At 38.7% G+C, this 72,089-nt stretch overlaps 2 protein-coding genes across 8 annotated transcripts in view; one reads left to right on the top strand and one right to left on the bottom strand.

Annotated features, from left to right (window-relative positions):
* Window positions 1-10,896: 10,896 nt before the first annotated feature.
* Window positions 10,897-47,034, top strand: CD36 (CD36 molecule). Of its 5 annotated transcripts, none has more exons than XM_042018465.1 (14): window positions 10,897-10,915; window positions 24,404-24,640; window positions 31,997-32,157; window positions 34,217-34,361; window positions 35,403-35,585; window positions 35,735-35,826; window positions 36,244-36,290; window positions 38,586-38,655; window positions 40,283-40,470; window positions 41,285-41,403; window positions 42,724-42,797; window positions 43,473-43,527; window positions 43,724-43,892; window positions 44,599-47,034. In XM_042018465.1, the coding sequence occupies exons 2-13, from the start codon at window positions 24,521-24,523 to the stop codon at window positions 43,886-43,888; spliced, it is 1,419 nt and encodes a 472-aa protein (XP_041874399.1). In that variant the 5' UTR covers window positions 10,897-10,915; window positions 24,404-24,520; the 3' UTR covers window positions 43,889-43,892; window positions 44,599-47,034. The 5 variants fall into 5 exon arrangements, with proteins under 5 accessions (XP_041874399.1, XP_041874398.1, XP_041874400.1 ...); XM_042018464.1 differs by lacking the exon at window positions 10,897-10,915 and adding an exon at window positions 11,726-11,833; XM_042018466.1 differs by lacking the exon at window positions 10,897-10,915 and adding an exon at window positions 11,726-11,833 and having other exon boundaries at window positions 24,407-24,640.
* A 16,960-nt stretch (window positions 47,035-63,994) lies between these two features.
* Window positions 63,995-72,089, bottom strand: part of SEMA3C (semaphorin 3C) — a 118,206-nt gene continuing 110,111 nt past the window's right edge. For all 3 annotated transcript variants that reach the window (XM_042018467.1, XM_042018468.1, XM_042018470.1), the window contains 2 exons: window positions 69,560-69,690; window positions 63,995-67,685 (listed from right to left, as the gene is read on the bottom strand). In XM_042018467.1, coding sequence (XP_041874401.1) covers window positions 67,272-67,685; window positions 69,560-69,690 — 545 coding nt within the window. In that variant the 3' untranslated portion in view covers window positions 63,995-67,271. The remainder of the gene's footprint in view (window positions 67,686-69,559; window positions 69,691-72,089) is intronic.

Here is a 72,089-nt window from a genome sequence, read left to right on the forward strand (position 1 = left end):
TCATCCTTCTAAAAAATTCAAACTATTGAACAATTGAAATAAAGCTTTTCTCAACTTCAGCTACTTAAATTTTAGGTGAGAAATTAAGAAGAAACATAAGTAGTCTGAGAACCAGTTCTTCATATTATGACATAGGACCAGATTATAAATGAAATTTTGATGGTTTCGGGCTCCAGAACAGACTGTAGGAGTGGGATTCATTATGCTGGAAGATACCCTTCTAGTGAATGGGATTGGTATTGCACTCTTGGCAAAAGTACTTTCATTTTGTGCAGGAGTCTAGGGGTTAGGAATGTAGAGTTAGGAGCTTGTGATCAGGGTTCAGATTCTCTCTCAGCCTGTCTCATTTCACTCCTTTGCTGTCCAAAACACCACACAGTGGAACAGCAGAGAGGAAGACAGGACTTCACCATCATATATCCAACCCAAAATATTTTGAAGACAAGAATTTAAGGTTTCAGAATAGCTATGAAGGACTTCACCTTGGCTGCAGAAGATGTGGTTACTAACAGATGATAACTGACTATTTTTACTCTCTTATCAAACTTTTTCCACTTTCACATTGCTGCGTTTCCTTCCCTCTTAATTTTTTTTTGTGCAGCTCTTCCCTCCCATATCTCTGCTCATAGCAGCCATCTTCTTTCACTGCAAAACCACTGGGCTTATGTGCAAAGGTTGAGGATTTTTTAATTTTTTGTTTAATTAAGGTTTTGTAAAGATCCATGCTAACAGCGCTGAAGTACAGTCGTTTCCCACTGAATTTGTTATATCTTGCTTTGTAGCTGGCCCTCTCCTCTGCATCACTTTCTCCTCCCACCTGCCTTCCTGGACTGGTGACCAGCAGCACTGAACTATGGTTGAAATATGTCCTGGATTGTCAGTGCTGCTCATGCAATTTCCTTGATTATTACTGATCTCCACCAGGTGATGAATAATAATAATGAGTAACCTGGCAGACCGCACCAGCTAGAACAGATCTGCTCAGCAGTTGTAACTGCAGCTCTAATGTTATGATTTGCTTTCAGTTCTTGACAAAATTACTATAATAATTTTATCTCACTTTTTAAAGTAGAACATTATTATCTTAATTCTTTATCTGAATAATTTGGACACAATTCTAAACAACGGATTAAAACTCTACTGTTTTGATTAATCTCTAAGGCTAGAGCTATAATAAAAAATGTTCCAGAGCTTTTCTGCACTGCAATTTTAACACTCCATGTAAAGAAGAACAAGCTAATAGCTCTTTACAATGACATGGGATACTGTAGCATGACATTTATATGTCCTGCCTCAGATAAGGAATTTTTCATTTAATCATTTGTGATTATGTTTTTCCAGGTTATGTTTCAATTCAGACAGACTTTGAACACTTTTTATCATATCCTCTCTCAGGTAAATTCCTGGCGCCAGGGAGGATTTCAGGACTTTGCCTTACAATTGATTTTTTATGCAAATAAAGTGAGGATGTGTACAAGTGTATTAATTTGGTATGCTGACTGAACTAGAAAAATCCCAACAAGCTATTCACTGCACTGAGTGTTGGACTTACTATTGTATTGAAGCTTCTATCCCAGCTAAAAAAATAAGATCATGTCCTACACAGAAGGACACATACTTCTCAAAAGGTGATTGCATTTATTGTACTAGTTTTGATCTATATAAACAGGGCTTCTGGGATTACTTGAATTTTGCTTTGTATAATTTAGCATGGAAATTGCAACTTTAACTCCTCAGATAAAAAATTTAATTTCAGCAATTGCCCAGAGTTCTAGCTGAAGTAGAAAAGCACCCCGCTTCTCTTTTACCAATCACACCTGAGCACAGAGCAGACTCTTTAACCATAGGTCACATAACTGAGCCTTCAGCTTTCTCCAAACATTAATAAAGTATACAGAACAGCAAAACAATCTTACTAAGTTTTCATTCCCGTCTGCTCAGCTTCACTTACTCCAGTGGTTTCTTCACAGCAGCTATCAGGAAATCAATCCCTGAAAGCAGATGTGCTGAAGTGGGAGGGAAGGAAGGAGGGTCAGGATCTGCAGTCATCAGTCAGAGCTGTCAGTTCAGCCCAAATTTTCTGTTTAAATGAAGGCACGATTTGGATAAGAGGAGAAATAATTTACGCAATATGAAAACCTTGGAGCATAGTAGGATATTTAATACCATTGAGCAGTTCAGATAAGCCTCATTTTAATTACACAAACACAATAGGAAGGCTGAAAAAAGTGATGATGACTGTGGTATGTCAGATACTCCTCATGATATGGCAAAATTAATATCTCAAAATCCTGTTCATTGCCTTGTCCCTTAAAAAAGCAGTATTTACAATGAAAACATACATGAGTCTATCACATATGAATGCAACCTCACCTTTTCAAGAAGCTGCAATCCATTGTATTGTCACAAAAAATATTAAGAACTGCCGTGTGGTAATAGACCTATGAATACTCTTGCTCAATTAAAGTGTAATTAAATACTTCTTGAAAGCATTTTTATTGCTATTACAAGGACTAATATGCTACTACATTGAAGGTGTTTGACTGAAACTACTGGATTTTTAGTTTTGTTTTTTCCATCAAGCCTTCAGTTGCTGTTGAATTATTCTTTTCTAATAGGCAAATGTTAAAGCACCTATATGGCATGAAGCAATTATTGATTTAGGCAGCAGTGTAAGTGACAGCATTTGTAATTGCTAGATGGATGATGAGACACCAGAAATAGCAATGCATGTTGAGAAATCCCCTCTTGGACTTGATCTCATCTTAACGACACGTACAAGGTCAGGCTTTTCAGATTCTTGACTAAGGGTTCTCTTCCTTGCTTTGTTCACATTTCTGTGCAGAGAAACCCAGTGACACTGGGGAATCACTACAGAACATTATCCTTGTAAGCAATGGGGCTTTTTTTGCACTTAATTCACTTACTTTTATTCAGATTCTTTTAAAAGAATAACTGGTTCCTTAGATGCTGCTGATACAGATGCATTTTCCAGAATGTTTCCTTACTTTTTCATTTAGATTATTGGCTGAAAATCAGTGCAGGGTTAGAAGAAACAGAAATGTTAATCCATCAAAACAGTGCTGTTTATAGAACATTTATTATAAAAATTTCCTGCATTTGTGTGTTTAGAAACACAAGGAAAAGGAGTTCATTTTTGAGGACATTCAGAAGTGGTGTCCAAATGTATTCTGAGTTAAAAAAAAAGAGTTGAAACACAGAATCCCCCACTGAAATGTAACAGATCATTAACAAAACCAAAGGAGGAAATCTGCCTCTCCAGGCACTTTTTGGAAGTGTGTAATCATGTATTTTAAGTAAAAATATATGTCTTATTTGAAAACTGCTAAGACAGCAGTGACTCTTGTAATTTCATTTCTTTGCAAAAAAGCTGCAAAGATTGGATTACTTTCTGAGTATAGTTCTTAAATTATTACCAATGTACTAGAATTAAAAAAAGAGAAAATCTCTTTAAAAAATATTTGTTGTCAACAATTTTGTAATAATGTTGTATTCCAATATTTAAAAGCCACTAGAATTCCTCCAAAACAACAATAATTTTTTGCAAGAGTTGGAAATTTTCAACACACAGAAGCCCACCACAGCCCTCGGGAATAAAAAATTAACCTCACTAGAATTAGGAGACTGGATTCACTGCAATTTTTTTTCTCCAGTTTTTTGCTATAGTGAGGAAATTTTCCTCAGAAATGAAAGCTGAGGTGTTCATACTGAAGCTTGACTCTACAATTAACAATTACAATAACATTTTAAGCTCCATAGGGAAATGATAAGCCGTTTGGGTAATGCTGATTTCCTAAGAGTCAAAGCTACCTGAAGTATTCCCGATGTTTTATAATTTCATGTGTCCACAATTTTTTTTTTTTGCTTCCTATATTTGGATTACATGGCAAGATTTTGGTAGCCTTTGGGGGGTGAAGGCTGCGAGTGTAGCTTCTCTGACAAACTGCCAGAAGTTGTCTCCATGTGTGACACAGTCAGCTGCAGCTCACTCCAAGAGGGACCCATCACTGACCAAAGCCAAGCCCACTGGTGATGGTGGTATCATATTAAAGAAAGGGCAAAAAAAATCTGTGCAAGAGCTGGGATGGACGGTAGTGACAATGTGTGAGAGAATAACTCTGCAGACACTGAGGTCAGTGTGGAAGAAGGGTGAGGAGGCGCTCCAAATGCCGGAGAAGAGATTTGCCTGCAGCCCGTGCCAAAGACCATGGTGAGGCAGGCTGTCCTTCTTCATGCTGGAGAAGTTCATGTCTCCCATGGGAGGGATCCCATGCTGGAGCAGGGGAAGAGTGTGATGAGTTCCTTGCGGAGGAAGGAGTTGGAGAGGCAGCGTGTGAGCAACTGAGCACAACCTCCATTCCAACCCCTGTGCCACTAAGGAGGAGGAGGTAGAAGAGTTTGGAGTGAAGCCTGGAAGGAAGGAGTGCATAGGAAGTTGGTTTTAGATTTGTTCTTGTTTCTCATTATCCTACTCTGCTTAATTGGCAATAAATTAAATTAATTTCCTTAAAATGAGTCTATTTTCCCCGTGACAGTAACTGGTGAATGATCTTTCCCTGTCCTTATCTCAAACCATGGGTTTTTCAATGTATTTTTTTCCCCTGTCCAGTTAAGGAGGCGAGTGATAGAGCAACTTGGTGGGCACCCAATGTCCAGCCAGAGCCAATCTACCACACTTGTCTAGTTTTTTTTCTTAGTTCTTTTTAGCATCTCTTTTGAATTTTTACTTTTCTCCTACTTTCACTCCACAGCATTCTCATGCTTGAGAGTAGTTAGTCAATTTGCTGACAAGTCCCTTGCAGCTGTTCAGATAGTTCTTAAGTCTTGTTCTACATTATTAACATCAGTTTCCTTTGCCCTTTTACACACTCCTTGGATTTAAAAATTGTCTTCCAGCTTTCCTACAGTTAGGTATTGTTTATACGTGTCTGGAACAGAATGATTAAGAGTGAAAAGAGAAGCCAAGTATCTTTGGGCTACTGGCCTCTGAGTAGTCACTCTTGGCACACATTTAAGTACGACTTGTGCAATGTCAAGATCTGTCTCAGTCCCAATATGTTTCTTCCTTGTGTTCTTACTTTCTGGCATAGCTGCTATTCTTCCCACAATTACTGCCAGAGCCATTAGAGACCCAAAGTGCATGTGTGATTCCAAGTCCTCACAAAGTACAAGAAGCATTCTTGTGACATTTTGTTCAACATCTTCCTAACTTAACAGAGATGAGTTTTTGTCAAAACTTCTCAGTAGGGCAGGAGGTCCTTGAGCACAAGATACTTTTTCAGTCTTCACACTGGATTCTACATTCTGATCTTGATAATTATACAAGTATCGGTTGATTTTGAACACAAGTTTTTACTTAGGATCATTCACTTATCTCATTAATTAGAAAGACAGTATATCACATAAAAGGAAAGTTCAATTATCAGTTTAAGTTTGAAAATTTTGAAATACAAGAATGTTTATTCAAGATACAAATTGATCAAATTCATACCACTGCTCAATTCACAGGGGAACACCTCCTCAAAGAAGCAAGAGCAACCCAGGTATTCATTCACCTTATTAAAGGATCCTTTATTTCAGAAATGTAACAACCAGACTGGTGAAGCTGACAGCTTGTATATAAAAGCTTACTACATAAGAGTTTTAAATAGTAAATTCATCTATTAAGGTATTAATGTTAACAGTATCCTCTGATGATAGACCTCTGGCCTGATTTTTAAGATCTCCCAGGCAGATGTTCCAAGGAAGCTGTGCTGAAGAACACTTGGGCTAAACTGGAAGTCAATACTTTTTCAAGAGACATAAGGCATCTTCTGTCTTACCTTTTCATCAGAAGGTGTTTTACAGATACTTTTGTTTGGAAAATACAAGTGAGAGGCCAAAGAAATGAAAGTTAATTAAAGTCTCCTGAGATAAAAAAACAAATATTAAGAATCTTTGCAGTAGGAGAGGAGCTAAGCACTGTAAGTGTTCTGCTGGGCAAAGTCCAGTTGACAAAATTCTGAGTTATGCGGCTAAAAAACAGACAGAAAGTCTTCCTAACTATGTTTTAAGAGATGGCAGAGAACTACCCACCTGAGCAATCTAGATCTGAGGGGTTTGGGGTTTTGTTTGTTTTGTTTTTTTAATGACTAAAGCAATTGCTTCTTGGCAAAATTGAAATAATCTAAACCAACTTTATTTTTCACTGTGTAAACACTGTATAAACAAACACAACACTCTCATTATTTAAGTAACCAGCAATTTTTTATTTTAAAAGTTTTTTGGAAAAGGTAGTTTCTTTGTTTTGGGGAACATGGAATTTCAGTTGAAAAGTATCTGATTTTTCAAAGGACAAATAGCAATCTTCTTAAATCAGCAATATAAATTTCGAGGTATCCATACAATTTGTGACTTCTGAGAATAACAATTTTAGGATTTATGTACATTAGCATATTGCAGTGTTTGGTTTTCAGAAATAAAGCAGAAACATTGTTTTCAGACATGCTGAGACTAAAAAAGCCTGGAAATGAACAGGCTTCATCTCTAAAAATTTAAATAAAACCACTGCCTTTCCACTGCCTTAGGTTTATGTAACTTCATTACTTCATTAATGTAAATACTTTTGGATTCCTGTGACCTATCACTTGGTCTGGCTTCTACATCTGAATGGCTCTGAATGTGTCCAGACTCAGTCAGAGAAAGGGACAACTGCTGTCACCATTTCCAGGCATTTAGGCAGCAGGCCTAGGCAGCAGGACCAGTTAAAAATCCTCCCCTGACATTTGTTTTGCGCCACAGGAGTTTCCAGTCTTACCACCTCGGCACCGGCTTCCCCCAGGCTCTGTGGGGACTCTCCATGAACACTCAATTATCCGAGTAAATCTGGCAAGGACGGGCTGTCTTTAAACAAGGAAGTAGACCACTTTGTAGTTTCTAAACTGAGAATAACTTTTAACTTTTAAACAAGTATAGTAAGCTGTAACAGTGTATAAATTTCTTTTTACGTTTTTATTCATGGCTTTGTTAGGGTCTCTGTTAACAAAAAAGCAGGTAGAACACTGCTTTCAAGGACTCTAATCTTGATGAACTCTACAAAAGTCTATTTGTCATGTCAGAGACTGACCCACTGAATTTTTCATGAACTATTTTGTTTTTTCCCTTAGAAAAAAGTCTTGCTATCCCACTGCTTTACCTGAAGTATCAATTACTCATGTAATGTATAGCATCATGGTGATGTAGTTTCTGAAAAGGAATGTGACATATCGCAATACATCCCATTTTTTCATTTTATTAGAGATATGTTATGACAGACATAAATGTCCAATATTTGTTATTATAATATTTCTTCATTAATGACACTCAGCATTGCATGGTCTGTCTAGGTTAGCATGCTCCTTGCTAAACCTTAACAGTCAACTAATTTATATTTTAGTCACTAATTGATTTTGAGTCATGAATGTTTAATTCATGTGGGATGGCTCCATTACGTGCCTCTAAAACCACTTGACACAGACCACTGATTGGAGTTCCTCCTGCACTCTGTGAAGCTTAGGTTTCATGCATTGGAAGCACAGAATGTTTGAAACGTTTTAAATGTTAATCAATTGTGTATTAAATTAATTTTTACTAATTGCAGCATGGTGGAATAAAGAATATAAAAATAAATGAGAGTAAAAACTTAATGAATTAGGTAGAATATGACAATTTATGCTGTGATTGTTTAATAAAGGGTCATATGAGCTCTTTGAACTGAGATGAAATTCACCCTGAGTACAACCCAGGGACAATGCTCATAGGCTGCTTAAATTCTTGTCATTGTATCAAGTCTCACTAGCTACAGTCACTTTTTCAGGACTAAACTCTTTCCACAGCAAGTAAATCCCAAAATCAAATAAGTCTGAATTACAAAATGAGGATGAGAACAAGTCAGATAAAGCTTATATCATAATTTTGTTCCTTCTCCCTTCTAAGGCCTCGTGAGTTTGAGTAGGAGATATTTCTGAAATCATGAAATTACTTCAAAAGCTTTGGAATCACTGGACACATGCCTGGCATATAATGTGAATTAAACACGAAGTATTGAAGTGGTATTTAGAGGAGGGATAGCCATAAAAGTGGGAATCTGCTCATGGATTAATTCGATCACAAGAAAGGGAAGATTACATAGAAAGGCAGTAGCCACATCAAAATATCTATAGCACCCCAAAAAGCAGTTCACTTTAAGCAGTACACCAAGCATGGCAACATGCCAAAGAAATAGGTCTGTATTCTGTCCATGTTCTTCAAGAACAGGTGAGGAACCTGGATGGTATGAGAAGTATGGTTCTGCAAGGAATCACAACACAATTTCAAAGGTAGGCACATGTCCTCCCAGCCACATGCATTTCAGCGAGTCACACGTGGAATTTTCCAAGGAAAAGGTAGTACTTTGCAGTGTGCTTGCATGGTGGAAAATGGCAATAGGCAACATTGCAAGAAGCAAAAAAAGCTCAGCTACCCACTAAGTTTCAGGACAGATTGAAATTGAAACAAGACACCAGCATGTATGCTCATGTATACATGCAAGCATGCATAAAGTATTTAGTTCAAAAATGTATTATTATTGACCTCAGAAAGGGAGGCCTTCACATTTTATTTGGTCAAAGGAAAGTAAAATACCCACAGGGAAGTATGTCCTCACGTCTACTATCCAAGAAAATATCTTCTCACAAGCCTCATGAGTTAATGAGTCAACATATGCCTGTCATGCCAAGACGAAAATTCTTCTCATTACATGCAGATGAAGAATCAAAATACCAGGATCTTCTGGGTCTAAATGTCTTTTAGTAGGTTTTTCATAAGCCCAATGGATGGAAGCTGTCTGCCATGAAAGCTGTTGGGAAGCTTTGAAAAACCATTTCCACTGCAGTGGTTTCTGTCTCTTCTAAGGAGATCCATACATGTTACTTGAATGTGCACACATTATTTAGGCACGTGTGCATTAGAAACACAAGGACATTAAACTATAGTTGGAGGCATTGTAGGCATCCTGACAGATACCAGCTGATAGGGTCCATGGTGTTTGTTTGACCAAGATACCAGAATGCTCCCTTGGGCACACAGACTTTGGAAAATACAACATTCAGTAAGACCTAGAATGTGAAACTGCTGTTAAACAGTCTTACATGCAGAAGTACAGCAGAAAAAAATCTTCCCCCTCATATGAACATGCAATGCTGAAATAAGTACATAAGACTTTTAGAGGTACAGTTCTGATAATGGTGTTACAATCTGGTTTAGATCCAGGAAAGCAAAGCAAGCTAAGTCTCTGAGTATAAACTGGAAAGAACCTGGAAGGTTCAAAATATCCCCAGAAATGAGATTAAAACCAAATGAGGTTAGATGTTGTTGCCAAAAAATGGATGTATTTTATTTGATAGTAAAAGAGGCAAAGATAAGGGAAGAGAAAAGAAAGAGAGAAAGAAAAGAAGTGTGCGTGGGGGGGGGGAACAGGGAGAGGTGACAGGGGTTGGGTGGAAGCAATCACCCATCCGAGGGTCCCAATGACGTCTCGTTGCTCCCCTCCATCTGGTCTGCTCGTGGTGAGGGTCCCCCGTTGCCGCCGTGGCCACGCTGCCACACGCCGCCACATGCCGAAGAGTGCAGAATCCCGTGGATTAATACACACTGTGGGCCAGGCGGGAACGCCCATGTGCCTCCTCTTGCAGGGGCTGGCTTGACACTGTCCCTTGCAACACTGAGGGTCTGCTGCATCATCTCTGGTGCTCTGGTGCAGGGTCTGGGGACACCTTTGAGGGGGGCCCCTGTGATGGGCCATGTCACCCCTTCTGCTGTGGATAAGCTTCCCTCACACCGGTGAGGGCCCCTCAGCTGGGCTCCTCTGCACAGTGGAGGATGGGCAGTCACTGCACCTCTGACCAGAGGCTTTTCCCAGATACCCAAAGTCTCTCCTCCCTCCACCCTTTTGGTTCGAGGGTCTGTGAGAGCGTGGCAGCTGATAGCCCTGGGGCTGTGGTCCTCATCTTGGAAGCGTTAAGCCTGTGCTCAGTGAATGTCCCCAGCCCTGAGCTGTTACTTTGTCTTATCTTCATTAGCAAGCAGCACCAGGCCTCAGTCAGGGCCCCCATTCAGGGTGTGGTAGTCTTCTCTTCAGCTTTTGTAATACAGTTTTAAAAAGTCCTTTAAGAAAATGTTTAAGTCATAAAATATAATATTTCAGTCTCTGACATATGGTCAAGATTTATCCTCTGAGAAGAGGTGGGCAGACAGCCTGGCAGTGAGACTTGGGAAAAGGAGGAGAAGTCCGAGTTAGAGTTGCAGAGAGAGAAAAGGAACTGTGAGAGATAGACTGGCGAAAAACTAACTAGAAAACCACTAACAGAGCAGAGTGCAGCATGGAAGAAATGGTTGCCAGAATCTGGAGGGACTGAGCATTTATGTGTCTACAATCCTATGGCGGCTACTACCCAGAAAGTCTTGGGAGTGTCTTGCTGAATCCTCTCCAATACCATTTTGAGAATCTGATAAGTGACTATTGTTACTTTTTGCCTAAAACAGAGAAGCCTGACTATAATTATACAGAGGGTGTGTGCTTTGCCACAAACATGCCTGGGGTGTTTCATGTTGTGACGACATGTTTATAATTCTGTAATCTTTATCCTATGTAATTTTAAGGACTTTTTTTTTTTAAATGCGAAACACTAATGAGTGCCCTGACTTCTCAAATCATAAGGAAGAGAAGAAGGATACATCCCATTTCCTTTCTAGCTGTTGTGGATTGGAAGGAAGGGCACAGCACTGGTTATGGTAGCCCAGTATCCCTGCTTTGCCACTGAACCTGCCTAACACTGCATTCAGAAAACTCTGAGCTGTTCCCAGACTCATCTCAGATCCCCTCCCAGTTCTGGTACAGGTAAGAGGGGGATAAAATTTTCTTTTCTTTTCTTTTCTTTTCTTTTCTTTTCTTTTCTTTTCTTTTCTTTTCTTTTCTCTTTTCTTTTCTTTTTTCTTTTTTCTTTTCTTTTCTTTTCTTTTCTTTTTTCTTTTCTTTTCTTTTCTTTTTTCTTTTCTCTTTTTTCTTTTTTCTTTTCTTTTCTTTTCTTTTCTCTTTTTTCTTTTCTTTTCTTTTTTCTTTTTCTTTTCATATGGCTGAAGCTGCTCAGTACTAATTTTCTTAGAAGTGGAAGGACTTCATAAAGACTGCTGAATGACAGCTGGGCAGAAAATAGATAGTGGGTAAAATACCATGGGCTTTACTATTCTGAGGCTTTAGAGAGGAACACAAACAAGAATACAGTGTTAAGTTACCAAACTTAAATTATTATTTATAATTAACCTTTTCAGGTAAGACTTGTCTGTGTACCAAAAAACAGTGATAAATATGGCTTTCATTTGCAACCAGCTTTTTTGATTAACTGATGGTGTTAGAAGGTTATATACCAGAACTTCATCCAGAGGGAGAAGAGAAATAGAAGAAAGAAGAAGGTATCAAGGGAAATTGGGGAAAAAGAAATGTGAATGCCAAGGAACAAGGACAGATTTGATGGAAAGCAGTAAATTCTGGAAGACTGGCGGAAAAATCTAGGGGATAATCCAAAGGGGGAGGAGACAGACTAGGGGAGATGCTTGGTGGAGGCGTGACTGCTGAGATGATAGGGTGGAAGGTGAGAGACATACACAGAGCTGGAGGAGGGAGGAGATTCTCGGAGAAGGAATCAGGGGTAAAAGGAAGCACATGTAGAAAGGAAGGCAGAAGTCTGGCAACAAGCTGGAGGTTGCAGCTGCGAAAGCCACACAGGAAGCAATCAACAGGACTCCAAGAAGACCAAAGGTAGAACAACAGCATTTACATAAGAGGATAGGTCAGAAAATATCTAGATTAATGCAAATTTCAGAAATATTTTTTTATTCCTACCTTTTTCTTGTCACTTGATTTTCTGCCTAACTTTAGAGAAGCAGAAATTTCATAGAAAGCCAGGTTATGCCATGGAGTGCCCCTTGGGTTAATACATGTGGGAGTTTTATAGCTCCTGTCATAATGACTCACCTCCAGGGTCTTGATAATCCTCTGGCATAGCTTTTATTTTAATTATGAAAGCACTTGGCAGACTGGCTGATAACTGTTGATATTTGCTGTAACTTTTTCGAAGGAGGTCCTTTATAGGCTGTTCAAATAAAAAAAATACAGTGCTTAAAACTTAGTAATTTTAGAAAAGTATCTGCTTAAAACTTAATAATTTTAGAAAAGTATCATCCCTGCTCTGATAAAAGGATTTAGCAAAGATCCAAACAGACAGGCAGATGAGGCAATAGCACTGGCTCAGATGTTCATTTAGACAACCAAGTTCTGAACCAAAGCCTGTGGAAATTGTTAGAAAGAGTCCCATGAATTTGAGCAGCTGTGCTTTCAGCTGGGATCCCTCATCCTGACCTGTCTCTGTGCTTTGTGTAAATAAATATAAGCCCAAATCTGAAGAGCTATCTCTAATATGACACATACTACCTGGCTGCCAGTACTTTGTGGGGATTAATTGGGATTAGGCTGTGTTTGCAAAGAGTCACCACAAAGAGCAAACTCAATTAAACTTGTTCTGTATTGGCAACAGGGACCTGATACATTCCCTCCAAGTGCTGGGCTGTTGCAGAGGCTACAGGGATCAGAGGCAAAGGCTGGTCCTGAAGGGGTTTATTAGATCTGGCCTTTCTTGTAAAGCATAAGTGTGAGAGGGTATTATCTTGGGCTCAGAGGTTTCATAATTCCTTATCACTTAAGATAGTTTAGGTAAAGGGAGTTTAAAAGGTCTGTGCAACTTTCTGCTTCTCTTTGTGGCTGATACAAGATCAGCTGTCTGGTTGGGCCCTGGCCTGCAGGGTTGCTTAGGGTTGCCACAGCAACTCTAATTTTCTGTAAATACGGAGGTAAGTTTGCAGGTCCTTCTGCACCTCTGCAGTTCTTTGCGGTGAGAGTTGTGAGAGCAGCTCTCCCTCCATACAGGTATGTGATCCTGCTCCTGGGCTAGGGGCAGATTCTGAGCCTACAGCTGGGTATTTTATATATTTCTTGTAAATGTATTATTGCATCCTATAACTTGCAAAATGCTCCTAATTGCTGGTTACTGAAAGCAAAGAGAGATGTCATTCAGTCTTTATTTCTTGACTGTTTATAAATCCAAGAAAAGTCCATTCACTAAAATTTGTAAAGACTAAATATACTGGTAGTCAAATTATTTCTCTTGCATATCTTGATAATGTATATATTGTTAATATTTCACTGTAATTGCAATTAAAATAAACATATTGTCTTGAGGTGACTTTATGATGTGTATCCCATATCGCTGCCCTATGCCCAGAAATTAATTCTTGTGCCTTTCCTTGCCTCTAAACTGAGCCTGAGAGAGGAAAGGAAAAACTGAGCAAAACTTTTTCAAAGCAGTTTGCAGCTTGTTCAAGGTCACATCGAGATAGCGACTTTTTTTTCCCAGCTGCAGCAGGGGAGCGAGGAAGCGCCCGGCTTGCAGCTGCCCGATCAGCTTTTGGCCAGTTGTTCAGCTTCTTTTTCTCCAGAGAGAGACTGAGAGTTGAACATTTTTTCCTTCCCTGGAATTTCTGATTCTCTCCCTTTTCTACTGGACTGCTCCAACCTCAGAGCACGTCAGGAGGACTTTCCACTGGGCACAGAGGGCCTGGCCCTGGGCCAAGCCCCAGCTCCGAGGAGACCAAAGGGAGGACTCTGACACTTACCCAGTTTTTCCTCCACAGCGAGAGATTTTATTATATAGCATTATTTTCCTTTTCCCATGTGTTTGTTAAATAAATAGTTTTTATTTCCTTCACTTTCCTTTGAGGAAAATTTGTTTTTTCTCAAACCTGGTGGGGGAGGGATGGTGACCTGCCTTCTCTCAGAGGATATATTTCTAAATTTGGCCAAACCAGCACACATATTGAAACTTTAACTGCAATGAATGTATTAATAATTTGCCTGTTAATCGTTGTATAAAAGCCTATTACATAAGCAAATACATGCATATGTTATACAAAATATAAGGAGATATACCAAGTTTATGGCTGTATGCATTTACTAACTGTGATACAAAAGAACATATGAAAGATACTGTATTAATTATTAATTATGGGAATTGTATAATTATTAATTGGAGGAAAAAGCATATATTGCATTTCTGTGTAGTTTTAAAATTATAATTTATGTGCAATAAATATGCTGATGTAACATCAATTAATTTTTATATGGAAGTCCTGAAATCAACCCAATAAATAGCATAATCATATGCTATTTTAATGATTTATTTTCTTGACCATTGACACAATAGCTATATTTATTCAGTGGGGTTCTTTTTAACTTGGCAAAAATATTCTACTCATTAAAAAATGTGTAGTCTGTAGCTGCCTAGTTTTGGGGTTTTTTTTCTGTGCTCAAGTGAGACTTCAAAAGCATTTATATAATTGGCACAACCAGGAAAATGTAGGGGGTTTGGGTTAAATTTCTGTAATTTGGAACTACTTTTTTTTTTTTCCCCTGTAACTGATAGTTATATGCATATTTCTGTAACATGTTTTCATCTGAAAGAATAATGCCGTATCTTAGGATCAAAAATTACATGATCTGAGAAGCTCAGGGTATCTATTAATTCCCTCGTTCATTTACTGTTAGTGCACAGAAATCGCTGCTAGTACTTTTTCAACTGCTCTGTTCTTCATAGGTGTTAATATTTCTCAATACACAGTGATATTACACAATTTTTCATAATCTCTTTAGATCTTCAGCTGCTGGCAAGGTATCTCCTGTGGCAATGGTAATTTTGTTTTTCAGTGTTGGGGTTTTGGTTTTTTTGGCAGTGTATGAATTATGTTTGATTCTTTTATTGTGGTAATTAAGTATCTTCTCAAGAAAAATATGAGAAAAAGGAAAAAAAAATCTTTTTTCATCACAAAATAATTTTCCTCTATTCCAGCTACTGATTCTGATTCCCAAAGTGAGGTTGGCAGCTGCCCAAAGGACATGGCGTAGCTTCAGGAAAGCTTTCTTCTTGTGCTGGCCTGATGAAGAGCAGGGTTTTTCCTCGCAGTAGGCTGATGGTTTGGCTTTGGTGTTTGAGGCTGGACTGAAGCCCCAGGGAAGATCTTCTGTACGTTGTTCAGACCTAGGACATATCTCCAGGTCTGGAACGTGTAAACTGAAAGATAAAGGTGTCAGTCATTTGGCAGGTCTTCAATACTTGAGAAGTCACCAAGAAGTTGACCTAAAACTTAGGTATTCACAATTGGAAAAATCCCCAGTGTGTATGTTGTTCTTAATTATTACAGAGACAAAATTAAAGTGTAGCTGGTAGGCAAAAAACTAACATAAGGACTACCCAGTCATTCTTCAAAACCACTGACATTGGCTAGGATGATTCATTGTGGCTGTTTCTCAACCAGGTATTGCACTAGTGAAAGATTTTAGAATTACTCCATTATTCTGTGACTTCTGATCTAAGGTGAAGAGTTTTGCAAGAAGTGGAATATATCCAAGTAGGGACAAGATTTATTAAATTTCTCCTGACTTTCAGAAGATGTTTGCTTTAAAGTTTTCATGTCCTACCATTGGAACCTCCTCTCTGTGCTCTCCTTGTGAAGTCTAAGACAAATATTTTGTCAACAGAGTTGCCTCATCATATTTCAGGGCCTGCCCCACTCCCCTGCTAGACCAGGGGAGTAGCAAAGATTGTGAGGAAGAATCTGCTACTGCAGGACACCCAAGATAAGAAGAAATTAAGAAAGGCAGCCTGACAATAATAGAATTGTAAACACTGATGACCACCAGGCCATCCAAGATAAGAAGCCAGCTCAGTACAACTTAGAACTAGTCAAATACTAAACACTGAATATATTAGAAAAGCAGAACATATAAAAAGAGTCCTTATCTTTTTCTACTTGGTGTGATAGCTTTGTGGATTCACCACCCACTGCCCATCTTTGTGCAAATATGAAATAACAAAGCCATTGGCTCTGTGTGTGTTTGGCTCACTGGATACTGGGTGATGAATCCCAATTTTTGGGACATCACTTAGATCAGTGAGAAATGTCTCTAGCATTAATAGACCAACCCAGCCCTTTCAGTAAGAGATTTTCATAGCTCTTCACTGTTCCAGACTCACTTGAAGCCTATGTTACAATATTACAGTTTCTGCATTGGATTCTGTTAGCTACTAAGTTCCTTCCTGTCTATATTCTGAGTTACTCTCACGTGAACTCACAGGAGTGGAAGAATCAGAGTCTGCTCTGTCCCTGCTGCTCTTAGGCTTTCTTCACCTAGTCTCCCTGCTAAAATCACTTGGAGACAAATTTTAAAAGTGATTTTGAGGACTGAGAAAGGCAGCAGTTTATGCATGCCACAATCAGTGAAGAGCTCAGAAGCAGTATTTCCAGGGAAAAAGCCCTGAAGCAACTGCTGGGTTTTCTATCACGCATTTTCCCCTTAAAGAACCTCGTAACAGTTTGACAGAGGAACTCATCAGTGACAGGAGCCAAATATATCACACTGTTTCCACTGTGCTGCTGCCAAGCTGGCATGAGCCACTGGTATTTTAGGATGTTTTTTCATATCATCAGGACACACTGAGAACCACAAGGGACAGCACCTTTGGTCCTAACACTTTACAGAGCTGGGAAAGCTACAGCTGGCAGTCTCTAGTGGGTAATGAAGGAGCTACACAGCAGTTTGGAAAGAGTCTTCCAAACTCATGTGAAGAGAAATAAATTATTAATGCATGTTGGGGAGGGTATTTTTTCAGGAGGTTGAAAAATGCTTGATATGAGTGGTTGCAGTATGACTCAGGGCATGCACTGGCAAGCCTTGAAGGCCAACACACCTGCAGTAAAATCTGTGATGTGAGCTGGGAAAAAAAATGCTATACCATGTCTGCAATCTTTGTCCAAACTTTCCATTAATGCCAGGTGGTAAATATCTTGAAGTTTTCTTCTTGAATTTTCTATTTGTTTCACAACTTGTTTGCATTTACCAGAACCCTCCTGTATAGCTGTTCAGGTACCCTCAATACCCTCCACTGATGTGGAGAGGAAATGACAGACGTTTTTGGGGAGATTGAGTGGAATTGTTCTAACGTTAACCTTCTCATCATTAGATACCTATCCATTGTTTAAATGCTTTGCAGTTAAAGGGGAGACATCAGTACCTCTAAAAGATATCCGCTCCTTGGAATTGTTCAAAAATAAGTAGCAGTAGCACTTTGTGATATATGGTTTAGTAAACATGGTGGTGCTTGATGGTGCTTGGACTTGATGATCTTGGAGGTCTTTTCCAACCCTAATAATTGTATGATTCTATATATTCTTGCCTAAGATAAGATTTAAAGTACTTGGGATGAGTTGTGTTCATTCCTCTCTAGGGAGAGGAAAGGAAACCAATTTGTTTCCCTTAGGCCAGATGCCTGCTTTTAGCTGGATAATTTTACTGTTAACAAATATTTGTAATTAACTTAAACAAGAAAAAGAAATTAACCTATGCCTTTCTTTATTTTAGAACCTTATAGATAAGATAGTAAAAGGAAAACTGAAACAGCTAAAATATCTTTGTGCTTCCTTCTTTTTTTTTGTGAGGTGACCTGACCTATAAAACTCTGTTCTGTCCTGTGACTTTTGGAAAATAAGGTGGTACAACATAGCAGTCGCTGTGAGAATAGACAAGATAGAAAGAGTGAACATTAAATTCAGGAGCAATATTTGGTCTGTATTATTATTTTATACTGTGTGTTGTATATTCATGTACTTTATGTGCAATATCTGAAGATAGGCCATGTTCACTCTAGGAGGGCCTTTTGTGCATTGGAAGGTGAAGTAAATTGTTGAAGCTGGTCTGAGTGGATGGTTCACATGCTGCTTCTCAGGTAATATGTGATGATGTGATACACAGAAGGTTTTAATAGCCTTAGGAAATCAAATTAACTTTCATGAATAAAAAATTTCTTTCCCTGTAAAGTAATACCTCATAGTATCTCCAGTACACACAGAGAGGCAGAAGTCTCACCCAACTGGTGGCATATTACATTTTTTTTTTTTTTTTTTCTTCTCTAGATGATTCATTTGAACCATTCTCCTCCTCAGTAGATCTAAGTGCACATGGGTGAATATGAGTGTGTTGAATCAGAAAGAGCTTATTGGGGGCAGAAGCCATGGGTTCTTTTTGTTTTTCTCTGTGTGTATGGTTGCTTTTTTTTTTTTTTTTTTGAGGGGGGCAGGTTTAATGATTTAATCTTTCACTACTGAGCAAGGTACAACCCTTCCTGTGAGACTTTTCCACTTCCTATGAAGAAGCCAGAGGGTCACTAAGTGCTAATAGGACTTTCAGTAGGACAATAGAAGCCACATAAGATGATGCTAATAGAATAACCTGGATAAGCAATAAATTTCTGCTTTTATTTACTATGGAAAGGAGGTAAACATAATTCCTCCCACCTTCATCTTAAAACCAGGGAGAGTACACAAAAGCTTCTAGAAAATCATGTTTGGGATGCTGAGAATATTAACCTCATCTTTTGCCCCAGGGGTCGGCACTTTACCTAACGACTAGAAAGTAGATTTTGTTGGGGTTTTTTTGACCAATGTCCTTAAAAAGTTCAGAGGGTGCAAAAGCACAGACAGAACTTTCCTGGAGCTTTCTAATTTGCTTTCTAATGTCATCTAACATATGCTAACACCTCCACACCTGGAAAAGAATTAATGTTAACACTAGTTTTTATAAGCTTCATGATAGGCAGTTGAAGAAAAATTCTGAGTGCAATAACTGTGGAAACACAGGAATATAAACTCATGCTGTGCTATACTGTACAGCAAAGAATTTCCACAGGAATGTGGGAATGTTTATGTAATCATCTTGAAGGTTCAAATTATATGTACCATAAAGGTATGTCATACTGTGATGGAATGGATCTTAATATTAAAAAAAAAAAAAAAAAAAAAGGGAGACATAACCTATTTAGGAATTTCAGGACTTATAGGAGAGCACCACAAAGAAAATGTTTTCCAAAAGGCCTCGCTATAAGACATCTATACAAGCCACAAATAACACTCATTTCTTCATCATTTTCTTGTCAGTAGTATGTTTACTTCAGAAAATGTATGTGGACTTCATTTGGAAAAAACAACAGCATTTCTCTTTTTCTGCTTCCTGCAGTTTTCTCTGTCTTCATGAAGCATGTGAGTGTCCTTTACCCTATTTCTCCTTTTTGACAACTTTTCCTTGTGGGGTAGTTTGTCTGTTGTTGTACCACCGGGGACTCCGATGAAGCACACAGTTGTTTGTTTTGTGTGTCCTTCCTCTGTTGCTGTGTGTCTCTGCTTTCTCCTCTGCAACCTCTGAACTCTGATACGAAGCCAAAGAACACAGAACCATTAATACTTATGGTTTGTTTTGGTTTTTTTTAAGAAACAGAAATAACTGACATCCAAAGCTTCTCTCTCAGCTTCCTGTCCTTTTAGCTGGTTTCTGTAGTTGATCCAGGCAGTCCTCATTTCATTGCCAAGCACTGCTGCTAGAAGAGATTTTTGCTCATACAGGATGATAGTGGGATATTGTAAGTCATAACATCAGGTGGAACAACTCAGCATGTATATGTTGAAAACTGAACACCATTAATTGACATTAGCCTATTCCAGCAAAAATCCCCAGAAGAAATTTTCCTCATGAAGGGTGCACACTGACTCCCACACACTGCAGACAGAGAAAATGAGCATGGTAGGGAACACCTCCAGAGGCAGCAGTGAAGGAGGATCCCAAACAAGAGCATCCTTTGGAGACGTAATAGGAGGACATGTCCAATAGAAAGAATTAATGACAATATTCATACAAGTAGTCCATGGCAAGCACAGTGTGGAGGACTGCTTAACTTTCAGCAGTTAAACATCCCACTTTAACTAGAAAATAGGGGAAAACAAATTTTCTGCACTTTTCAAGGATGAGAAGCTGGAGATGTTCAGGCTCACAAACTTGCTCTGTCAGCAAGGCTTGTACTGAAAACTGCCCAGAAGGTTGTTTTCAAAAGGCCAGGCTCACTTTCAGTCTTGTCTTCACTACTAGAATATAAAAAACTCAAATTCATTAATTTTCATCCACCTTAGATTTACTTAGCAGAAATAGATTAGAAAAAGACAGGATTCTTCCACAGGAGCTAAACTTCCAAATAGAGCAACATAAAAGAACAGCAAACAGTCAAAACACATAGAAAATACTAAACCTGTGAATTGTAAACTATTCAGTTGTGTACTACGAAAGTCTGGACCTAATAATCTATTTTTAGGAATATCTTCTCTCCCATAATTAAGCCAAATAAAAGTCACTTCCTCTTGCTGCTGCCAGAAGAATCTTTTTAAACAATCCATTCATTGAATTCACCTGAGATAAAGAGGTATTTATAAAATACTTCTTCAAAAGCTTGCCAAACTGTTTAATGTATAGTAGTAGACACTCTGATGGAGTAACACATTGGGTGACAGAGATGTCAGTGTAAAAATAAATGATTTTTATATACGTTCAGAAAAAGAAGCTTCTGGGATGACCTTCATTGAAATTCCAGTAAAATAGAAGGAGCCCTAGCACTTTGCAAGGAAATCTGTAATTGCAATCTGATACCTGAAAAAGAATCCCTTTGAAAAATATTCTGAAATTTCCTAATTTTTTTTTACTTGAAAATAAGCTATCATGGTGTGTAAAATGAAAATAAGCAGATATGAAAGAAGCGACCAGTTACCAAATAAGTAAGTTACCCTTTTGTCTCCTTGACCTTTGACTCACTTGGATCAAAATTTGATAAAGATTGCAGTTGCTAAGTATATTACCACGAGATGCAGGCTGTGGCTTTTAGTCAGTCTGTAAAAATAACCCCCTCCCCAAGCAGCACTAGAACTTTACTTTTTTTTCTGGCAAAAAGATAAAGAGGGAACTGACGTCTCCTGGAATATATAAACACTCCCTTGCAGTTCACAGTTTATGTGCTTGGTGGGAGATGTAGCTGCTTGTCTGCTGGTAACTTGATGCAAGTCATGTGCTAAGTACTTGTATGTTCAGCTGGGAAATCAGTTGCCCTTATTCAAGGTGAGTCATATGATACAACATTTAAAATCAGAGGTTTTTCCTCAGGAATACTTACAAGATCAGTTGGGTGGAAGATATTGAAAATATTTATTTTTTAATGCAAAATGAAATGGAAGGATTTTACAAAGCTGCTGGCGAGAAAAGTGACATTTTATGTGGATTAGTGAAATTCTTTGTTACTATGATAACGGTGTTTTATGTTCAGTATTGCTGGCGTTCCCAATTGCATTCGGTCTTTTGATATTTAATATTTTTGAAAATACAGTTCTGGAGTCACATGAATTTATAAGGAATGCATTTTTAAAAGTCATTTTTCTGGCATTTATTATTGCAATTGAAAAGCTTGAAACTTTAAAAGAACATCAAATATATAATGAGATTATTTGTATTTTATAAGGACTTGCTTTAAGCTGACATGGACAGAAGTCTAAGTTAAGTAGTAAAAGAATTTAATAACATTTTGCATCTCTCCTCCTATACAGTTGCTTATAATTGTCTTTCAGAGATTTGAATGGACCATTTTCATTGTTATTAATTAATATTCTGTTAAGGACCTTTGAAAAAAAAATTAAGAAGTACATACCCAACACTCTAGAATGGGGTGAATAATCTTATTAATCCTGCAGTCAAATATAAGTTTAAATGATACTATAGCCTCATAGACCATATCTAATGTTGTTATGGCACTTTCTATTCTGTTTAAGGTATATAATTTTCACTTGAATATAAATTCCCAGAAAGTGCATTCTTACTGGAAATTTCTACCCTAATCTTCATAATTTAAATTCTGTTCTGACAGATGAGAATAGCATGTTGACTTCTATGTGAAATTGAGTGTTATGGTGTGAGTACTCTTCATTGCAGTTGTGTAATGGATAATTTGAATTGCATAAATTGGGATGTCTAGACTTCTATTACATTATGTTTGGTGGGAGAAGGGTGAATATTTTTCAATTCTTAGAAGCTTGGAATAGACACAAGTTGCTAGCAGTCCCTTGCTTTCTAGCTGTTTATCCCTAGTGCTCATGAGAGATGACTAGTCTGCCTAAAACAAAATGAAATCATTGAAAAGACTTGTAGAAACTTAGATGGAAATGTATTTTGGTGGAAAGTGTATTACTGTTGAATTTGAAAAGCTTCAGTATGCAAGTTAAGAAAAAAAGTCTGATGATATCGAAAAGATCGCCTTAAACACTTCTGAAAGAACTAATCTTAATTTTAAATTTTAAAATGTGTGTTTCCACACGGGAAAAAAAAATCTGCTGGTATTAGGGGGAAGATCAAGTGGAAATAAATCAAATTCTGAAAAGTACCTATTTGACAATGTCTACTTTTCCTTAGATTTGCTACAATGTGTAACAGCAATCAGATTTTCAAATCCCCGCACCGCCTACCCAATTAGTTGCCTTTTACTGTTCTGTCTTTGCCAAACTAAAGGTCCTGATCTCAGCATAGCTACAATGATATGAGATTTGGTCCTAGTGATTTTCACTTAAAAGTTCTTCAAGTCTAATAAATTTCTAACTTAAATTTGCTTTGAAATTTGTGGTTAAACACATTATGCATCCATCCACTACATCAAAAAGCCTTTAATGGCCTTGGAGTGGGAACCACATGGAGTGATCTGGTGGCACGTGGATGGACAGGCTGACTTTTGTAGTAAGGATATTTTTACAAGATTGCACAGTCTTTTGGTCGTTCAGCTTGAAAATATCCAAGGAGAAATTCTTAACATACCATACAATCTCAAACGTACAGAAATAGACAAGGCAAGGGAGCCGTAACCTGCTGCTAGTGCAAGAGCAGGCAGGAGGTGGGTTTCCAGTGCAGTTAAAGGGAGATGTCTGGTACCAGGTAAAGATGTGACATAATTGTGAGTTTGGCATGACAAGGGAGGACACTTCACTGACCTGCTGACCATGGTACCTAATCTGTTAGGGCATGCTGTATGTCCTTTTTGTGATAAAAGGATCACATTACTGATTATGAAAACAGAGCACACATTATTCCTATACCTGCTTTACTACTCAGAAATTCATGAAGTCCTTTAAGTTCTTTAGTCCTCATGAGCAAACTGGTTGAGTTCTTCCTCCACTTCATCTTTCTGTTTTTCTTCTCTCTGAGTTTGGCCTTGAATGTGTAATTAAATCTTAACTAATACCTCTTTAAATTGATTTAGAGATGTTCACAACATGTTAACAAACAGAAATTGGTAAGAATAAAAAAAACATGAACATCTAAAATAGAAAAGAACAGATTTTCTATTAACTGGAGCAAACCAAATAACCAACTTGCAAATTCTGTGGATGTGATTAATTCATGACTAAGAATAAATTGCAAATTGGGCAACTCTTTGTCTCAATTACTCATAAACAATAAAAAATCACAAAAAAAAATTACTGGGAGCTGGCATTTTACCACTTCAGCACTGGTGTCATTCTGATTTTCTTTATAACCCCTTTCACTAGGGGCCAGTTTGTAAGGAACATTAACACATATTACTAGCAACTCTTCCATTGAGTAATCACAGACATTTTTCTTCTGAGACTGAATAATCTTGAAATTTTAGGTATTACATCTTTCAAAAATCAAGTCCTAGTCTTGCTTTAAAAACTCTGATGTCCTGGGATTGATGAAATTAGCTGGTGGCAAGATTGCTGCTCTAGAGGGAAAATCCAGTTGTGCCTTTGCCATGAAGTTGCTGAAACAAAGTTTTATCCCTTCAGTGAGGACCATGGACTGATAGAGATCTGGAAAGAGGTTTCTTGTGGGTGCCTCCCTTTAGAGGCTGGCTTTCCCACTGAGGTGCTGATGGGCCTTGAGGACTTTTTAACTAGCAGTAGGCAGAAACAGCCAGGGGAGCTCATGCCAGGGGAGTGCAACTCCTGCTTTCGCCTGAAGCGGGAGCCACGGGCGTGGCAGGCTGAGATAAAAGCAGAGCTATCTATAGCCTCTTTCTTTGGCAGAGGGAAATTTAAAGATGATCAGGAAGATTGCCATATGAATAGTAACAATGTCAGCTTGCCCTAATGCAACGCAGCCAAAAAGAAAAAAAAAAAAAAAAAAAAGACTGAAAAAAACTGATCAGTCTGTTTAGGCAACTGGAATGAAGAAAGATAATCACACGTAATAAGCAATTACCTTGCCAAAAGTACCTGCAATTTTTTTTTTTTTTTTTTTTGCCAGTGGCAGGTCTCTGGCTGGCTGTTTTTGACTTGCTGTCTTCCTACCTGCTTCATGTCATGTACTTTGCACTTTGGAATTTGATTTTTGTTCACTCTCTGCTTATATTAGCAGCTTCTCTGAGGAAGATCAGTGAGCCTGTTGGGACCAAGAAGTGAGGAAGAACCATCAAGCCTTACAGCAAGAATATTTGTAAGCTGTTTACCAGTACCCTAACAAAAAAGAGGAATGGGCTGTGACACAAACTGTGGGCTCCTCACTGGGGCCATAATCGGTGCTGTACTGGCTGTCCTCGGAGGAGTTCTAATACCAGTTGGAGATAATCTTATAGGCAAAGCAGTAAAAAAGGTACTTTTTTTTTTTCCCCCCCAGGGAATATGGTTTGTGGTTATTGAATAGTCATTATTTCTAAATCTTATGTTCAGATTCTGTTTTTGTCTTTTTTTTTTTTTCTTAATTAAATATAGTTTTTATAATAGATGTGATCCAAAATTCCCTGGGAATATATGCAACAGCAAAATTTTTAAAAATATATTAATTATATTGCCACTTGTTTGCTCTCTCTTGTGCTTCACATTACAAGCTAAAATATTGTTTTCAGTATGTAATTTAGAAGTAAGTGGGTTTTATTTTTATTATATTTCTGATTGTTTCTGATTCCTTTATATTTGCCTTTTATTTTGTTTTGATTTTTTTTCCATACTTTGGTACTCACTCCATGCACTTACATTTATGTACTGCAAATAATCTAAACAATCTTCTGCTGCAGAATGTAATCCTACACTCATGTATTCAGTTCACATTCTGTGATTGTATGATCCGGGTCAATGTTCTCCACATGATTGGAGGATCTAAAAACACATCTCCTCATTTTGAGTGTGAAGATTAATTGAAGTAGAACGTTTTAGACCTGGCAGACATGGGGTTTTTTTCTGCATTTTAGATTATTTTCTGTCCCTAAAATCCAGATTTTTCTGTAAAGAAAACAGAAAAAAAGTACTTTGTTATATCTTTGGTGGAAAGGGTGTACAAAGCCCTGGCGTGTCCACTATGGTGACATGAAGCCTCCTTGGGGTCACTGCAGCCAAGGTTGGTTCTCTGACAGTTACAAATCTGAAAATCTTAACTATTGCTTAGTCCTGCTGTTGATCTGCTGTGGTGCTGGAGACTGTGGACATCTTGGAGACACATTATCCAAAGGCTCCTCTGGAAGAGTAGCCTTAGCTCAATAGCTGTTGAAGTCAGTTGAGGAGGTGGCTACATGAACTGTCAGGAAATGCTGAACTGTATGTTGAGGCCCTGCCTAGATTATAGTATCACTTTTTAAAAAAAAATGAAAAAAATGGCTTCTATATAATATTTTCAGGTAACCCAATGAAAACCAAGCTGTAGAGGAATTTTCCAATTGTAATTGTATTTTTCAAGAATTTTTAAGGTTTATAGAGAATAAAAAAACATCTCACTAGATAATGTCTCAACCACATTGCAATGTTTTACAAAAAAGTCACACTCTCTGTATTTGCAAACAGTTGTAATTGTTTGCCGTGTTGAGGAAATGCTTTCTAGAAAGCACATAAATTTAAAAATTTATCTCTCCTTATATTGAATACTTACTTTAAGTTAACCCCAAGTGTTGTGTCATACCATTAAGTATTTTGAAAGCAAATTATAAATACTGGCAGTGTTATGTGTTCATCCATTTACTAACAATAATGAACCAGTTATACAGCATGGTTTGCAGATGTCTACATATTCAATTATGCCTGCATGAGTCTATAGTGGTAAATCATTTAGAGGGAGTAATTTTCCCTCAACCACTTTTTAATTTTCTGCATTGTGATCATGTTTCAGATGCTTGTACCTATTTCAAGGCAGCTCGTTTGATGTCTATTTAAAAAAAAAAAAATTGTACCAGTAATTACATAAAACATAAAAGAGTAAATTTGTAAAGGCTTTATTTACTTAATTAAATGGGTATGTTTTTTCCTAAGCACAAGTCATACCAGACTATTGTCTTTCTATTTAGCATGCTGACTTTTCAGTGACACCACAAGACTCTTGAGACAATTCCTTTTCAGACAAGATGTGCCCACGTACAACAGCTGAAATATGTAATTAGTTAAACAGATGCTCCAGAGGGACTTGTATTTAACTAATTCTGATTTTACTGTGTTGATGAAAGGTCTGTTAAGAAAAACAAATTTGCTATTCATTGCATTTATATTTAAGATAAATATAGAGCTGACTGCAAAGGAAACAGGTCTTCCAAACAGAAAGTGCTCAAAATACTTTTTTTTTCTGAAATATTTCATTTTTGGAAATGTAATTTCTACAGAAAATCTTTGGTAGAAACAGATCAGTTTCAGTGACAAATTGGTTTGCAATTTCTCAAGAACGGTGACCCTAGGACAGGAAAAAAACAGAGTGCGATGTTCTTTCAGATATGACCTGTAGGCATTCATATGGAACAGCCTGCCTAGGGAAGTGGTGTAGCCACCAGCCTTGGAAGTGTTCAAAAAATTAGTAAATATGGCACTTCAAGATATGGTTTAGTGAGCATTGCAGTTAAAGGTTGGACTGGATGATCTTGGAGGTCTTTTCCAAACTTATCAAATCTATCTTATTTCAATTTTACTTATATGAGGCAAAATCTAAACTTGGGTCCTCACCCCCTGGGTGAAAACAAAGCTCAAAATTCCATTATTTTTAATGAAAGGTAAAAGCTGTTTCTGATACGACCAGTAAAGGCAAAATCTTGTCTTAAATTCTTCACAGTCAAAGCTTGAAAAAAGGCCCCTAGTTTTTCCTCTGGCTATCCTATCTCAGAATAAATTCCAGTTCTTTGCAGGGTAGTAGGACCAATACTGTATTTTTGACAGAAATGAAAGTTGTTATCAAGTGTTATTGCTGGTTTAGAATAACAAATGTTGAATAATTTTTGGACATTTCATACTGTACCAAGACAAATTGTCCTAAATTAACTTGTTATCAAAGTCTAGTCAAATAGCATTACTGTTACTCTCAAGCAAGTCAAGATAAACTTCTTAGCAACTACCAATGAATAGGCGGAACTTTAATTTCAAAAATCGATGCTATCAATAGTTCTTTTTGTCCTTTCCTGCTTGCAGCAGAAGCCTAAATGTGCTTCTCTTAAGCTTCCCTTAAGCACCCATCTTTACACTTTACCAGCCTCATTTCTCCTTTATTGCCATCATTGAGAAATTAGCTGGAGTAAACACTGCAGGATATATTTTGCTGGAAGGCTGCAAACTGCTTTTGAAGCAAAGAGACAGCTTCTGGAAGTGTATGGAAAATCTCAGGTGCCCTTAGGAGTTGGACAGAGACTCTATCAGGTGTTATCTCCTGGAGGGTGCTGTGCTGTGCTCTACCCAAGAGCAGTCCATGAGTGGACGACCCAAACAAAGTCCGTGTAACATAAAACACCCAGATGTCACATCTTTGTGTGTTCCAATTTATTATCAGACATCTGTGCTTCAAATCAGAACACGTGGCTATGTTTTCTAGCCCCAGAAGGCTTTGCCTGTGTCTCAGAACATTTTTGCATAAGTTGTTACAAGTCCAACCTCCCACAGGGGATGGGACTTTTTAAAGAATTCAATATTATATGTATATATGTTCTGATCATTTTCAAGGCTCTTTAAAGAAACTGTCACTTTAAGAGCACACTCAAAATGACACCAGCAGCAGCAGCACCTTGGCAGGGATCCACTGAAGGAGATTAGTGCTAAACTATTTCAGCTCTGATACTATTCACAGAAAGGTGCCTTTGATTCCAGGACCAAAGGGCAAAAGTCCAGTCCTAATTTCTCCAGACATTAAATCTGTCCAAAGAGGAGAGAAGTTTCCATGAAGATCTTAAAGGTTTAGAAAACTGACCATGGTAGAGTTATGAGTGAAATATGGAAGTTTCAGAGTTCTCTCCAAAAAAATATTTTGCTTGAGATTATCAAAATATACCTTTTGAACTGACTCTACACATTTCAGTTGAATATTATCATGTATGTTGTCATTAATACTAGATATAATCTTGTCTAACATTAAAAAAAAAAATAAAAGCAAAAGGAAAGAAGCATCCAAAACAACAGATTAGAAAGATGTTGTTGGAAAAAGGTGTTTTGACATGGCTCGATTTCTACTTTTAGCCTTTCCCTCCTTAAAACAATATTATCTTTTTAGGCAAAAGTCCCATCACTTTAGTTATGGTTTTTTTTCCCAGCTAGGTTGAACCACTCAAAATTATAGGTAGTGGATTAATTTGCTAGCACAATCTTTATCACCACTTCTCTAAGTTCTGCTTTCTATCTGAGTGCATGAACTCAGGAGTTTAACATAAGTCACATAATAATACTTAATTTATTAAAGTCCTGATGAATTGGTAATACAGAATGTTGAATGATTTGCCACAATGCCTCAGCACTGTACTGGGTTAGTCTCAGTTATTTTTAGAAATAAGGCTTTCAGTTGTAGCTATTATTATGTTTGCTCATCTGTCTCTTTACATATCTGTGATCTATGATTGGCCAGATTATATGTCCTCAGCTACTGGAGGCATTGGAAACGCTTCTAATTTAAAATTGTGTTTGTGACATTCATATGCCACTTCTTTATACAAACTAATGAAGCTAAAGCAACTGCTGGCTCTCAGAAGAACACGAGTGATCTAATCACATGTATTCCTGCATTATCAATTTTAAGTTTTATTTACTTCTTTAAATTTTATTATCAAGGATTGAAAAGGAATAAAAGTTGTGATCCAACAAAGCCTGAATAGAAAGGCTAATAATAAGCTAATAATCATCACTTAAGAAGTAATAATAGCCTTTCTTCCAGCTGCAAAATGGGAGCATTATTTGCTTTTCTTTAGCTTTACTTTTTCAGTTTTACAGAATTGTATTGTTTGTTTCCTCCACTTTATTTAGGCAGCCCAGCATACAATTTTGTTACAGCCCAAAGTATTTGTGTCACTTCTCAGTTCCCAGAAAATGGCATCTTTTGTCCATCTGGCTGGATTCTTTGTCAAGACAGAAACTTTGTCTTAAATTTTGTGTTTCTTCATCAGAAATCACGATGGCTTAGTTTGCTTTGAATCAACGAAGTACAGCAAGCTTCTACTGCTGACTGCTCAGCATTTCTTGAATTTACTTATTGCTAGTTGACCCACCTCTAGTGGGGGGAAAATTGTCAGAAACAGAAAGGGCCAGAGTTCCCACTGGTTTCACTCAATCTTGTGCAGTTAGGTCATGGGATGAATTTAGCTGTGTAGCAACTGTGTTTGTGTAGCTACTGGTGATCAAACAACAAAAACAAGGGGCTTGCTGGTGTGAGTGTATTAGTTTATTAAATGAAGACGTGAATAAGACGGATCTATGGATTTTATTGCACTTTAACCCACCATTTGCACTCTCAAAGTATGTGACAGAGCCCCATAAATGCCTCCTTTGTGGGAGAAATGTTATTAACAATAATGGCTAAATGCCACTGAAAATAATGGTATTGTTATCTTCCTTCCTCCTCTTTCTTTTGTCCTGCTGCTTCCCATGTATTAATACTGGTTCCCTCTACACACACCCCTGAGCCGAATAGCTAACTGGTAGAAAGGTGACACAGAAAGCAAAAAAAAAAAAAAAAGGAAATTATATTCCTTCTGTCTGGCAGGCAGAAACAGCTCCCTGAGGAATAAGAGCTGGTGCAAAGGAATAGGGTATCACATAGATCAAGAGCTGTGAACTGTGAGAGCCTGTTGCCCCTTTGGCTGCAGCACTGCCAGATTGGGTCAGCTGTACCCTTGAAACATTCCCCAAGTGTGTCCACAGTGACATTAGCTCACAGTGAATGGTGGGCTGCAAATCCACACTTTGTAACCCAGCAGAGTGCAGTGGCAGAGTTGGCATATCATTCTGGACTGCTCCAACCTCTGGCAAAGGGCTATAAGGGGAAGGGGAATGGGTGGAGGGGAAGAATTTTAAAATGTAAGTGATACCACTTTAAGATCTGTTAAATTCATCTGTTGTCACAATGTGGAAACTTCTTTATTCTCTGTTCCTGAGTATTGTCTTCTAGAAAGATTAGTTTGTCTTCTTGACCATATATCTGCTAGAAATTTAACCATTTCCCTACTCCAGTTACGCAGTGGGAGGTCAAATCCTGGCATCTGTCCCTATCTTAGGACCCTGCTGAGTACAGATCACAGGCAGACTCCGGGCAGACTGAGTTGCACCTTTTATGTTATCCTGTTTCTCCCAGATTCTTGGAGCAATTCTCTGTGAAAACTGGGAAGGCGATTTCTGAATCATGTAAGCTTTTTCCTCTACATTCAGGAGCTGGTCTGCCCCATGCTGGGCCACAGCTGGGATCGTCTTTGACCGTGTGAGGTTCGAGTGCAAAGCCTCAAGATGATAACATGCTTGCTGCAGCAAGATTTCCTTCCCCTCTCACACAAATGCACATAAATTATAGCAGATATCCAGGCAGCAAGCCCAGTGCTTTACACCACCAGCAAGGTGTTTGCAACTCCACCATACAAACAGGCTGTTCACAGACAGAGCCTTGACTGTGTTATAAGTTCTCTAAGACATGGTATTTGTCTCTAACTGCAATAGTCATTAACTGGCAGTATCTATTTTGTTTAGGTGGTGATTGCTGAGTGAACTTCAGAGGCACAAACTTAAACCAGAAAAAAATCTAATAACTTTTGATTTAAAATATCTTTCCTTGCTATCTAGAGAAATTAGAGCCTTTTAATTTCTGGGCTTTATGAGTTGTGCAAATGAGCTAATTCGTCTTCAATCACTCTAATAAAGAAAAGCATCTTTTATGTTGGAGACAGGCAGCCTAGATTTTTCTTCTTATTGGAAAACATTTTTATCAAGTTTTGCCACCAAGGGGAAAACTTAGATTTTCCCAAGGCTTTGGGAAAATCCTATAGAAGAGGCCTGATACAGACCAGGCAAAGCAGGCATTCCCCTGAATATACTTTAAAACTCTCCTCCTCACTGTACAGTCCTGAGGACTGAATTACCATTTGCCGTATGGCTGAGTGCCACAGACTTAACGCTGTTGATTCCTCTAGAGTGGTTCCTGATGTACTGTTTTGTTCCTTCTTCCCTAAATCTGGAAAATTTCCTAATGAAACGTTATCAGAATTAGAGAGATTTCTTAGAAGGTCTCAGTTTTGGTGACAAAAATTTTCTGTCAAAGGAACAGTCCTTCAAGAGTACTTTGTGACTTCTCTGGGTGCAAAATTATCTAGAGCTTGAAAAATCTTCAGACATTACTCTCATTTCCTCCCTTGGGCTATTTGCAGTGTATGAAAAGTAGTTTATGGATTCTATAACCTGCTGGGTATCATACAGTCATCAAAGATTTTCTCTTTATAAATAATCAGTGGTTTTGGCAAGTGTTTGAGAACTAAGGCAATGCCCCACCACAGCAATAGGAAAACTTTGCTGCCAGCTACATCAGTAATTGTATTGGTTTTAGGGGGACTCACTTTTGCTCTCACTGAACAGGAATGTCAAGCTGCCTCCAGACGTTGGCCAACTGGACTGTACATCTTGTACTGATGCTAAAATGGTGGTTTTTTTCGGTTTGCTGTGGAATCTTCAACAATCATCTAAAAAGTAAATGCAACTTTTCACTTGTCTCTTTTGTGGTTAATTTTAGTTTTGATTGTTGTACTTTCAGGAAGCTGTCATTGTCAATGGTACCACTGCTTTTCAAAATTGGCTTGTGCCAGGAAGCACAGTTTACAGGGAATTTTGGATTTTCCATGTCTTAAATCCTTCAGAGGTTATAGATGAAGGAGCTCAACCAAAATTTGAACAAAGAGGACCTTACACATACAGGTAAGAAAAGACCCTTCAATATGTGACATCATATCAGAAGTTTTGCTAAAGTCAGAGAAAGTTCTGCTGAGATAGAATTTATTTTTGAAATTCCAGCATTATACTTTAGTTAGACATGACCAAAATGCCTAAATTGCAGCTACACACAGCAATCCCAAACATCTTCTGGATTGTGTCTAACATAAGGAAAACACAAATAGAAATAGGTAATTGGATGTGAAGCTGCTTGCTCTTGTGGAAAACAGTAATTCATTGGCCACAATATCACAGAGGCAGTTGCATTCCTTCCTGTTCAGTTTTCACCAGCTTTATAGTAGGATAAAATATGCCAGATGCCCTAAAACCAAGAGATTATCTTATCATCCATGCATCACTACTACTTACTTTAATAAAGTGGCTTCTTTTGTTTTTTCTCCTTTGTGACATTTTTAATCAATAGCTGTTCTTTTTTCAAATTTTCCTTGGGAAATCATTCCTTTTTCTGAGTGTACTAGATAGGGTGTAGATGCAGCAGTCTTCCCACGTTTAAGGGAGGTTTTATTATGTGTTTAATGTTAAATGTGATGTTGGCATAGGACTAGTTGGTGCTTCCTGAGTAACTAAGCCCAATATTTGCTATCACTGGCACCCTTGTTAGGAAATTGCTTTCCTGTGATGATAGGATATTTCTTTCTCCATAACTTTGAGGGTGTATATTGTATTCACAAGATAGTTTTCCATTTCAGCATCTACAGCCGAAGTGCCTTGATGCCTAAAAGCTTATTTATTTCTCAATGGAAAGAGAGAACTCTTAGTTCACAAAGTACCTAGGAAGACAGAGGAAAGGGTTACACAGGAATCCGGAAAAAGACAGTTGAGAAATACTGCAGAAGGTGAATTGCCACCAAACAGAAACATTTTACTCTGGCGCTGATGGTGATGCTGGTTTTCTCAGGGACAAATCTGAGCCATAAGCCTAAATAAGACTAAGTAAGAAATGACGACTGTGAAGTGAAGGCTCCTCTCGCTGCTGCACTCATGCTTTTCTGGGATGTTGGGCCTACCTGAGTAGCTGTGACATTGAGTCTCTCTCGCTCTCATTCTCCCTTTAAATATTTAGTAATTTATTATAGTGTAGAACAGCTTGAAAACACATTAATTAGAAAGAAAAATTTCTCAACTTTCAGGTAGGTGCTCTACACATTAGGCTAATAACTAAGTTTAAAGGTATGCAAACCATTTCTGAGAAGCCAAGATCCAGCTGCTCTTCAGATAAGACCCACCTGCACTGACTACATCTGTACCACGCGAAAATGCTCTCTGTACCTTTTGTACCCCCCCTACACTCATGCTGGAAGATCTGATGGAGTATCCTGAAGATCCCTGCTGAGTTGGAGCTGGGATAAACTATAGCATAGACTGTCATTTGATCCCTGCTGGCTGCTGTCCCCACAGAGGGGTCAGCAAGGGGATGGGACTGGAAGAGAAGAGCTGAAGCTAGAACTGCAGCAGAGCTTTGTACCTTAGAGATCTGCTGACAGGGCATGACTGGCAGAACCTCAGTCGGACTGAAAAATTGCTTATAAATCTCTACATGCATATCAAATATGATCAAAGTAACCTTATGGGTTTAACCTGTTTTGTTGCAACACATGTCTATCAGATTAAAATCTGTGTGTTTATGACTGTGTCACCCCCTTCTAATTACATGCAACCATGAAACAGCTTACGACAAAACATGACAAAGCATAATTCATTTAAAACAAAATATAAAAATGTACAAGATCCATTAATGACAAAAAAAAAAAAAAGATATGTTTGTTTTCATTTTAGTATCAAGAAAACTATTCCATTTGGGAATAAGGAAATATTTCCAAAAGAACAGTATTTTGCAAAAAAATGAATTTTTGCATGTATTCATATGAAAAGTTTATAAACCTTTTAGTGGTTATAAAATGTTCAACATTCATTTTACCAAAATGTTCATCAACTTTTCAAAAACCTTCAGTCAGGCATGGTTATGTGTTTTCTCAAAAGTCGGACATTAAAAATATTCGCTGTTTGTGTTTTGTATTTCAAGGGTGCGATATTTACCCAAAGAAAATGTCACGGAAAATGAGAATGGCACAATATCCTACATGTTGCCCAACATTGCTAATTTTGAACCTGATATGTCTATTGGGACAGAAAATGACAACGTGACTGTCCTCAACCTCGCTGTTGTAGTAAGTAAAGAAAGAAAGCCATAGTGTCCAGAGACAAATGTTGAGTTACTGGAGGAAAGAGGGGAGAAGTTCATAGCATCACAGAGTAGTTTGGGTTGGAAGGGACCTTTAAAATCATCTAGTTCCAGCCCTCCTGTCTTGGGCAGGGACACCTTTCACTACAGTGTGTTAAAAGCTCAAAAAATGTCCTCCTCGTCAGTTTTAGCATGGAAATAAATCAAGAGTTTGCGGATGGGTTCCCTTGGTGTGTGAGATACAGCATGAACAGTACAGGGCGGATTTGCCATGCTGTTTCCATAATACCATTAGGCCTGCTTAGCAGGGGAGGCTGCATTAATTCCCACATCCTGTGTCTGCATGGCCTCACCACCACAGAGCTTGGGCCCCATGGTGCAATCCTGGAGCTCTCCTGTCCTACTGAGATATTAGTTATTCAAAGAAGAGCACAGGGATCTTCACCTATAGTAGTGCTGGAGCCTTTTTAGTCGAGGTGTTTTTGTCTTATCAAAGGCTGACAGTGTTTGCCTTTACAATTTTCATATTTATATTCAGCCCTCGTTGTATTGCAACTTTCTGCTGTCTTCATGTGAGTGCTCAGGATTCTGTGAGAAGGTGTCTGCAAGGGGCAGAGTGTGAAGATGCTTGGTGTAAACATAAAATAGAACCATACCAGCAGTCACAGAATCACAGAAGAGCCCATGTTGGAAGGCAGAGCAGATGGGTCTCCAGGGCTCCCTGTGAGCCTGTGAGCTTCAGCTGTTCTGTCATTCTGTGATTAGGGCTGATCTAGTGAACTCATGTAATCAGTCAAGAAAAATTGTCTGCTTTTGTGTAACCAGTATGGCTTGTGTAACCAAGTATTACTTGTGTAACCAAGTAATTGTTTTGTTAAGTGTCAATTTTATGTAGAAACTTAACTTCGAGGGAGCTGCAAATCTGGGAACTGGCTTTACCAGACATTTCTTAGAGTCAGTCTCTGTATTTTTAATTAAAAGCACATGCGGACTTTTATGCTAAACGTTGATTTTATTGCTGTTGTAGGCTGTACCTGCCGTGTTCCCAAGTACTTTTATGCAATCAATAATAAACACTTGGATTAAATCTTCTAAGTCAGCCATACTGCAGAACAGAACAGTGAAAGAAATACTGTGGGGGTACACAGATCCCTTCTTAGACAGTGTCCCCTTCCCTGGTGTGAACCCAGTTGTGGGAGTCTTCTACCCGGTAAGTGAAACCAATGAGGAGGCAATGCCTTCAGTTATCGTTCAATGAATAAAACTTAAGACAGCTGCTCTGAGGAAGAAAGATCTGACAAAGCTATAAATTTGTTCAATATTTCTAACTGTTATTCCTTCTTGTTGCATCTGTTACAGTATAATGGGACAAGTGATGGACCTTACAGTGTCTATACTGGGACAGAAGATATTTCAAAAACAGCAATAATAGAAAGCTATAAAAATAAAAGGTAACATAACATTGTAGATAAAAAATACATATTTTCAATGTTTGGCTTTTAAGAGTTGATTCACTAGGAGCTGTAGATAAATGGAAAATCCTTCAATGATTCAAAGGAAACAGGATCAAGCCCTGGTCTTAGCAAAACCATCTCTTTCTTTCAGCTGTTAATAGTTCTGTTAGGAGCTTGGACTTAAAACAGTTACTGATTTTTTGAGACAAGTAGTTACTTCTGTTTTGCATGCTTAAGTAGCTAGATTGCTTTTATCCTATTCTAATGGATCCTATAATTTATCTGAATAAATCCTTTGCCTTTGCTAATGGGTCAGGCTTATACTGGAACAGTTATATTTGGCAATACAGGTAATTAAATTGCTTACCTGGTATAATTTATTATATGCAGCATGACTTTTATTTTACCCTACAGGACTCTTTCGTACTGGCCGGATCACTGCGATATGGTTAATGGCACAGGTGAGCCTATTAAACATTTTAGAACTTCAACACTTTTCTTGATATTGCAAGGGAATAAAGAGATACAATATTTAAATTAACTCCCCGGGGCTTTGCCAGTTCGGTATTCTATATATTAAGTATCTATATATATGCATACATACTACTACTATGATATATGCATATGTGTGTGTCTATTAAAATATATGAATTATTTATTACTGTACATTATTTTCCATACACAAGCACACAGCCTCTACATTTAGGGTAGATGTGGAAGAGAAACAAAATTATCCAGTTCTCCTGTTTCTACTAATTATTTTCATTGTACAATATAATTAAGATTCTTTTTCTTTGCTATAACAGTTGAAAATTATCTTTGCATTTTAATAATGCACATTCATTTACCCTGTAGAGAATTTAATTAAATGCACCAGAATGGACATCCTGATATATGAAAAGAAATTGAGGCAACAAAGGAGGCTGTCAGATGAATGGCTTGTAGACCACTAGAAAGTGAACAGCAATGAAGAAGAAAAGTAGTTTAGACTGGGATGAGTAGACTGTAGAGGAATATTTTTGAATTTGCTTTTGGAATTCATATGTAAACAGCTGAGTTGTTCAAGATACATTTGTTGAAGGTGATATTTTTCTTTTTGGTAAGTTGAAAGCATTGCTGTGAGGACACCACAATCTGTGGAGCTGAGGCTGGTAGGTGTCTGGTGGAGGCTTTTGGAGAGAGCTCCAGACCTACAGTAGATGAATATCAAAACAGGCAGGCTTTTCTGTTGGGTTGTTCTGTTTGGGTTTTTCCCTCCATTTTCCATTCTGCTTTACCTGGCATAGATAATGTTCCTTATAACCCAGATCATGCAACAAGTATTTGAAGTATTTAAAATACATCACAAGAATCCGATTTTCCAAAAGTCTGGGAGCCATGAAGGAATAGTTCCTTTTTAAATTGTGTAAATAATTTTATAAGAAACAGTATTTTCTTACATTCTAGGACTTGCCTTCTTTCTTATGGGGCCTGGCATCTTTTTTTTTTAGCCAGGGTCATCTTTTTGTTGATTCTTCTTCCATAGCTGATGGAATAAACATATGCCACCAAGTAATTAAGTGCTCCAGTACAGTGAAAATGAGCTTTTACTTGTTAACAAAGATTGCTGCACAGTTTGCAAGGGCATTCAGTGTGACATTGCTGTGTTTGGAGATGCAACAGGTTTAAAAAGTCTTGTAAATGTGAGAATTCTTTATCTTGTAAGCTTTCACATGAAAGCTCAACATGTATAGTATAAGAAAATACATATATATAAAAATATAAAACAGTATAATTGTACGGGGCTTGACATGAATCCATGTTTGCCAACCTTACAAGAATGCCAAGATTTAGAAACAGAGTGTGTGTTTAGGATGATCTTGAATCTTTGAAAAAAAGTGCTTCTGTCAGCAGTGGGCAAGTGGCAATATGTAATTTAGCTTTCTTGCTCTTGCCAACTAGATTCAAAGATATCACAGATGTTTGCAATTGTTTGGTTATGGCTGGTGCCTAAGAAACTAAACAGAAATTGTTGCAAAAACTAACAAATGTACTGGTTACAACACCTTAATGGGGAAAATGGCAGACGCTCATTTTACGTAACTGAGTGCTTGCAGTGCAGAAATACAAATCTGAGTGTCTGCACTCTTTTTTGTAACAAGTTGAGAGAAAGACAGAACCAAAGTGCTATCCTCTGACTTATTCTGCCTACCTACCATGGTTTGAGGTGGACTGTGCTCTAGAAGTGGCTTCCTCCTCTCCATTAGTTCTAGAAGGGCCTCAACTTAGAGGCCCACTTGAGCAATCTTTGGTGAAAAAGGTTTAGCACTGATGATTAAGTAGACAGTGTTGACGGCTGCAGCTGTGTTCCTTGTAAGTGCTGAGTGTCATAACTGCAGGTGACCCAAGCTTCTCTAGGAAGATTTAGGTCTATAGACTGCATGAACCTTGAAGCAATGGCAATAGGTATTTGGTTTCATATCAAGCAGAATTTTTTTTTTAAATCCTCAGTTTTACATGGGCTTGATCATATAGCTTCACGTCTGGGGGGAGGGGGGAAGCTACTGTATCTTGGCCACTTTCAAGAACAATTACATCTTATCTTTGAAGTGCCTGTTAATGTGCAATAACTTACATAAACATTTTCCCCACATATGACTCATATTGTTTACGTTTATCACAGCTTTATAGGACAGTAGCAGCTGAGTATTGAGCTAGCAATTAAATAAGGTCTATTAAGTAGAATTGCTTTCAAGCTCTTCTTATTTTGTTCACAGATGGAGCATCCTTCCCACCATTTGTTAAGAAGAATCAGGTACTACGCTTCTTCTCCTCCGATATTTGCAGGTAGGCTGGTCCTTTCCTGGAGTGTGTTCACATGTTCGTGTCGCACTGCACGCTCTTTGTTTTCGGAAGGTGGCTGCAGTGGCTGTGCTTGGGCTCAGGTCAGCCAGGCAGTGCAATGTAAACTTTTCATCTAAAACACAAGTAAAGTTATGAGTTGTGGTCATGATTCAGAGCCTGATTCTTCCACTTTTATATATGTCAAGTAGCAAGTTATTTACAATGTGCTTTATTTCAGCCACTTACAGATGTGTATTCAGGAAAATGTGACACTGTGAGCTATTAGCGATCTGTGAAAGGAATTGAGGGCCGCAGGATTCAAATCCTGAGCTTCTTCTAAGATCAGGACCTAGCCTTGTTTGGTCTGAGAAGGTAACAGGTACAGCAGAGTCCAGTTAGGTCCATCTTTGGCATTTCTGGAGAAAATCATCTATGCAGAACAGCGTTCACTGTCACTCAATAGATACTCAAAATTGTTTTCTCACAGGATATTTTTATGTATTTTATTTTTATGTGTTTACAAACAAACAAGCCTGCTTAATGCATCCAGTGCTGATGACTTTTAAACCTGCTGCTTCTGCTGGGCTATCCAGTGTCCCCGAGTTTTCCAGTGGGATCTCTGAAAGAAATGTTAAAGATTTAAAGTGCATCACAGTGTATTAACTTGGGAGGTTGAAACCCTTTATTTCTTTTGCTGCCTGGAAACAGATGCTTCCTTTTTACTAGGTTTAAAGTGGTCCATTTGCTTTGCAGAGTGTTTGTTTCCAAAGATCAGTGTTCTTATGAGGAGTTAAAGGAGTTTTTTGGTGAAGCATTTTTTTGCCAAACTGGAAAACATTTCCCAAGTCGTGGAAAAGGGAATTCTATGCAGGGGAGAAATGATACAATTCTTTGGATTGATTGCACACAGTTTGAGAGATCCCTCCAGCCATTTAATTCTCACAATTCATGAACACTAAAGGACAGTAACAATTGCCCAAAGGTCCTGCAGAAGCAGGGTCAGGAAAAATTGTCCTGTCCATGTTGCAAAACCCTTTTGTTGGCTGCAATGCAAAGTGTTGGTGTCCTGGTTACATTACTGTGTAGCAACCATGTCTCTGTACCATCTGATAATGAATTAGCAAAAAGAAGCTGAAGTAGTATTCTGATTCACTTGCAATGGGAAAAGGTTATATGCAGGATGTTGCCTGCATCATAAAGCTTAGACTGTCACGAGGTCAGCAAAAAACTATATCAGAGATGATTTATATGGATAAGCATCTCTACTGTAGTCCAGAAACTTTCAAAAACCTCATAATGACAGTGGGTATAGAAATGTGTAGGGAAAAGACATCTCAATTATTTTGCTAGTTTTTGTTATTAGTATTTGAACTTTTGTCTGTCTTTTTGTGTATTGTCATGCTCATCTCTGAGCTTGTACATCCTTTTGTGAATATGTGGAATATTCTTTAGTACAGAGGAACAATCCTACAATTCTCTGAACAGTGTGGCAGGAACCTGGACATTGGCTCCCTGGGAGGGGGAGTTTCTTTTAAGAGAGAGGCAGCTGGGGGACCCTTCAGGAGCATTGGCACCAAATCAGACTTTTAATCCAAATGGGTGAAACACATTTCTCCTCTTTTGTGTTCAGATCGATCTACGGAGTTTTCCACAGCAAGCAGGTTGTGAAGGGAATCACACTCTATCGTTTCATAGTTCCTCGTGAAGCATTTGCATCACCAGCTGAAGTCAGAGAAAATTATTGCTTCTGTACGGATCCAGTCATATCAGAGAACTGCACATTAGCCGGAGTCCTGGACATCAGTGCCTGCAAAGCAAGTATGGTGGTGACACAGTACTGCTACACAAGCCATTTAACTGGGGACAAGGCACTTGTCCTGTAGCTGAGGTGTTACTCTGAGGTCCAGGATGTTTGTGTTTGTTTGTGAATTTTTCCACAGATTGCTTGTGAGACCCCCTCACATTTCTTCAGCCTCATTGCCCAAAATGAGGACGATAATATTTCTGTATTTTGCATAGTGCTATGCAAAATTGGGATACCATAGATTGTGTACTGAAACTGCAGGAATGTGTGTAGAGGAAGGAAAGGAGGGGCTCTGTGTAAAAGCCAGAGATAGTCACAGTCCTTGTGTTTGTGGGAATTCACACACACGGCGGGGGTGGGTATGTACACAATTACATACACATTCAGAGACTGAGAGACAATACTGGCTTAGTTTGGTGTTGGTAAAATAAATATATACTGAGTCTGCACTTGTTGCAGAGTGAACTGCGAGGGGTCCCTTCAGGCTAAGACGAGATCATGAACGTGGGGGGAAACATTGACAATCTCCTCACCTCAGCATGAAACTGGGAGCACTGCCAGCTCCACAGTGTAGGCACAGACAAGCAGGGTTTGTAGCTGCAGTTTATTTCACCATGCAGATTTTTCTCATGACTGAAAATGTCACTGAAATGCTTGAATTTTGTTTTTTTGGTTGGGTTGGGGCTTTTTGGGTGGTGGGGTTAGACTATTAACATTTTTATCAGGATTGTACATCTATATAGCAAAACTATGTTTGGAAAATGACCTGTGAAAATGAGTGCCAAAGCAAGGCTTAATGATTCAAGAGAGTTTGTTTTTTTTCAATAGAAAGACCGGTATATATCTCTCTTCCCCATTTTCTTCATGCAAGTGAATCTGTATTGCATAATGTGGAAGGCCTGAGCCCAGACGAAAAGGAGCATGAGACGTATCTGGACATTGAGCCTGTAAGTCCAAGTACTTAATACTTGTACCTTGGGAAACTTGCAGTGTTTAAATTTAATAGTAGTAGAATTGGCCTTTTGCCAGAGGGACAAGCAAAAGATGCATTATTTTCATGCTTGCTTTTCTAAGGTCTGCTCTCAAAGTGGGATAGTTTCAGCAGGGGAAATTTAGAACAGAACTTGATCTCATTCTGACCTTCAAAGTTTTGAAAATTGGTTTTGATTTTGACTTACTGGGAACGTGGGATTGAATAGATTCTTCAAACTGTGAAGTATGCTGTAGCTTTTCTATAACTTCTCTATACTTAAAAGTTATAGAAAATTCATATTCTATGAAACTTCTGTTTCCTCTACACTTAATTTTTAAAATTTTTCTATAACTAGCCATTTTTGGATAATTACTCTCTCAATTGAAACTAAATAAACATACATGAGTTTATTTCCAATTGGTAGAACTCTAAACAGGCTGATCTAAATAGACGCAATTCAAGTCTTTGTGACTTGGATTGTCCAACAGATCTCCCAAACAGAATGAATTTATTTTGATTTCTTAAAATTTACCTCTATTTCTGTTTCAGTGATTCAGTTAACTTCAAGTGTATTTACCAAAGTTTTCTAAATTGTATGATGAATTCTAAGGTTCCAAAATTCTATTTTGCTCTATTTTGAATGAAAAGGCAAAATTGAGAATTTCTCACTAAAATTTGGCAGTTAAGCTATGTAACTTCAATGAGGAGATATGAAGTTAAATCTTTGTTTCACCTTATTTGGAGTAGAAAAATCAAGATTTTCCTAAATATTACACAAAATTTTCAAGGATTACAGCCTATTTTTTTTTTTTTTTTGTGAAAGACAGAGACAGGAAAAAAGATATGAAGAAAAGATTTGACCTTTGTATAGATATGATATTATATATATGATGTAGATAGATATTGTCACTGATATGAAAAGTTTGTTTTCTGCCCTATGCAAGTTAAATGTCCTCCATTTTGAAAAAGAAAATCTAGCTGCTTTTTGGTGCAAAAAACCCCTGAAATATATTTTTATATGAAATATAAAAATGACTGATTTAGTAGTTTTAGCCTTTGCCTTCAGATTTAAATGTAAATTACAGAAGTAACTATGGTAAAGCCACAAAATTAGAACTTCTGTGAGAAATGAGAAACCCTTAGAAACATGACCATTTCATAAAAAACTAATCCTTCCAAACATAAGGATAAAATAATCCCAAAGTGCTTTCGGACACAGTCCATATTATAGGCTTTTGCATCTAATTAAAAAATATAAATTAATGTTTTGTTGGTTTTTTTTCACTGGTTTTAGGTGACTGGTTTTACACTACGATTTGCAAAAAGGCTGCAAGTAAACCTCCTTGTGCAGCCTTCAACAAGAATTGAGTAAGTGCTACTTCATTATTTTATTTTTAATGAATTTTTAAGAGGGCTGATTGGTCTATGAGAACATCAGTAGAAATGTCTTGGAGAAGAAGGAATAAAAATACTTTCCTGAAGCTTGTTCAGAGCAAATCTTCCAGAGCGGGACACTGCCCAAGCATTTTAACACACATTTGATTTCTCTACAGAAGCTTACAAGGCAACATGTTCTTAAAAGTAGCATTCTTATAAAACCCAAATGGGAGCCATGAGGATGAACACAAAAGACAAATGAGACAATGAGAAAGAGAATTTATGTATTCCCTCTCACTAAATGTTATTATCACAAGGGTCAATGGGTCTCTAGCTGTTTTTTTTCCTCTTCATTGGCTCAAATGTACATGGATAGACACACCTTTGGCATCCTGTACATATGAACACCACACAGATCTTCAACCCTCTCTGTGTCTGACTGCCCAAATACAGAAGATTAGGCAGAAAATGGTGTTTGCCCAATATGTAAAATGACAGTTATTAATTGTAGTTTTGGTTTGGTTTGTGTTTTTTTCACTCCAAAAGTATATTTAAAAGGTACACCTTGAAGTCAGAAATACAGTTAGAGAAGAAAAACTTTTAAGTGGAGACTGGGCTTATGTAGCAAACTAAAAGTAACATGCTGTACTTATTTTCTCATTTCAGTCCTTTAAAAAAAGTTAAAAAACCCTATGTGTTCCCTCTTCTTTGGCTAAATGAGGTTAGTATATTTTATGTCTATTAATATTCTCTGTTTTAAAACAAACAACCAAAAATCTACCTAGCTTTTTCAGTCTTGGTGCCCTGAAACTGGGTAATTAAAATCGTGCTGTGATTTGCACCACACCAAGAACATATTCGGCAACTGAGGTCTTGCATATCTACCTTTCACTGACGATTTTCTTGCACATTTTCAGTCTGCTGTTATTGGGGATGAGAAAGCAGAAATGTTCAGAGCTAAAATCTCCAGTCGGCTCCAGCTGCTGAGCACGTTGCAGATGGTGTTAATAATCGGAGGCTCTGTGGCGTTCCTGGCGTTCTTGGGGTCCTATTTCATTTTCAGGTCGAAGAAATTAAAATAAGTAGGTAAGCACTAACAGCTCAGTCCTCAGCAGTGACTTCTCCTCTGGGTTTCAAGAGTTCAGAGTCATTACCTATTTCACTGTTCTTTTTTTTTTTTTAATGTGCTAGAAAATTCAGTAGTTGTTCTTCAAGAAATCATCCAGTTTTCAAGTTCTCTTCCCATCCTGTATCTTTCAGGATGCTCTTAACTCGGTGGGGGGGGGGGGGGGGATCGGGAACTACATCAGAAGAAGAAGATTTTCATTCGTTTGTTGTGATTTCTTTAAAATCAACATTTTGTCCAAGACTGTTAAACTGTTCAGAAGTGTCCTCTAGCACCTCTCTGAGACAGAGGCCACACAGCTGCAGATTCCTGTGCTCTGCCAGGACATCCCCCTGTCCGAGGTTCAGAGAACCTGCTGTAAATTACACTTTCTATTGAGTGATGGTTTCTCACTTCCTCTCAGTGGTGCGTCAATGTTATGTTGGTCTGAACACTTCCTGAACATTCCCGGTTCAAAAAGGCAAAATATACTCCCATCAGGGGCAGACTAACCAAGTAGTGGATGAATGTGCTAGTATCTGGGGAAACAAAACACATTTTTGGAATTTTTTAAAAGAAGTGCAGAGACATGAATGTTGTGGTAAGAAGTATGCTATACTAAAGAGATATTCTTAAGCTGAAGACTTACCTCACCATATGCTGAATTCTGATTTTATTTCACTACAGGTAACAAAAGACTTCAGAGGTGGTCAATGTTTAATTGAAATTTCAGCCAAGCAGCTCGTTAAAATTCAGAGACAAAAGGTATGATTCAAAGCACAGTCAATCCACATGCTATGGAATTCAACATACTTTTCCATTTTGAGAAGACCAGCTTACTAACCCAAATAAGCTGATGTTTTTGAAGGTCAACATATCTGACATCACTAAAGAGGCCACTGTGGAAAATACACTTTCAAAAAACTTTATTTGAAACTTGTTATACATTTTAAATTGCATTCAAGCAGACTGAAATTGAGGTGCAGTTGGATTTTAGTCCACCTTCTGCCATTTATGCAACTTGCTACTCATTTTCTTCTGGATTTGCAAGAAAAATGAAAGCCGCTTGCTGATGTTCCGTCTCTGAGCACAGGCTGGGAATGACAACAATTTGGAGCTCATGCTGTGCTCTACATGCTCTCATTGCAATATTTCTCTCTGTTCCTTTAAGGAATGGAAGCTGCTGCAATAGAACTGCTCTCTGTCCTCTATTCAGGGATGTGAATTGCATTGAATGTGAAGTTTATAATGTAAAGTTACTAACTGTAATACATGAAGTTTATAAAAGACTAAAATACGTGTTTTATACAGTTTTTATGGAGATGGCTCATAGATACACCACAGTTCTCCATATGTTGATGGAGATCATCAACATTTGACTCCACAGCTGTTTATTAATCTGAATCACTCCCTAACTCCCAACCTACTCCACTGCTCTTCCCGTTGCCTCTTGTGAGCTCTTATTTCTGGCTCTTGTTTGAACACCAGCCTCTGCACTGCTCTAAGGCCACTTTTCCCAAAGCGTCCATTGGAGAATGATCTGATATGTCACCTGACAGACCAAGAGAAAATATTCCAAATTGCTTCAGAGAGAGGAAGGACTGAGATAATGATTTTGATAAATGTCAGAGGGTTCCGCTTGCTGTAGAAGCACATAAATGAAAACAGGTAGCCCCAATCACTTATTGATAAACCACCTGCTGTTAGGAAACTTGTGCATTTATTTAATGCGGTGTATCAGCCTGTAGACAGGTACCAAGCACTGCTGTCTGCATAAATAGTTGAGTTTTTCATTTGATCTGAATGCTGTATTTTATTCTGAGAGTCAATGGGGCAAATACGGAGTGTTGTGGGGTCTCTTCTTTTTCCATGGACTCATTAAATTCAGAATAAGAGCCTAAGTTAAGCATTTTCTATGATTTCTTTTTGGATTTTTTTGTCCCCTTATTTAAGAACTGCAAAGAAAAGGGAAATAAAACATAGTCTTCCTCTCATGTCCTGCTGTTTGGAAACAATGCTACAATGGACTATAAACCACAAAGCTAATAAAGGGCAATGTCTTTGGCTGGGTATCTTTAGTAAGATGTTCTTACCTTTGGAAATAAAGGGAAAATCCAACTGATTATAATGCTGGTGTTTTATTGTTTTATTCCATTGTTCCTTGTGGACAAAGTTTTGTAGCTATCAGCAGAGCTGATGAGTCACAGAAATCCCAAGACGTTCTTCTTGAAGGTGAGGTCTGTGAGGTACATGGCTGCACTCTTTCCTGCTGCGAGCTGGAAATGCCAGCTACCAGGGCAGCTGGTGTGACACTGGAGGGAAGGGCTGCTGTCAGCCCGTGTATTTGATTACTCATGGTGCTGGCTAGTCAATGGAAAACAATACCTTTCTCTCATATCCACGTTATTGCTGGTGTCATGTATGATGCTCTGTTCCCGTATTAGTCTGGGGGCAACTTGACACAACTGAAGGCATCCCTAGAGTCCTATGGACTGGTCAAAATAGTATGAGGGCAGCTAAAGTCATTAAGCCACATCTCCTCTGAGATAAACACAGCTCTGCCATGGTTCAAGATCTGACACCAACTTTTTATTATAAAATGTCTTTTGTGCCAGCATCTAACATGAAAGGAAAAACAGCAGTGTTCCTGTGGTTTTTGATATGCTAACATTTCAGCTTAATTTTATTTGACTTCAAGTACCTTGTCAGTAAGTTAGTGTTTGCTTTACTAGTGTTGTTTAGTGCTGTGTGGTGCTCCAGCAGCAGTGATCGAGCAAGTCAGGCCATGATTTTAAATGTCTCAGGGCCAAATTTTATATGGACAGAACTATATGTTTGTCCATATGTGTAATCTCATTGATCTCAATGCAGGTTTGGGCTTTTAAACTATGTCCAGCATCTAGACTGCACTTGAATTATTATTTGTTGTTATTTTATCCAAAACATCAGTTACAGTTATTGTTATTTCATGATACTAAGGCTAATGTTAAGTACTTATATTTGTTCAAACAGTGCAGGGTAAACTTTCATTAGAAATGTAAATGAAAATACAAATAAAATAAAGCTCAAACCTTCTTTCTGATATCCTTATGTTTAATTGTAAATAAAGCCTTCTGTGTTGAATAATGTAGTCCTTGTGTCTCTTTTTTTGGTATTTTGGGGTATGCGTTCTTTTTCTAGAAACTGATTTTTTAAATTGATAAATAACTGAGCTTACAGCTAACCTTGTTAAATCATTGAACTCTGGCACACAGCAGCTTCCTAGAAGAGCATGTTGCTACATGAAACCTTAGAAATACCAGTGACATACAGCATTTATTTTGTCTGTTGGTCGGAACACAGTGCTAATAACACCAACACTGTGCATTCGATCCTCGTGTGGGCAATTCACAAGAGTACGATTCGATGATCCTTGTGGGTCCCTTCCACCTCAGAATATTCTGATTCTGGGATTTATGTTCTGGATCACAAAAAGGAGAAGACTTTTTGGAAAAAGGTGAGCACCAGCACATCTAAACTGAAGCAATTGTAAAACAGACCCAGGAAGCCAAGCTCAGAGAGAGGCCTGTTTTCAAATCTCTGAGCTGGATGTGTTGGCAGGATGGTGTTAGCACATCCAGCTGCACATTACAACAACCTTCCCTGGCTCGGCTGGCCCAGCAGGTCAGGTAGGAGGCAAGAAGGGCTATGCTCCTGCCTCATGTTCCCCACCCACCCCAGGTCCTATGTGTGAAAGTCAGATCTGACCCAAGATCTAACAGCCCACACACTTACACCCCAGAGCAGCTATGCCAGCTCTTGATCTCTAATTTTAATTATGCATTCAAAGCCTGTCTTAAAACCTGTTCTTCCCAGCTAGCTTACCACTGTCTGTTAAGGTAATATAAACGTGTTACGCTACCCTGAAAAAGAAAGAAAATTAATGCCTTCTGTGTTCTTTTAACTGTGACAGTAGGCAAGGGCTTGTTTTATTGACAGGTGTGCACATCAGCATATTAAAAGAAAATAAATTTAATAAAATATTCTTACAGCTTTTTTTTTCTCAGTAGCCATATGAAACCAGAAAGATAAATGACTTGCACATACCAAATGCAATCTGCATTTATAAATAAATGCCATTATTTTTCTATTCTCTGTTCCCTCTTTGCCTATCAGTTGGCCCTGTGATGCTCTGCTGGTTTCACCCTCTCCCAGCAATAACCAAGGGAAGCAGGGATTTACAGGCAACACCAGGCTGGGCCCTTTCTCAGTTCTATTTTGTGATAAAAAAACCCAAATGCTTTGCAACAGGCGCCACCCAAAGGGCATCCAGGCTTTCACAAGTTCTCCTGCTTCACTTAAGAATGAGCAGTCAAAAATTAGGCTGATTATGATTAAGTTTTGCTACCTTTGCCAGTTAACATCACGAGATACAATTACAACATCTGTAAAGCAGTACAACAAAAAGTCCATCATAAGTGTCTGCTAGATAACAGGTTGTCAGAATGCAGCTCTTAAGACAAATTTTTGTGGCCATTAATATTCTGGAGTGTTTTGCTAAGACCAGGGTTTCCTTTAAGTTCTATGAATCGGTGCTTTTATAAAATACCTGGTTGATATAACTAAGCCCACCCAAAGTTTCTGGGACTCTATTTCTTGCCCAGCATCCCTTGTGTAACACCAAGGATGTGTGGGCAAATCAGGAATTTCACAGAGATTTGTGTGTGCTCTTTCATGTGACTTAGATTTTGGAGGTTCCTTAAACACATTTGCAATTTAAATTCTACTAAAATATTTATGTGTAGGACTGGGAAAGTCACCCTTACTTTGCCCTCATAATTTTTCCAACCGGAAAGCCCCCATGTGAATGCTCCTGAAGTTAAATTTCTTGATTGATTTAACTCCTTCATGATTGAAGCTGAAACCAGCAGCAGAAAGTAAAAGCCTGCTGGAGATGCAGGTTCTCTTGAGTGCAGACATTTCCTGTGTGCTTACCACAAATGTGGAAGCATATACTTTTCCATGGATTCACTCCACAGGTGTACCTATCTTTACACTGATCAAACACCAGGTCTGTTTTGTAAAATCAGAAGTTATCGCTACAATTAAAGCACCCCCTCCACAAACATGCACTGTGTTGTGTCAGGAGCTACATTTTGTTCTGCAGTCTTGACAAGCTTGCCCTGGTTGTCTTCATGTCTGACAGAGCCAATGGACCCACTGCTGGCCAAGGCCGAGCTGACCATCAGTGACAGTGGTAGTGCCTCTGGGATAACATAGTAAAGAAGGGAAAAAAGTTGCTGTGCAGGAAAAATTGCAGCTGGAGACAGTAGTGAGAATATGTGAGAGAAATAGCCCTGCACTGACCTCCAGGTCAGTGGAGAAGGAGAGGAAAGAAGTTCTCCAGGTGCCGGAGCAGATTCCCGTGCAGTCCATGGTGAGGCAGCTGTGCCCGTGCAGCTCAGGGAGGTCCACAGGAGAGCAGAGATCCACCTGCAGTGTGGAAGACCCCATAACAGAGCACATGGATGCCCGAAGGAGACTGTGGCATTGTGGGAAGCCCATGGTGGAGCAGGTTTGCTGGCAGGACTTGCAACCCTGTGCCTCACTGTAGCATTGTGTTCCTGAAGGACCTCAGCTCATGGAAGGGATGCACGCTGGAGCGGTTCATGAAGAACTGCAGCCTGTGGGAAGGAATCCATGTGGAGGACTGTCTCCCATGGGATCGAGCCTGACCTGGAGCAGGAGAAGACTGTGAGGAGTCCTTCCCCCAGGGAGGAAGAGGCAGCACAGGCAACATGTGATGAACAGACCACAACCTCCACTCCCTGCCCCCTGTGCCACTTGCAGGATGGAGGCAGAGAGTTGGAAATAAAATTATGGCCAGTAAGAAGGGAGGGGTGGGGGACAGATTTCTAAGATTTGGGTTTATTTTTCATGATCCTACTCTGATTTAATTGGTAATATATCAAAATTGTTTCTCCAAGTCAGGTTTATTTTGCCCAGGATGGTAACTGGTGACTGATCTCTCCCTGTCCTTACCTCGACCCTTGAGGCTTTCATTGTATTTCCTCTCCCCTGCCCAGCTGGGGAGGGAAGGGGTAGACTGGCTTTGGTAGGCACCTGATGTCCAGCCACAATAGTCCACATGCTTCCATGCAGCAAAGCTTGGGAATGCCACATACCTGGCAGAAGCGGCAGAGATCAATGCTTTTTAACTCTCTGAGTCACTGTTTGCAGTGTAGGAGTAATGTGCAAGCTGTGGAGCACTCCCAAAGGCAAACAGTGAAAAACTTTGAATGAGAAATGAGAGTTCCATATTTGCATTTTATTTTCAAGCAAATACTGAGCTGAAAGAGGAAACACTGTGCAAGGGACACCTGCATCTTGTTCTTTCTGTATTTACAGGGAGGGAGTACTGAGGACTCTTCCCTGAGTTCTCCTATATCCAGGAAAGGAAAATGAAAGAACGGAGATTTTCAAATTTCTCCTACTGTGCCCTCACAACATTGATTCCTGTTCCTTTAGAAAAAGAAGGAAAGGGACTGCGGAGTTCTAATAAGACTTTCTTCCATTGCACAATAATCGTCCAACCAAACATTTCTGAACCCTCTGCTTCCATTCCTATTTGTTAAATGCTGGGAATCTCAACTTCCCAGTTTCATCATGCAGTCTCAGTGATGCTCACTAGATGGCAATACAATATCTAGACAGCCCCAAATTCTCCGAATATCCTGAAATATCCTGTCCAGAACAGCTCGCCCTGCGCCAGGTTTTGGGTGGATACACTTGGACATGCTGAGCCTTCAGCTCATTAATCCAGAGCATAACAAAATACGCCTCACATCACTGCCTCACACAGCATGGATGGTTGCAACATTTCCACAAGAAACAATTGTTATAGAGCCCTTACCACACCATCAGAGCACCAGCTCTCACTTTCCCTCCTTTTCTTAGTCCAGAAAACTTACCTGCTGTGATTCTCCCTGCTTCCTGTGGCTCTAAGGACACCTGACCGTGACCACAAGCATTTCATCTCAGTTTTACTAGAAATGCTGTCATTTCAGGAAATGGCTCTGTATGTATTTATGTAATTTTGTATTTAAGATATGTGCTTAAATATGAATACAATATTCCTCTCAGATAGTCTGTTGTAAATCAAGCCTCTAACCATTAAATGGTATATTGCAGGACATGTTTGGTTGCAGAGGAAGGAGGTTATGTTTCTATTTTTTGTATATGGGAAGAGCAAACATTTACAAAAAAAATGGCTAGATGTTTATACGTTGGGAAACATATGATAACAGTATCCAGTTAATAAGATGCCCATGATAGCAGTCATGAATGACTGGAATAAAAGAAAAACCAACATGTAAATTGAAAACTTCACTTTTAGCCTGCCTTCAAAATGTGTCTACAGAATGTTCTGTAGGGTTTTCACAGTAAGCAGGATATGAGCCATTTCTGACCCTTATTGTCAAACCAACTGGTAAAGCCCTGGTTAGAAGCAGCACCTCAGCAAGCTGGACAGGTCTAGTTGAAATTATGGTTAGCCTACTATTAACCCATGTCCATTGTTTATGGAAATATGTATTTATCTATTTCTCTTTGTGTATTTTTGAAACCTAACATATATGTACTTCACGGAGTTATGAAGACAGGATATCAATCTCCTTTATTTGGAAAATCAAACTTATTAAAAATTTTTATTTCTTTTGGTAAAAAAATTATTCAAAATATAAGAAGTTTTTGACAAGAAAATTGAAAGGATTTCTCAAAAATTTGCTTCCCTCAAGATAACAATTTTTAATATTTTTATTTCAAATATGGTTTTTTGTATTGATGTAATGCAGGGCAAATATGAGACATTTTGAGTCCTCCCTGAAATTCAATCACATTAGAATTGAAGATATCATCAAAGAAGGAAAAATAAGGTTTTTTTGAGTTTTACCACCTTGATTTCTAGGACTGATTATTTGTGGATGAGTGGAAGGATGATATGTATATCTGTTTGTGATTTTACACATAATTACTGACACAAAGAGAAATGTTGGAGTTTCTGCCGGAGAAGTCATGGGCTAGGATGTCTTATACCAGTGACACGATGTCCTAGTACATAGGTGAAACCACTTGTAACACTCAAAAGACCCTTTGAAATGATGGGATATTAGCTTGCTTTTCAAAATCTAACAGCTTGAATTATATGGACAGAGAATCAGAACTAGAGTCTAAGTCATTTCACAGAGAAATAAGGACCAAGATGTTACATGAGAAGTTCTCTGTGCTGCTAAAAAGACAAGGTGCCAAATGCTGGGCTTCTTCAGGTTTCCCTCTCTGTTTGTATTTGCAACATGCATATGTGGATGTCCTAAATTTATGGTTTCACTTGGCTGGCCTACAACTGGTATGAGGAGCATACTGAATGTAAGTGTTTAACACTCTATATTATGGAAGTTTCTGGTGACAATTTTAGAATGAGAATGCAATACTAATTTTATTGTAATCTAGTATAAAATTACTCTTGTGGCCTTTCCATATATATAATTACCCTATTGGTCTTTTCATAAATTTTGAACAAGAAACCTCTACCTTTGACTACTAACTGAAATTAGTTGTTGGCACACCTGCCTTTCACTGACGAAATTGAGTTTTGAATAGCTTTATGCTTACAAACTGAACTTGGCACAGTCATAAACCTGTGGGACCTGGTACCACCCATAGTGAAGGCTTTTCTGTTGTGTTGTGCTTTAGAAACATTACCCAAATTAGCTCCAGAAATGAACTTTGCAGCAAGTCTTCCCTGTTTGAAGCTCAGCACATGGTAGTTTATCTCCCTTATGAAGACTGAGCCTTCATGCTGAGTGTCTGGAGGGCAAGGAGAGCATTTCCAGGTCTGAGTAAGTGGCGGAGGCATTTTAAAATGACAGATTTACAATGTGCATTAAACTTTCTCCATTATTTGCTTTGCCAAAGGAGATTTCATAGGCAGCTGCCATCGTGTGAATTCATCTCCAGCTGCTGACTCCCCAGGGAGCACACACAGCTGCTGACATACAAAATACTGTCTTTCGCTGCTTCTGTCCCGTTACTCTGCTTCCTCCAGCCCTCAGCAGTGGCTGCCATGGGATCCTCCAGCAAGGCAGTGACAACCAGCAAAAAAAGACATATTGTGAAGCAGAAGTCACTGCACACAACATCATTACTGCATACCCACATAAACAGGAACAAAATTAAAATTGCTTCACCTTGTACAAGGCTGGAACTCTCCATTACACCATCTGCAAACACACCCATGACATCCTGTGCTACATCACACTCTCCTCACCCATTACTTCTGCCTTGATAACCACCCATTGCTTTGATAATGATTCCAGCTCCCTGCACAACCTTTCCTGGAATCCCCAAATAATCAATGGTGGGGGTTTAAAGTCAGATAGCAGTGAGGCAAGAGAAACGCATTTGGGAAGATAAAATGTATTATGGCCCATCAGTTGGGTGTGGCCCCACACTCTTGAGCAACTTTACCATCATAAATAAACAAAATAGAAGTGAAGGCAATAGGGGAAAATATGCACGAACGTATTTTTGGAACGTGGTCTATGTTTTCCCTTCATAATTCAGCCCCATACTGATAAGACTGATAAGACCTTTAAGTTCCCACCAGCCCCTCTGCTTGAAGAAACCTTGGTTTCAGCGAAAATATGTGTGTCTGGGGCTTTTCCACATGGAATATTAGGTATTTATTCAGTGTGTGCCATCAGTTTAGTCAGAACATAGGGTGACACTTCGGTGGAGAGAGCTGTAGAGCCTGAGATGGGCAGCCTCATGTCCTGGCAGTCGGACTGCAAAAGGCACAGGCATTTCCTGGTGTCATAAATTTCTGAACATTACAGGATTAGGGAAAGGACTGGAAAAGAGTCACAGGTTTCTTGGCAGGATCAAGGCATTTTATAACTATGCTACCAAAAGATAAAAACTCTTTACACCTTTTCCAGGCCATGGTTCCTGCTCTTGGTGGTCGCAGGTGGGACTCAGAGAGGGACTTCCCTCAGGCAGCAGTACTGCCTTCTGCAGCTTAAACCTCCATGGGCAGGGCATTCACACCCCAGTGTTCACAGAGATCCAACTGCTGCAGCACTGCTTACATCTGTGACTCCTAATAATTTCAGTTGATCTTAGACAACAGTTAGTCAGCTACCCCTGGACCTCGGGCCCAAGGCTCAGGTTGCTTTGGGTGTAATGAGCTGTGAAAATGTGAGCCCAGGGCCGTGGATCCTAATGCCTACAGACACCCACCTAATCCAAAGAGCAGCTGAGGAGTATAACCCAAACCTACCTACAATGGATGCCATTTAAACAGCACAGGTCTGGATGGCAAACCACATGTGGAATACACATGGTGACCTGCTCTGCCTTCTAGTAGATGGCCCACCCCAGCTCCCACAAATCCAATGGAAATTTTTCCATTACTGCAGTCAGTGCCAGTTCAAGACATTTGGCCTTAGTGATAGGTTTCTTGCAAATGAAAATTCATCTGCTCTGTCTTGTTTTTTGTGTTCAGAGATTGTGCTGCAAATGATAAGGTATGAAACCAGCAACAATTTAGCAAAGCTATAAATAATGCCTCCCAGTAAAAGATTTTGTTCTTTCTTTTATGCATTTTTCTACTGAAAATCAGTGGTTTGTAGTCAAAAGTTAATAAATGTACCAGCTTTAAGCATCTGGAGAAATCATAGTCCAAAATAAATTGTATGCTTTATGTATTGTTTAGCTCTGGTGTGGTCACTTGATTCCTGAGGAATGAACACATTCTGTGTGTGTAGGACAAACTCTTCACCCTAAGAATGCAATCTAGCAAACACCAGCTGTCTAGGGTTTTAGCCAACAGAACAGGAGAAAAAAAAACAAACTGGAAAGCTGTATTTACAGCTGCATTAGCACTTAATAACATGAATTTCTTTCAGACTCAAGAACAAAACTGACCTTTAAGAGTAGCAAACTTGGAATATAAATGCAAAACACAGCCTGATTCTGAAAGCTCTGATAGAAAGCAGGTTTTATTCTTACAGTGCTTGTCAAACCTTGGACTTGGAACCACAAAGCTCTTTGCTTGCAGAGCTTTTCCAGGCAGACAAATCTGCCTGCTTTGTGCAGTTTGAAATGACAGCGCGGCTCGTGCAATTCTTTTAAGCAGTGAAAATACACCCTAGACTGCAAGATTGTGTCACAGATAAAGGACGTCCCTCTTGCATTGTTTTTCTTTTTCACAAGGATGCTAAGGGTATTTAAATGCTCCAGGCTCATGCACATATGGTCACTTATTGATTGACTCTCTAGATCCAGTTACAGCAAGTGACATTATATGCTCTCCTCCCTAATTACTAAATGAAATCCCCTTGGGCTGCAACAATTTCCATATCAAAGTGGGTGGTTCATGCATAAATATAATGACTGGAGCTGAAGCAATTTTTTTAAAAGCAGTGGCATAAGGCCAAAGGCCATTTCCTCCAATTAAATTAGGTAATTTAAAATCAACTTTGATCAGGTGCTGTGGTCATAGAGGTGTGCCGGGTAGTCTGAGTTACTTGTCAGAAAGAACTTTGTTTGTGTATCTCCTCTGTTGCAGTCATCTGGAAGCCAGAAAAGGTGGAGAAAGCAGTTCCTGGGAGCAGATCCCCAGGAACATAACAAGGTCAATGATCATTCAGGTGTATCTGCCAGAGTCAAGCAACTTCATTATCACTGCAGCCTTTCATCTGTCCTGCTCTGTCCTTTCATTTGCCTCTTCCCTGCCTTGCTGACCTAGAAGGAGGCCATCATTTGTATATCTGACCAGGGCCAAGAGCAGAGGACTGGCCTGGGACCTCTAAGTGCTGTCACAGTGCAATATGAGAAGCAGCTCCACTCACAATACTTGCTGTGTTTAGGGCTGCCCAGCACTAGAGAGAGAGTTTTGGGTTTTATCTTGGAATTAATCTTTCATGTTGCTATGTGTATCATGGGATCTACCTTCAGGAGAACTGTCTCTTCAATGTGTTGCATTTCCCTCTGGATGCCTAAATCAAAACTCCCACTTGACCTACTTCCTGGCCACAATCAGCTAAGTGTCATCTGCCCACAGGTGAGCATAGCAGTCACCTAAGGTCTTAGGAGTTTTGAGGATTTCCACAGCAGGTATTATTTTGATTAAAAAAGTATGAATATGTAGTTGTTCTCAGATTATGTGCAAGCCCAGTTAAACACATCCAGAGGAAGAATCCTCTCTTCCTCCCTTTTCAGCCACAGGTCATGGCCTAACTCAAATGCCAATTGCTCCCCAACCAGAAGAGATTTTATTGGCTCCTTTCAACCAGATTGAGATTAGCTCTCTTGTTGCATCTTGAGCAGGGGTATCTAAATACCTTGTGCTGACGTTTTTTTGGCTTTGCATGGGAAAAAAAAGAAAGGAAAAAAGAAAGGAAAAAAGAAACCTCAAAAGACTCAGTTGCACAGTGTTCAGGATTGTCACCTGACAGACAAACCAACTCTCTTTGAACATTTAAACCTCCCTCTTGTACTGATTGCACTGAAAATCCAGCCCAGAGCTTCCTTCTAGTTCATACTACACAGAGCAGACCAGTGTTGTGGCCTGAGACACGCTGTTGTTGCTCAACACCTCTTGCTCAAGAGGGAGGATTGATAGCACCAAATCCTGAATGAATGAAGCAATGAGATCTGCATTAATGTGACACCTCCTTCTGCAATAATTTGAAACTTACTCCTGCAGAAAGTGTGTTAATGTTTATTTGAAAGCCCTTTGACCTCACTGAGGTATTATGTTCCTCAGTGTGTTGGGCAATAAACACCTGTATCAATATTACCTTAACAGAGAAGTGTTTTCTCTGTATCAGTTCTCTTCTTTTTTTTTTCTGTGTTTTTTTCCAACACATGGGCTGCAAAAAAAAATCTGTTTGTACATTCAGATTTAAAACTGGAGGCAAAAGGGAACCTGCTGCTATTTTACAAACATGCAGCTACATCCATGGCTATGGCTGAAGTGTGGTCAGCTTGCTCATCTCACCGGAAATCACCGTGCAGTGGTAGGATGCACCTGCAGGCTTTACAGCAGTCAGCTAGCACACAACAGCAAAGTCCAAATCATCTTCCCAAGCCTAGTTATAAACTATTGTTTGTTTAAAAGCAGAATATGAGGACTGTATAGATATATGTTGTGTTTATTTGCTATAACTCATTTTTCAGCAGCTTGAACCCTTTTTTTATCTTTGTGGGAAGGCCAGTATGAAATGTGGGGTCAGTGGTGATAAGAGAAGCTGAGCATATTTGAGGTTAAATGTCCTTTGAGACTTGCATTTTCATTTCAGCTGTTGCTATGCATGTGTAGCTGTCCACAGACCAGAGTGTGAGATCTGGAATGACATATTCATTTTGAATTGCAACCAATTTTCTGACCAGCCAAATGAAAATATAAATTCAGGCTGTGCTCAACTATGTCTGCAGCTCTGCCATGTTAATTAAATTACATGTTTCTTTGAGTCAGTGGACCCAAGTGAGTTACAGACAAACAAGCAAAGAAAAACACAGAACCACCCTGCAAAGACAGTTAGAGAGATCCAGGGTCAAGATTTGCGGCAGCAAGAAAAATTAAACTGCACAAGTAGTAGAAATTCCTTTATTAAGGAAGAAAAAACAACCTTCAGAGGTACAAAGCCCTAGTACATGTCAAGTAGCTGTAACCTATGGCAATGGAAGGGATTTTTAAAATTTACATTAAAAAAAAAATATCCTTGAAATAACTCACTATTTAGTTAGCAGTGCACTGTTAATAGTTTCTAGTTCAGGACTGAACTGTAGAACTATCTCATTTTACAATTTTTAAGTGTGGAGGCACACTGTAAACCCAAATTTTAAGTAGTCTCTGATCAACAGTAAGAAGAATGTGAGCCATATGCTCGTTAATGTAATGCTGCATGTTCTAGCACCATCTAGCTGACTTTAAAGGCAACTTCAGGACAGCAAACAGGTCCCAACTGCTGCAATTCATCAGAGGGGCAATAATGGTGTTGCTGTAGCTGATGGATTAAACAGCATGGTCACAGGACAGCCAGGGTTACGAATTCATCCATGTCTCCTCGTTTCGTTTAGGACTGCACCCATTCCTGAAAAAAATGTGGTTCTTCCTACAAGGGGGAACATCTAGTGAAGAAACTGTTTAGCAACCTTACTAATCACCCAGAGTAGAGGAAATAATCCAGGGCTCTGGGGTATGGAGATGATGGAGAGGAATAAAATTATCACAGTTATGATGGAGATTTATCAAATAAAATCAACGTCCGAGTGCATTTTAATTTCTGCATAATGTCAGAATGTGTAGGAGATAATTGAATTCTAATTTTGGGTTTTGATTTTTTCTTAATATTACTGAGACCATTTTTCTCCTTTTTTTTTTTTTAATATATATTCTGAATATTTTCTCATTGCTATGTGTTTGTAATAATCTAAGTTTGTATATGGCAACTATGGCCATAGTAACCTAAAATAAATAACACAGAAAATAAATTTTCTTCTCAGTGATTTGGAATGAGTTTATGAAGAGAGTTTATAGGTCTCCCTTGACTAGGTGGTGAGAAAGATTTCCAATTCAGAACACCCTGGACACAGGAAAAGGAGACTGAGCATGATTCTCAGAAAGCTAAATCCCACAGGTCCTATTCAGCCCTCACTCATCCAAGCTGAGCAACGTCAGTAGGAGTTTTCACTAGGAATCTGGCTTAAGGAACTGAGAAAGGGACTACACTGGACTGGGCTGCAATTTAACAAAGTTTTCAAGGAAATGATTTTTAGACCTTTCCTAGGATGTGTGGATAGGAATTGCTAGATTATGAGTGCATTAGCTAAGGAGTTTATGACATTGCATGAAACTCAGGGTATTTTGGCATAAACTGCCTTGACTTTGATTCTGGTTCTTTCATGAATTATTTATTTTCTGCTTTTTTCCAGTATCTAAATTTCAAGTTGAAAGTATATTACACCTTGTTTAGTGAAATAAAGGTGTGCAGCATGCTGTAAACATTCAAGAAACTATTCTCCCATTTTAGAGCTGAAAATGAGCACTGCCAAGCATTATTTGCAAATCAGAGCTCCTGGTTGATGCATCAACCTTCCAAGTGCTGTGCCCTTCTTCAGGATGCTGGTATGACCCAACTCTGTGCAACTTAGTGCTCTGTCCTCATAGAGGGACTTGAAATAATGGCCTAGACCCAATAATTGCTTTGCAAAATTCTGGTGATGAAAAGCAGCTGTGAACTGACTTAATCAACCGGTTAAATGGTGTTTGTGACAGTCTCAGCTTTCTGGGACAGCACAGAGTAGTCTGAGTAAACCAAAGGAGGCCCAGAGTTGCCAGTCTGAGGCAGAGGAATGGGGACTGCACCGTTTCCTTCTCTTCCCGCACTGACAGGGCAAAATCTGATGTAAACAGGGCCGGGGCGATGCAGCATCTGGCATGGCACGACACTGTCTGCCACACAGCTCTGCCTTCACAGCCAGGAACAGCTCAGTCAACAGCAGTTACTTCAGAGGTTTCCCTCAGAGTGAGATTTATTCTTGGCACCCCAACCTGAGTGCTCTCAATGCAGGAAGGCTTGTACCATTTCCAAGATTTCTGCTGGCTGAATTTACAGTTGGCTGGAGGATACAGGGGAAGTTTCTGTTCAGCTTATATGGTTTTCGCCATCGTGTCATTAGCTCCTTTCAAAATAACAGCTTGCCTTCTTGACAGGAACGAATAAACTGGCAAGGCAATTCTTTCTTTGTTAATCTCTAGCTGGTCTCCAGCAACACTGGAAAATGAACCGTCTCTAAGTCCATTTAGGGCTCCTTGGCCAGTGTGTGCTGCTCTACAAAAGCCCCTCTGCAGGGAGATGACTAGCATTCTCCAGAGGGTCAGGTGGTTACCAAATGACACCAAACATCATTCCTTACTTCTGGAGCCTTGGATAGCTCACCAGGCATGGTATTCTCTGCTGTAACCATTTCCTGTTAGCTCAGACATCGCTAGGTGGAAGGCACAGCACAGGACAGATCCACGCATAGGAAAACCCATATATAGGTAAATATCACTAATCTTTCTAATCCTTAGAAAACTAGCAAAGGGAAAAAAGCTCCTTTTTGCCCCATATCTGTGAAGGAGGCACCTAGATTTGTTGCTGTAATAATAAAAGTCATCTTCCTCTTTTGTGGCAAAGCCTTTTAATCTTTCCTTCCAAAGAAAGCAGCCTTAGGAACAATTTTTGTTCTCACTGTTTTGGGTAGCATGGAATATTATTTTTATTACTGTAACTGAGTTACAAAATAATTTCTCCTACAGGTAATTTAACTGAAGGTGTTTAAGACTGGCAATCTGAAAAATAGATCTGTATAACATAATCTATTGATATTTTTTATCTATGTCCTTTGCTTTATGTCAAGTTCTCCAAAACAAAGTCCTTTAGCTAGGGTACTTTCAGTGTCAGGTGTGGAATAAAGAACACTCTGCAACATGAATTTAGTGCTGAAAAAAACAGAATAAAATATTATTTTAATGTTTCTTCAGTGTGAGCATATACATGTAGCTAGTAGTCTAGTTACAGGCCTAGTTCTTAAGCTTAAAAGCTACAAACACCTTGGAGGTGTTTTATACTTCTTGTATTTTGTTTCCTAACTGACACTACAAAGCAAAGAAACTTGATGAAGCAAATAAAGTGCAGCATCTTTTGAAGATTATAATAGGCAATGTATTTCAGAGTATTGGTGTGAAAAGTGGTTGTAATGAAAACAGTTAAATTAAAATGGGATTATTAGCGTGAATTCAGCTGAGGAAAGGAAAAGGAATAAAGAGGAGTCCATACAGCGGAGGAGGAGTAGAACCGTAGAAGAAGAAGAGCTTTTGAAGGCGGAAATGGCTTAATTTTTAACCAAAATAGAGGGGGGGCTATTGAAAGGGCTCAACTGGAATCTCATTGTGAGCAGTGAAGGGATCTTAGGCTTGGTGAGCTTTGACCCATGGGAAAATTGGGCTTTCAAGGCTAATTTAAGAACAGTATTTTTCTATCATATAACAACATGCAGTAGTGAGGAAATGTTCACAGTGTTCATGTATGGACCATGGCATGTTCCATTGCTGTTTATTTCTGGGGTCTTGTTCTTCTCTCTCAGCCATTTTGAGCAAAGACTTACAGATATGACAAGTTTTTTTTCCAAATATTGAATCAGCTAATGAAATTTCTTGGGAAGATATCATAGGCAAAACTGTATGTAATACAGCTTTTACTGAGGTCTTATTATACAAAAAGCCTGAAAGCATGCCCTGGACATCATATCCTAAGTTGTCAGCTTGAAAAAATATAAACTGCTTTGCTCTTAGGGGCCTTTGAAATGCAGGCAGGGAGGACAGATACTGGAAAAAAGACTACTGCAAAGAGCCAAGGAACAGCAGCTATCCAAAGGGTTGTGAACCTAAGGTTAAGCAAATGTATTTTTTTTTATTCTTTCCCCATAATGCATGTTGCTGTACAAGCTAGAAAACAATCTTTTTTATCAGCTCTCATTTACCATAGACAACAATAAGGGCCATTTTTTAATTTGACTTTTTTTTTCCCCTAAAATCCTTTGGAAAAAAATATATGTCTCTATAAAATGCTGGATATGTTGAAATCCGTTGGCCTAAACTGTCTTGAACGTGGAGCTCAGCAAACATTGAGGTTCATTTATAAGGCCAGCGCATGAGGCTGTTCGTTTATAAGGCATTCAAATCAGGAATAATGAAGCTGATAGAGTGCTAAGAATACACAAATGCTGTTTGCTTTGTAAAGCCGTATATGGAATCCAATAATGAGTCCTAGGATACAGGACAGTCTATCACTGTAGAGTAATTATTTGTTGACTGCTGAGCCAGCTGTGTTGAATTTGCTTCTTGGAGTGTTCAGAAAGCCAAAGCATCTTTAAATCTCAGTCTTTAGTTTAGATTAGACATGCTAAATGATGGCACATTTTTATTACTTACACTGTGCTAGTCCTCCTGATGCTAAAAGGAAATTCTTGTTGAGATAGTACAGAACAAGGTAAGTTAGAGAGTGAATAGAAGAGCTTTTGTTTACTGATTATGTCTTTAAAATGCTCTTAGAGATGGTAACTGCAATACCTACAAGCTGTTGATGTCTTGGGACTGTGAGGACTGTTTCTGCCCACGTGGAAAAAGAAAAGGACATACACTAATGTTAAAGAAAGGTAAGTACTGCATGGAAAGAAAAGCTCCTCTGTATGCAGGTAGCTGTATGTATGCACATATGTCTAGGACCTGCTGCTGAGTATCTGTGTGTAGTTTTACTTGGCCTCATAGCACACAAAGTCACTTCTCCCCAGAGCACCTTGGGGTGCCATGAGAAGGGCTTAGCAAACCACTTGCAGTGCAAAGGGTAAAGAAGCTCTGGTCTCCTGAGACCCAGCCCATTGCTTTAGGCAAAAGTCACAATACCACAACTTGTTTTTTTACAGCCTGCACCACAGAATTACATCTGCTGACTTAATTCTGGAGGCAACAATTAATTCCAGAGGCAACAATAATCTGGTAGCATTGGGAGTCACACCAGTGTTGGCAGTCCCTCCCGTGCAGGCAACATTTTTCACTGGTTGCCCCTGCACTTCTGTGGCTGCCTGGAGGAACCTGAGCTTCACACTGCTCAGTCCTGTGAAGAAGTGCCTGAGTTCTGCATCCTGCATTTACTCAAAGAGAAGCCTTAGAAATGTCTTGCCATCAGAAGGGAGACCTTACAAAAAGCAGTAGCTCCCAATGGAGGAAAAAAGAAGTGATCTAACAGACATTTGAAAGACAAGGGAGAAGTGTCAGACCCTCAGAGTTCTCACATCTGATGTCCAGAGAAGTCCCATGTCTTTTGCCACTGCTCAGAGCCAAGGAATCAAAACCCTAAGTGCTGAACCCTGCAGGAGAGGGCAGAAAAAGTCAGGGAAGAAGATCAGCAACAGACAATTGAGCAGGACGGACAGAGGATCAGACATGGGAAAGCTTTCTCAGAGTATAAAACTCTGTAAATGTCCATCTGTTTTGGAACCTTATCCAAACATTTCCTACAGCATGTGGGAATGCTTGAAAACTCAGCTTCTGACCCAGATTGGTCTGAGTGCTGAGCAGGTAGCTATCCAACATCAGCACATCTAGGAACCAGCCAGCACAGAAATCCTGGAGTGAGGTCATCTTATCCACTCACACCTCATAAAGCCTTACAGCAACATATCTATCTGGGAAATCAAAATCCGTGTTTAACGATTCAGAACCTTGTTGTGAAGGTCAGTATTTGTGACATTTAATTTTCAATTATTATCCCAAAGAACCGAGGAGGACCTATGCTTTCTTGTTAAAACCCATCTGGAAAAACAGCCAGTAAGAAGAGCAGCAGTAACACTGCTTGAATGATAGCTGCAGGAAACAGGAGCATACTGTAGGTGTCACGCAGGTTATTTCACTCCAAGCACAACCCAGGAAACTGGGAGAGATCTGTGACTCCCTGTGGTGCAGCCCCAGCAGCCTGTCCTCCCTGCAGACATGTCTGAAGAAGGCCAGGAGTCTCAGCTGAGAGAATCAGGATTTCACAGAATGTGCTTTTGTCTTTTCTTTTTGGTGTTTTTTTTTCTTTGTTTTGGTTTTTTTTTTGGCCTCAGTGTAATAAAAGCAAAAAGCATTTACGCTTCATTCCCCTTTTTCAGTCAGACATTTCTGATTTACTTTATGCTCCTAGGAGAAAACAAATTTTTTTCTTCTCCTTTTTTATGATGAATAAAAGTTAACCTGCTTTTTCACAAGATGCTTATATGGGATGATTTCTGAAAGAATTAATCTCTGACTCCTCATGAGTTCCTTGATATCTCTGTGACTGGGGGTTCAGTCCAGAGCAGGGCTTGGAACTGACCAGCTACAATAGCTGATGCTCCAAATATTTTCTTGAACTTATTTAGAAAATCTATAGAACTGCTTTCCAGGTTCTTTTTAAAAATAAACAAACAAAAAAAGATCCTTTTTTTTGTGCACATCCATAAGGGGAAAACCAACAAATTTTTAAGATGTTGCAACACACTTTATTTTGTCGGGCATTTTAGATATTCAATTAAATAGCACTATATTAAACTACATTTTGTTCTTTCTTACACACTATATGATGCATATTCACTGTCATGACAGTTTCATCATGCTAGGAACTTATACACATACCTACACTTTTAAAACCAAGATTTTCTTAATGAAACACGCATATCTACAGTAACAACAATTGCAAAGAACACAATGTTAGGTCAAGATTTCAGCAAACTTTACAAACTACACAAAATAAAAAGCAAAAATAAAAATAGCAGTACACAGTGAAGTTCTTGGCAGAGAACATATCTTTACATTTGGTGAAATTATGCCTAGAAATCATTTTACTTTTGCATTATTTTAAGGAATAAAATTATATACATTATTTAGTAATCCTCAAAATAGGAAGTATTAAATAGCACAAATAATATTACAGTCTTAAGTTTTGGTGTTACCTACAGTAGAGGAGCTACTTTAAACAAAAATTGCAGTTTGTCTATTCTGTACATTTAAGGCCAAACACTCAGCTGGTATCAACCCCAGTAGCTACATGGACAGCAAGGAAGTTACATTAGTTTATACCAGCTGAGCATCTGGCTCCTGACTTCTCTATACATGCGGGAAGGCTCCTAAAGCATGGAAGCTTGGACCGGTTACACACTGACAGAAGCTTATTATATTTATATACTGGAGTTCTCATGCAGCAGGAAAAATGTTAGTTTAAGTATAATCCCTTAAACAGTCATACCATAATAATGGTATATGAAGCAGCTTTAAAAATATTATTTTATAATCATATGAAACTCTGAGCTATGCAGATTTTTTTAATGGAATCCCTTATTGCCAATATTCTATTAGAAAACAGTGTAACTGTAATTTCTGAGGCCTAATGGGGCCCTATTAAAATATCACTGTACCTAACCACTTAAAGGGCAAATTGTACCCTGAAATACCTATTAATCGCTGTATTCCATCTGGAAGCAATTATGATCCTCACAATAGACGTTAGTATCACACTAACTGCAGTGAATCTGCTGGGGAGATAGGAAGAGCATGGCAGCATACAGAGAATATCCACTAGTGTCATTCCAGGAGGTAGTTCTATTTCATGGCACCCAATTTTTGGTTTGTCACTTACACACTTCAGAAGTCAGTCATACTCAGGGAGAAAAGAAAAAAAAAAAAAAAAAAAAACAACAAAAAAAAAAAAAAAAAAAAAAAAAGCAGCCAGATTCCTCCAGAATTTGCTTTGCCAACGCTTGGGGCCAAATTCAATCTCATGGAAGTCAGAGAAAGTTTCCTGATGGTTTCCATAAGAAGGACCTTAGTTATCAACAGCTAACTATTGCAGAAATATGCATTTAGGCCTTGAGTAAGGAGAACACTTAACTAGATGGCAATATATGAGCAGGCTGGCCCTGCCATGCAAGCAGTAAGCACACAAATTAAATTCAAAGAGCTCCCACCAGCATCAAAGGGATTTAGAAACTGCTTAAATGGTGTGATCAGGGCTCATTTCCCAGCTATCCTTCATGAGGTGGTGATAAAGTGACAATCCAACTAATGGCAGGTAAATATCAGCGTTACCTCCACTGCACTAGATTGAATTCACTTACGTCCATTGCTCTAGATTTAATTCACACAGGCACAAACCCAGAAGTGTTCCCCCATGCCCTGTAGAGTTACTCCCAGAGTATTCTAATAGAAGCTGAATTTTAACTTAACATAGCTTTTTTTGAGCTGAACATCAGTTTATATTTTTGATTAATGTCATAAATAATTGTGATTTTTCTAAGGTGCTCATAAGTTTTTAATCCCTGTTACTGTTTCGAACAGACTCATTGGCTTCCAGAACACTCTTACACAGTAAAAGGATTGATGATCTGTCCCTCTTTTTGGCATTAGTGCTGCTCAAAAAAAAAAAAAGTGATTGCTTTTCAGAGGATGGCTTGGTGCATACTCCCCCAATTTTCAGCAAAACTTGCTTCATTAGACCTGACAGCTGCTTCTTAAACAAAAGATTTCTGTTTGAACATGCCTCTCAAGTGATACTTTTTGGTTTTTGACCCAAACCCATTTTTCAGTTTTATTTTTCCCTCATTCTTTTTTTTTTCTTTTCTTTTCCTGATCTGCTTTTCAGCAGAGAACTGAAAATTGGAGCAAATTGGGAAAATAACATCGAAAAGAAAAAGGGTAGAAAGACTGGAAAATGGGAATGGTTTTATTAGAAAATTCTAGTTAAAATACCTGCAACTTTGAGAAAACAGTTGAAAAAATAATGTTTTAAAATTTTCAATGACACTTATGACTTGTTTCCACATTATAGACCAGCTCCAATTTAATCATGGAACAGAATAAAGATAATCTATATTTTTTATTTCTGAATAAGTATTATACAGTGTATCTACATTCTGTCCTTTGAAAAGAAATTGGAGTGCAATCCTTTGAAAAGTAGCTAAAATACCTAAGTCACTTAGGTGTTTTTCAAAATTGTATGTATAATGAACATTCTCATGTTACCTTTGTGCCGCTTATAAAGCTATGTAGTGTTATAGGACACTCTATTTTAATAAAAATCAGTATGAGAAGAGATATTTTAAGTTACATTCCAAAACTCATTAATTTATTACAACTCATACTATGCACAATAATCAGTGCTTACTCTGATAAATTCTTTGTTTTTCTTCTGTTTGTTCCTTCATTTGACCTCTGAGAATGAACCATTTCTACTACACTTTACTTGCTTCCTATCTGCATGCATTCACATGATTTGATCGATGAGTGAAAGCTGTAAACCCAATATTGAGCAGTAAACAAGAAGAAACTCATGTTCTTAAATGCAGTGCAAGGAAATCTTAGTACCATCCTACTTTGAGCATGCATCTTAACCCGGATTCTTTCACTACCAGTCTAGTTGGTACAGTTCCAGAGTTGCAAGGCAATGCACTGATTTTGTAAAAATGTCTATTCATCTGGAATTAAATACTGAGGTGTTAAATGTGAATCTGGTTTAAGATGAATAACCAGCGCTGCTTCTAGGACAGAGCCCAGCCTAGAGTCATTAAGCATCTAGTAAAGAAAATGCTCTGAGTTATTTTCTTTAGTTAGGTTACACTGCATTTAATTGGGAAACAGACCTTTTATGAGGCTTTCTGGATTTTCATTTAATTTTTTATCAGATTTGCACAAATTTGTTCTCAATAGACAAATATAAGCCCCCTACACTGAGGACAAAAATATCTATTACTATAAAATAAGATTAAGATCCAGGTAATTGATTCCTTCTATTTCTACTTTTTCTGCTATTGATGAGGGCCTTTAGTTTGCTGTAGTCCCCTCTCATCTTCTGGGATTCTTCCCTCTGGTGACCTGCCTGCCTGCTGTCTTTGCAGTACTGGTTAATCATCTGCATTTCAGAGTGGCTGAAAGCCCCCACAAAGTCCTTGGGGTGGAACTGCAGCGCTCGTACCGAGCTGGCCCAGGTCCAAGGGGACCACTTATCAGTCATGACAGCCACCATCTCTGAATCCAGCACTTTGAAATTGATCTTTGCCAGGGTCTGCTTGAAGCTGTTCTCTGTTGCGATGCAGTGGTAAAGTCCCCGGTCGCTGTCCTGCACAGAGCGGATGAGGAGCCCATGTGCAGTTGCTATGATCCTCTCGTTCAGCTTGACCTAGAGACCAAAAAGGCAGGGGAACTTTTTAGGGAGGGCTATGGAACAAGAGAGTATTGGACCTTTTGCTGAGTCTCACTTCAAACATGACTTTCTTAAAGTTATTATATTTTTATATATTTATCTTCAAGAGACCACCAATATTGCTACTGTTAGGAAAGAGCTTGCCTCAAGGAAGGCAAATGTTGCTAAAGAAAATGACTTAACTATTTTTATTTCTTATGTTAGAATAAATTTGATCAGGATGAAGACAAAGATGAAAATCTGGAAACCACATGAAATAAGAGGTTTTGTAATGTTCAAATAATAGAGTTGAAGAAAAGAACTTTTATTTGCCCTGTTGCATGCCTGAGAGTATCTCTCTTAGCATCAGAAATTGCTGCTGAGACTCAGTGGGGGAAAGGTGCAAGACCAGGGAGGCTAATTTGGCATTGGACTCAAGGTGGCTTCTGGTTAAATATTTTGACTTTGAGCAGGTTCCTGCTGAAGAACTCTATCTGCTCTGCAGAGTCTATAGCCTTGTATAAATATTATCATCACAGTGGTCTCAAGTGGGACTTGGCTTTCTGTTAACCAGGAGCACTGGTATTCTCCTATTTCCTTTCTGGCTTTGGACTCTGTACTATCCCAGGAGATGACCACATCATCTGAAGGAAGCAAGTTACCACAGCTTGTTATCATCCAATTATAAATGAATATGCAGATGTCCCTTTGCCTATCAGTGTGAATTAAAAATTGCTAGTTCAATCCATCCTGAAACGAAACCACTGCTGGTATTTTTCTGAATGGTTTTTCTATTTTGCTACTGGACTTTGCATTATACTTGGTTCTCTTGGGCACTAATTTACTTATTACAGTATTCTGCTATTGTAAACTTTTGTAGAAATTGTGGAAGATTTCCAGAAATCTGAGAGCTTGAAAACTAACGCTTTGATTGCTTTAGTCTGCCCATTGTACTTTGAAACTGCATTGATTCTAATACAGATACTGAACATAAGAACAAAAAAGGGAGATGTTCTGCTGAAGCAATGGATTAAAGAACTGCACCTATTGCCAAGACATGGCTTGAGTCTTCGAATAGTGAGAAAACTCAGTGAGACATTTGTGAGTCCCCTCTATTTTTGGAAAATGGCCTGATAGGAGAATAATGCTTTTTCAGTATTTATAACCTATCAACAGACACCACATTACTTAAAAGTTCCTTTTGAAAGATGTTTCTTTTTATTCATATAGTAAGTGCCTTGGATTTGAAATGGATTTTTTTTCCCTTTTACATTACTTAAGGAAGGCACATTCCCCATAAACAATCATACTGTATGTTACAGTGCTGAAACTTGAGAGCCTTAGAGAGTGCAGTAATGGAAAATGTGATTGCACCATGGTGAGGAAATGCTTTTGTCAATACGTGTTAGCCTGGACTAGTTTTTTGCTAAAGAAACCTTTCACATTTCTCCCACTTTTGCCTTTATCCCTTCAGTAGCACAGAGGATCTACTGCATGCTGACTTCTTCCTGAACTTTATACAAGTTATTGTATGTGTGCCTATTTCCTTTAGATCAATAAGAAGTTCTGAGTGCTGCAAACATTCAGTTTGCAATTAGTAAGGTGTGAAGCAAAGATTCTTTAATTTTCTGATAGCTGTTCTGGTCTGACAGAAATCACTGGGGCTGAGGGTAAAGTCCCAGCTGTACTGAAAGTCTGCACTTACTCATATGAGTAAATACTGGTCACTGTCCTGCATCCACACAAATTCTCCAGCTTCACTGTAGCCAGACACCCTGATAAAAACACAAACTGTCCCTCGCCTCTGTCTGGGGAGGGCATGTGATTCTCCTGACTGAGAATCCTCCAGAGCTCCTGCTCACATGACTCACCTCTTTCCTCCTGTCATTGTCTTTCTGTAGCAGCCATTTAATAGAAGCCTGAGGAGATTTAGGTGTGCATTCCAGAAAGGTGGTGTTGTTTTTTACTCCATACTGAACTATTTCTGCAGCATTTCTGTATGCTAGAAAGAAAGAAAAAAAAAACCGTTCAGGATATTTTGAATGGTGATTTGATTAAGAAAACACAAAGCTGTTTGAAATATAGATTAAATGAAGTATGCCTGATTCTGATATTTGCCAAAAATAATTAATTTTTGGGAAAAAAATTCAAAGAAATTAAATAATATGTGAGGAAGTCCATTCAGTTTGAAATACCAATTTTCAGAGTGACATGGTCTGTTCTGAGAAATTAGGACACCTATAGGCTGGTAAACTTTGCTGATGGGGTAACTGAGCTCAGGGATATTTTTCTGTGAAATTGTCTCATTCTTTACTACTCCAAAAGAGAATGAAGGATTTAATATATTTCTTCACACTTCACCATTTATGAGTTGGAGCAACGTGGTTGTATGACCAAAATAAAGCATCATGCCCTAAAGAGGGCTCCAGCTACTCCAGCTGCTTGCAGCATCCCAGGGAGGAGAGAGGGCAGGCTGGGCTCCTGCTCCTCTGCTTCTCTTCCAACACAAGGAAGGGACTTGGCTCTCAACCTGAAATGTGATGAACATGTAGACAGGCCAGCAACAGAGAGAAAGACAGATTTATAGCACTCCAGCAACACCTGGGCAAGTGCTAAGCATATGTCATCACTTAGACTTGTTGTGTCCCTTTATAGTCTCGACAGATGAATAATTGGCAGTCACCAGTAGGAACTTCTGGATGCTTATTGCTTGGCCCAAATCATAGTATTTGTTCTGAAAAAAAAGCGCCTCCAGATTTAAGAACTTGCCTCATATATGAAATATAATTTTTTTGGTTTTTTGAGAAAGGAATAATGGATACCAAATAATATGAGAATTGCAAATACCTAGAGGTCTACATGTCTAAAATCTGACTGTTTTTGCACAGTCCTAAGACTGGTTTTCCTCAGACTCTACTTTAACTCCCATTCTTTTCAGCTTCTTTCATCAACTGATATGTGAAATTGAAATCCATTCTTCTGAAGGAAGGAGACTTTGCCTGGTTCTAGTCCTTCAGCACATTTAGGAAGTTGTACCAAAACAAATTCTAACTTTTAGGAGAATAATGTGGAAATACTTTGCATTCAAAATGCATTTCTGTAATGGCTATAAGGGCTAACACAAATATAATGGTATTAAACAGACATGAAAAGCAGTCATACAAGATTCTTGATGATTTACTTAAAAATAACAATGTGCCAAAAATCTTGAGTTTTTACATGCTAAGAGGTCTACAATGTTTAAAGACTTCAATTCAGCATTTCGTTTCTCTATGAGCTTGGAAGATTCCTTGGCTTTGCTTGACTATCTGGTCTTTTGTCCTTTAGGTAGATTTCATTTTTTCCCCAAACATAGTAATTTTGCTATAAATGGCTCTAATTATATTTTGCAAGGGTCTAAATTGCTCTTTATCTTTTTTTTCCATTGGGGAAACAACTGCCCTACTTATGCTATATCCCCCTGCTGGCACCAAAACTTCCTTTACAAAGATGCTAAAACACATAAACCTATAAATACATCCACATTAAAAAAGTGGTTGAAAAACAAGAAACCTGTTTCACAAGCCAGTCAAGGTTGAAACAATTGTTTCCCCTCAGGCCAGAATGCAGACAGCTGACATTCTCACATTTTCCACATGGAAGGAGGAGACACCCACCCTTGGGACAGACAATGGGTGGAAGGTCTCAGCACATGCCTGCAGGGGAAGACATGCAGCTCAAGTTGCTTCAACATGGATTTCTCAGAGCTCAGGTGTATTCTCTAACACTGGGGTCATCTCTTGGAATTACCTGTTCAAGCTCTTCAGCTTCATAGAAATTAGCTAATACTGACTCATGGGGAAAGGCTCATTTAAGCAGAGGGATCTACACCCAGCGTGCTGTGATCTTTTTTGATCCAGGAGATTCTTCCAACAACCAGTGGAGATTGTTTCAGTAGAATTATTATTAACAAAACCTTTTAAATGTAACTCTTAAAGTATTATTCTTTGATTAGGAAAAAAACAATATAAAAATTCACGATCAGCTCTACTATTTGGCCTCCAGGTGGTACAGATGAAAATTAACTTTAGAATTCAGGCTCGTAAATAGAGGTGAAAGGAGCATAATACTCTGATGTGTGTCCTTGGTCTGATGGCACAGAGTGCCACTGCCTAGCTCAGACATGTATAGAATTGAAGAGGATTGAGGTGCCTTCATATATCTGTTTAGTCTTACTATGACTTTGGGCATATTTGACTGGTGTCCATCACTCTGGAGAAAATGGTAGCTGGGAGGGCAGAGTCTTGGCTCCCCTGGCCACCCGTTCCATGCCAGGCTGACTAAACTGTTGCACAGCTGGAAATAAGAGACTTCATAAAGAAATTTGGAATACGTTTTTTTTTCCTACATAAAGGAAGAAGG

The sequence above is a fragment of the Corvus kubaryi genome, unplaced genomic scaffold (assembly GCF_017639235.1).
Source record: "Corvus kubaryi isolate FWS band 111438036 unplaced genomic scaffold, C.kubaryi_AGA036_p1.0 137, whole genome shotgun sequence".
In the NCBI taxonomy this organism is placed as follows: domain Eukaryota; kingdom Metazoa; phylum Chordata; class Aves; order Passeriformes; family Corvidae; genus Corvus; species Corvus kubaryi.

Excerpts from the sequence above, each read along its gene's own strand:
- CD36 (XM_042018465.1), top strand. The coding sequence starts at position 24,521 with ATGGGCTGTGACACAAACTGTGGGCTCCTCACTGGGGCCATAATCGGT. Across the intron at positions 24,641-31,996 it reads TAGGCAAAGCAGTAAAAAAG|GAAGCTGTCATTGTCAATGG; the intron begins GTACTTTTTTTT and ends TTGTACTTTCAG. Across the intron at positions 43,528-43,723 it reads CTCTTCTTTGGCTAAATGAG|TCTGCTGTTATTGGGGATGA; the intron begins GTTAGTATATTT and ends GCACATTTTCAG.